We start from the raw sequence: 65144 nt of genomic DNA on the forward strand, positions 1-65144 counted from the left end.
GAGCTGTGAATGGAATTCCAAGAATCTAGCAGTTGCTCAATCCTACAAGTAAAGCAGGCAAAGAATAGTGAGACTTCCTTCTTCCAATGTCCTTACATAGGTTTCCAGCAGAAGTTGTGTCCCAGATAAAGGTATATATCAACATGTCTGGATCTTGGACTTCACTTAGTTTCTGAGGATTAAAGGCATGTATTACTTTGTTTAGGCCTAAGCTTTTCATAGCCACTATGCTTCAAGGTCAGAATCCAATTTTGGATTATAGTTCATTCCAGATATAGTAAAGTTGACAACCAAGAATAGCCACCACAAATGGACAAAGAACCAATTGTTATTTGGGCCCATAAAACATTTTCAGGCTAATGCTGCTGTCATTATTTTTCAATTTCTGGCATACTACAATGTTTATTATTTTGTATCTTAGTAAAACTTCTCTATTTGTCTAACATTGTTCTTATGTTGTTCCTTGATCATTAGACACCACAAGGGTCCTTTGCATGCTAACTTCTCCAAGAAAGAGAAGTCCTGATAGCTTGGTGGTTTTGTTTATTTTTTATCATTCTTCCTGACCATTCTTTTTTCCATCAGTATAGGCCCTGTGTATAGGAGTATAATACCAACAATTTTAACTTTGTTGCTGCATTTCTTGCTTTAGAGATATACCACAGGTGACACCCCAACATCATAGGCCATGTAATTGTCTTTAGGACATTGTAAGAAGAAGCTTGTTGTTTGATCTTGTTTCACCATCTCTAGCCCTATCAATCTTGCTGAGTTCTTCAACATTTACTTTCTTCTAATTATTTCTTCTTTGGAAGTCCAAAAGCAGACCTTCCAAGTATATCTTGAAATCATTTTATCATAGGGAGATATACGACCTATTTATGTGTGTCACAACTTCTACACAGCAAGAGAAACTTCCTAAAATAAGAATAGGTAGTATACTTTCAAAATTCATGGGGAAGCTTAGGAAGGTAAACATGGAAGGTTTCATAAATGATTCTTAAGAAATTTCCGATCAATCTAATATCCCCAAGTTTTACAAACAATAAACACCTCCCTCAAGCCTGCAACTTGAGGAGATCAAGAACAAAATTGAAACACAGTGATCATGATTGTAACATGGAGGTCTGCTATACTGGACTTTTGTCAAACAGCTGAACTGGGTTTTTGACTTTAGGGTTCCCATTAGATATGGGTGTGACAATGTTTATTTTAGTAATATGGGAAGTTTTTGTTTCCCTCCAAGACTCATGGTATTTCTGCTACTGGGAATACTTAAATAGATTTCCAATGAAAACATGGTTTAATTCTAGTTGATCTGGTAATCAGCCAAATAGTAAAGTTACCAAGAAAATCTTGAAATGGTATAGCCGAGCATATAGTGTTAAAAGCAGAGATAGACCACGACTAATAGAAAAGTCATATGCTATTGTTCTAACAATTTTATACTTGTTTTCTCTCATATAACTATAGGATAGAAAGATTATTTTAAGTCTAAAGTCTATTATTTTTATAAAATAATAAGGAATCATAGAGAAATTGGTAGTAATAGAATAGAATGCTGTAAGTGATTTTTGATTTTGATTATTTTATCCCAATTTACAAAAAATTAGGGGAGAGAAAATTAAATGAATAGAAATCAAATGAACAACTTATATTAAAGAATATTAGAAAAATTCAACATGAACAAGATGTGACTCCAGCAAGGTAAGTTCTCTGATGAGTTGATGCACCAGAAATGTAAAAACTATATAAAATATATGCAAATGTCTAGATTCAAATGAATGTGAGTCTTATCAGCTACCTTTCACACAGCTGGACATGTCTCAAATTTTGTCAAACTATGAATATGGGATTTAGGTGGATTTTTATGGTTAACACTTTGGTAACACTTTGGGTAATAAAATACATTTCTAAGTGAAGCTTTGTACTAAGTTAATATATAAAACATAACACCACCAACTAGAATGCTATTACATTATGAAAGATTACATTTAAATTTTACCAGCTGTTGCTTTTCAATATGAACACATAATTCATAAAGGCCATTATAAATTAAATGAATGCTATGAGAGCTTTACATATATCATGTTGTTCGTTTTGAAATATGGTATCTTGAAAATTGGTTATATAATAAACTTACATGCTACTTATATGGCAATTAAGTTTTTAGCAAGACTAATTAATAGACAATAAGAAATTATATTCTAATGAATTTTCAAACTAAATGTTTTGTTATTTCAGGCAGAAGGAAGAATGCTCATGAAGTTCAATAAACTTAAAACAGTAAATGAAAAGGAAGAGTTTATGTTAAGAAAGGAAACCAATATTTGACATGATCCAGGAATGGAGCCAACAAGCCTTAAACTCAGAAAAGTTGAATCACCAGGGCAAATGTGGTTTTCAAACAGGGGAAATAAATGATATTCATACTGTAACACTGTAATATAGTTGAGTAAAGGAATAAAACCTGATAAAATTGCATTAATACTATAACTGTATAACATATTTTAGAATGATATATGAATGATCATTTTATGAAGTTGTTAACATAAAAGCTGAATTTATTTTTCAACTATATTTTAGGAGAATTCTTCTTTCTAGAATATGTTTTTTTCCTGATATGATTAAATGCATTCTTCTCTGGTCTCAACAATATAATGTAACACTTTGGACCAAATATGAAGGCTAGGAGTGCTGTGCTGGAAGCCAAGATAGAAAACACTTCCATAGCCACCATGACCTTCCCTTTAGTGCTGTGGTAGACAGGAAGAAAGGTGACCCAGACACAGAAGAACACCAGCATACTGAATGAGAGAAATTTGGATTCGTTGAATGTATCAGGCAAATTTCTAGACAAGAAGGCCATGGTATAACTCCCAAGGGCCAAGAAACAGAGGTATCCCAGGACAGAGTGGAAGGCAACAGTTGAGCCCTTGTTGCATGAAATGATGATGTGTCCATGTTCAGTATGAGCATCTTGGTCAATGAATGGTGGAGAAGTTGCCATCCATAGTCCACACAGAAGAAGTTGAATCAGAGTGCAGATAGGAATGATGTAGTATGGTCCCCTTGATATCATTAGCCATTTTATTATTCTCCCTGGAAATCTGACCTTAAAGGCAAGGACCACAGTAATAGCTTTGGCCAACACAGTGGCAAGAGCCATAGTAAAAGCAACTGCAAAGGTGGTCTGCTGAAGGATGCAGGCAGCTGTGTTGGGCTGACCAATGAAGTTCAAAGAACATAGAAAACAAAATGTGAGCATGATGAGCAAAATGTAACTCAGAGACTGATTATTGGCCTTGACAATAGGAGTGTCTCTGTGTTTTACAAAGATTCCTATAACAAAGGCAGTGAGTGCAGATAAGCACAAAGCTATGCTGGCTAAAGACATCCCCAAGGGATCTTCATAGGACAGAAAGCTCACAAATTTTTTGTAGCAAATGTTCTTTTCTCTATTTGCATAATGACTCTCTGGACACTTCACACACTGGTCTACATCTAGTCAGAAATATAGGTTATCATGAGATCAGGAGTCCAGCCTATGGTGATTTCTTTTATTCTGAGACATTTCTTACTACAGGGGCTGTCAAAGAAGTCATCATACTTTTTTTTTTTTTTCCTTTAGGGACAAAGCAATTAGTATACCGGTATGCATAATTCTAGATTTATAAACTGCACCTTGTTGCTTACATATTTCTTTCCATATTTATGTCCATCTATAATAGGATTTGATCCAATCTCTAACTAGTACCATCACACACCTTCCATTTTCTAAGTTTTTACTCACAATTTCTCATGCTCTTTATCTCTACCATTTACATTTTTGTAGCCAGAGAGTCCATTTAGTACTGCCAGTGTATGTACTACTGGGAATGGCTTCAGTGGGAAGAAATGTGTAGAGTTCCAAGCCTTAACTTTTTAAAGTATAGTACTGTATTTTTCAGGTATCTATCATCTTCCAGTAAATTCCTTAACAACCTTCATGATTGTCATTCAAATTGTAATACTTATACGTCTTTGTACGCTTTTCTTAACAATATTTCTCTGTCTTTACTCACAATACTGTACCTCTTTTGAAAGTAACTAGAATACTAAGTAACAAAACAAAAACCTATTCTGGCCCTGATAATACTCGTAATTCACACATCCTTTATAACTTAAACATGGGAAATCTAGATTAGAGGAAGTATTTTTTTTTTGCAAATTTTTTGACACAATGCTTTCTTATATGTCAATCTTAAATTTAATTATCTTCCCAAAATCCTTGCATTTTTAAATGTCTTCCTCTCTGCTGGAGTTTATGAGATGCACTACTACATTATATAGTGCTCAGAAACCACCCAATAATATGTTTTCATGACATTTGAAGCAAGAATTAATTTTGACTTAGATTGAATATCCTTAGAAATTGTGAGAGACTTTTGAAAAGAAATTATAATACTCTGATCTGGAATTTTTTTGAAATTTTGTAAATTTTATGAATAGCATAAAATTGATTCTTCAAGATTTATAAATAACATTATGGTGGCATGGTAGTTTGAATATGATTGGCAGAGAGAGTGGCACAATTTTTAAGTGTGGCCTTGTTGAGAAAAGAATATCACTGTGGGAGTGGGCTTTAAGACCCTTTTCGTAGATACCCGGAAGTCTGTCTTTTTTTAGAATATTTCACCTGAAAATGTAAAACTCCCAGCTCCTCCTGTGCCATGCCTACTGGGATGCTGTCATTCTCATTCCTTCAGGATAATTTACTGAAACTCTGAATCTGTAAGCCAGCCCAATAAAATGTTGTCCTTATAAAAGCTGACTTTGTGAAAGTGATTTTTAACAGCAGTAAAACCCTAAATAAAGCATAAGTTAGTACATCGAGTGGGATATTTATAAGATAGGGCTGACTACATTTTTAGTTGAAAGGAGGTGGATTTTGAGATTTTTCACTTGGAAAGAAGTTGAATGTTTAAGTGGGGCTTAATGGACTATCCTTGTCTTAACATTGAAAACTTTGTGGCTTAGGGTAATTTGAAATATGAAAGTCTGGTTCTAAAAGTTTCTGAGGAGACGAATTTCTATATGGGACTGCTCTTGAGATATTTTGGTGAAGTATGTGGCTGCATTTTGCTCTTGTCTAAAGAGCCTAACTGAGGATAATATAAGGAGATTTATATTAACTGAATTGAAAAAGGAAGTCCTCAAAAAACTAAACAGAGAATTAGATTTCTGGCTAAGACTCATACAGAGCATTTTCATACAAGTATTGAAAAGTTAGAAGGGAAAAATAGAAAACATATGGTTCAAATAAAAATAAAGTGGTACCAGAAAATGAAATGAAGCTGAAGCCTAGTTTCAAGGAGAGAGATAACAGAGTACTGATCTTTGTACAGGATCTCACCCAACCAAAGTATTTTTTGTATTTGCAGTTAAACAGCGAATGCATTGGAGTTTTAATCTGGAATGAACTAAAATTCAGAAATAGAGTTCGAACTTGTGATATAGATTCTGAGACTAGAAGGCACAGGCTTTTGACCCATACCATGGGGAACAGTGGCCATGAAAAGCTTAGGACTAGGCATGGTGGTATATTCCTTTAATCCCAGGAGACAAAGAGAAATAGATCTGTGAATTAAAGGCCAGCCTGTGCCAGTGCAAGCTCGAAGTAAAAGAAAGTTTAAATCCAGGTGTGATAATACATGCATCACATCTCATCATTCTGGAGACAGAGACATGCAGATCTTTGAGTTCAAGGTCAATCTACAGAGCAGGTCCCAGGAAAACCAACATTATGCAGTTAGAGTGTTGTAAAACAAAAGCTCATTATAGAGTAAGGGAGAGCCATAAAAAGAGAAAGAAAGAGAAAAAAAAAGAGACTAGATGTCACATGGACTTATACAACCTAAAGCCAGTCCCTAGCCACACACCACTCCCTAAAATACCATAGACATTAATCTATCCTAATGGGTCCAGTAACAAAATAATATGTTCTGTAAAACTCTAATTCAGGAGAAGCCAGAAAGTTAATAAGACCTTCACTGTATACAAGAATACAAAATAACACTGTTTTCCAAACACAGAGAAATAGTTCTCACAAATTCATAACACATAAGAAAATGTGTTAGATGCATGCCTTCTTAACTCAGACCAAATTTAAGCATAGATAATGGAGGTAGCCATGAAGATACCTCCTTTCCCAGGAAAAGAGGTATTAGAAATTGATAGCTAGTGGGATGATATTCAGTTTTCTTTTTCAGCGTGCAACACCTGCTTAGTTAACCACCATTAAGTTACATGCACACACATAAGTATAGATGAGTATCATGAACTGTGTTAGATAATTTAATTACAAATTTTTGGATAAAGGGTAGGGGTATATAACCTGTGAGGAGTGTGAGTAGAGCATGTAAAGAAAACAAATTGTGTAAAATTTTCAAACAACTAAAAATGAGAAATGAGCTGTTAATAATCACTATGAAGGTACAACAGATCTGAACCTTATATGGTTCTTAAAAATCATTGAAAAACATTTTGAAAAACTATCATTGATACTTTAATTATACATGTAAAATGGCACTGTGAAATAAAAAATCTTTGAGAAGTAGAGGAAAATATTGTATCTTCCAATAAGAATATTGGCAATGGATTAAAGATATGAATCAAGAATGATTTGTAATGGCTGTGTTGAACTATTTCAAGGGGATGGTGATGAATTATGATATTTAAATTCCTTTAAAAAAGAAATAAAAAGATTTATATCTGACTTCTACTCAGATCTTTTTCATTTGCTAGCATACTGTGGAATCCAGTAGAGAAATAGGAAATTTTCAATAAAATTCGCATTTACCTGTCTCATTAGAAATTTCATTGTCAGCACAAGGAGTGCACTTGTAGCAGCAGATGGCCTTGCCTTCAAGGGTTACTTTCCTCAGTCCAGGCCTGCAGCTCTCACTACAGACAGACAAAGGGATCTGAGGAAAAATAAGAGAATGTTATCTAATGCTTAGGGTTTTATGAAAAGTCATATAAACAGAGTTTGCAAGGTTATACACTGAACGGTAAAGTACTCTTATTAACACCTAGAGATATTTAAAAGATTATTTGTAATAATAGGAGATGGGAAACTGACAGAAGCCACCAGAAAGTCCCAGATGCCATGAAAGCAAGAGATTTCCAAGATCCAACACTGATGATATTAGCAGAAATACCCCATAAAGGGGAGAGAAAACCTGTAAAGATCATAACTATAGGTTAGGCAAGGCCCCTGGTTGCAGGATGTGGCCACTCACCAATTTCAAAAAAATTAACCCAGAATTGGTCTTATCTCAATAAAATACAGGGACAAAGAGTGGATCAGTGTGTGATGGAAAGGTCTATCAGGGACTTCCCCACCTGGAGATCCATCCTGTATACAGCCACCAAACAAGACATTATTGCTGATGCCAACAAGTGCTTGCTGACAGGAGCATGATATAGCGGTCTCTTGAGAGGCTCTGCGAGAGCCTTACCAATACAGATGCAGATGCTTGCAGCCCACCATCTGACTGAGGAAAGGGACCCCAAACGAGGAGTTAGAAGAAATACTTAAGGAGCTGAAGTGGTTTGTAACCACATAGGAAGAACCACATTATCAACCAACAAGACCCACCTGAGTGCTCAGGGACTAAACTATCAACCAAAAATAAACATCGTGCAATCAATAGCTCCAGATGCATATGTATCAGAGGATGGCCTTATCTGGCATCAATGAGAGGGGAGGCCCTTAGTGCTCTGAAAGATTGATGCCAAGGATTGGGGATTTCTTGCTAGGGCCATGAGGCAAAAGTAGAAGTGTGTTGGGGAAGGACCCTCATAGAAGCCTGGGGTGAGGGCATGGGATAGGGAGTTTTCGGACTGGAAACTAGGAAGGGGGATAACATTTGAAATTTCTTTAAATTTTTATTGGATATTTTTTCTATTTATAATACAGATGTCATCCCCTTTCCTCATTTCACCTTCCTAGAACCCCATATCCCGTCCCCCCTCCATGTATATGCTTTTATACCATTTTAATTACATGCATGTATTAAAGTCAGTTCTAGGTTGAGGGTATAGCAATACAAAAGATGCAAATAGTCAAAGAACAAGCAAGACAATAAGCACAAATAGTCAAAGAACAAGCAAGGCATTAAACCCAATTATGTGAACACTCCCGAGGTAACTGTTTCTAAGGGCTTATCAGGATGACCTAAGTATCTGAGGCTACTTCCTTTTCGTAGCACAAGGTCATCTTTATGTCTGAAGTCTACTTCCTTGTTCTAGCCTAAAATTAGAATACTGTCTGAAATTACTTCTTTGTTTTAGCCTAATATTTAGATTCCTGCCTGAAATTACTTCTTTGTTTTACCCTAATATTTAGATTCCTGCTTGCAATTATTGCTTTGTTCTAGCCTAATGTCTGATTCCTGCCTGAAGCCTGCCTCCTTGTTTTTGGCCAATGTCATATTCCTTCCAAGTAGCCCATTTCCTTGTCCTTGGCCCATGTCAGATTCTTGTCAAGCAGCCCCCAAAGACTCTCTGCCTATCTCCCTTTTTTGTTTCACTAACAAGACTGAGGCTGTTTTAGATCATTCTGACAAGAATGCCTTCTTTACTCATTGTGGAATATGCATTATCAAAAGCAATGCATTTCTGTCTTAGGTTGGTAAAGGTCTGTGCAGAATCTTACCCATCCTTGGCTTGCCAGTCTCTTAATTTAATAACTCTGGGGTTCCATTTTCAGGTTCAAGCCATGTACTTTGGCTGCCAACATGTTGATGTTGTTAATGAAAAGCTTTAACATGGTGGGCAGGAATAAAAGTGTTCTCAGGACAAAAGTGGCTAGCTTGATCAGGCTATATATGCCATTTTTGAAGCTTGACCAAAAGAAAAATATTGACATCAGGCCATGGATAATTTTGTATGCAGTATTTACCACATCCATGCTCAGCAGAAAAGCATTCTTTAAATTTATGAGCTCATTATGTATTGTTAAAACTTCCAGAGAAGTGTTAGAATTATGATAAATACATTGCAAATATTATTAAACTTCTTACTAATTATGATGACTACTCCTGCAAATTTTAGAACTAACATGAATGCAATGGTATTTGGCATGAGACTAAAGATGGCTCCTTACCCTTAAATTCTGAACCTCCTTCCAATAATTTGAATAGGATAAAGTGTATCAATTCATTCTTCCAAATGACTATCTATATTCTCTTGTATATTCAACACATTAGTAATAATTTTTACTAAATGATCAACAAAAGTAGCTGTCTTAACTTCTGTCACAGAAATTGCAGAACCAGTGGTGCTATCAATTAATGTAATTAAATCCATTATATCAGCAATAATCGAGATCAGTACCCACTTGGTTCAGCTTAAATCCTGACTCATTCTTCCAGTACTTGCAAGCTATTTTTAGAATATCAAGGTTCTGTTATACTCAGGGCACTAAATCAAAGGCTAGTTGATAGACCTTCATCACTGACAAGCTGGATATCAAAACACAAATACAATTAGAATATGTAAAAGCAACACATCACATTAATTGCTAACATTTGAAATTAAAAAAATAAAACGACTAATAAAAAGTTAAAAAAAATGTAAAAAAAAGAAGATATAAAAGATTATGTCCTTGAGAAAGCAAATGTGTTTAAATTTTGGTCTGAGAATTATCATAGTGTTAAATAACTTTTAGCCTTAATGAGTTTAGGACAAGTTTGAGAAGCATTAGTGATTAGGGTCATGATATAGAAGGGCACGGGGTCCATCTAGTCTAACCCAATCTTTGTACTTTCTGTCACCTGTGTTGAGTATCTTAACTTCTGCTATTATTGTGATTCTTGATTATCAATTTGAAAGGATTTATCATTATCATGGTTGGAAATAAATATTTATTTGTAGGAAGAAATATATAAATAAATTTAGCTGAGGTAAAAAGTGTCAGTTAAAGTTTAAATGTCACTATTTATTGTACAAATGTAACAATTGTAAAAAAGACAGAGGATTGTTCTAGTATTTATTGCTTCCTACATTCACATAATATTATATCATCAGCACCCTCTTACATTTTAAAATAATTAGTTTTAAAATATAACGACCTGCACCTTCAAGTTGTTCTGTAATTTATTTCAATATATTAGTAACCATTGGATGAGATAGGAAATATTGAGAATCAAAGAACAATTAAAAGATGTTAATGGAGTCATTAAATGGCATTTTAAAAGAAAAATAGTCCATATTGGCCAAAGCATTTGATTGTCTATTTCCTTTTGGTGACATTATATGGGAAGATATTGAAAAATTAGTGAATTCAGACTTCCTGATAAAATTATGGCACAGTGGTTAGATACTGAAAAATTTAAAATATTTCCTGAATTCCATGTTTATAATTTTGTTTGTTGTTGATATGTGTGAATAAAAACATTTTCTTTCAGTTTCCTATGCCTGTCTATAGTATGACCACTTGTCATGCTTCTATCCTTGGTAAACTCTGATGCTTGTAGAACCATAAAACAAAATATTCTTCATAGACGATCCCTCTTACCTCCTACTCTGCCAGTTGTGTTTTTCTTTACCCCCCCATCTCTTAAAAAAGAAACAAGGAACAAAAAAAGCAATAACCCCTCTGACCCCTAAATCCAAAAAAAGGCAGGCAAAAGTTAATAAGACAAAAAAGTCATAAAGAAAACAAAATTTTTAAAGTCAATAAAATTAGAATTGAGTTTGAAATTATATATATATATATTTCTTATAAAAGACATGTTTGTCTTATTTTTTTACCATACAATAAAATAACTATTTGATATTGTTTCATGATTTTAATCCCAAATGAGATTTTTTTTCTGATTAAAACATGAGTTGTTTGGAGCTAAATATTTCATATCACCAGATGTCCCATACCTAATTTGTGACAAATGGAGGAAACCTAATCGTCATATGAGTTAACAATGAGAGACTTATTCAACACTTTATACTTCCATTGATCTGAATCAAGAAAAAAGAAAATCCAGTATACTAGTATTACTTTCTGGTATTTTATACTGATATTTGAAGTGTAATGGAACTTGGGTCAAGCATTATTATATCAGAAAACATAATTGTGTTAGTAATATAACCACAATGCATTTAGGCAATAATAACCCACCTCTGAATAAATTTCTGGCCATTGAATCATCTGTTCAGATAAAGACAACTGTTGACCCTGGGGAGCATTTGCAGTAAAGGATCCTATTTTCACTTTTAATCCAAGACCCTTTGGTAAATTCCAAAGGTTAAGAATGTCATATTCTCCATCTATTGTCTGTCTCCAATCTAAATTCCCTTTGTCTCTCACTTCAATGCCCTTCAGAAAAGTGTTAAGCTGAAAGAGAAACATAATATTATATTACATTATGCCTAAGGGATAGAGTAAAAAGTGAATCTTGGAATGTGTCTTATTGCTCATATTTTCCTCTGTGAACATCAGCATTAATGAAGATCCTATTAATGATGACTAAGAGAAAACCTGAGTGTGCAGATTGCCATTTTGCTTCTGAATTACTATTGATCTTCATGTGAAAATTGTGAACGAAGATAAAGCAAGGAATCAATGACTATTGACCTATGAAAAGTTTGTTTTATTGAAATTCAGAAAGACCCATTTGAATTTTTAATACATTAAGAGATCAGAGTCTAACATGAGGGGGCTGATGTCTAGAAATTAATTAAAAGACATCATTGCAATATAAACAAATCATCATTGTTTCACTTAAATGTCCCTGTTTTAATTTCTCTTGTAACAAATATATATAGCAATGAGATTTTAAATTGCAACTATTATTGTGAGAAGATTGTAGAGATAGATATTTATGACATGAACTAGAATTTGACTAAGCATATTTGCTCCTTGTATCTTGTACACCATCTAACAACATCATACACTTCAAACTACCTTGACATCTAGGTAAGTTTAGAAACACAAAAGGATTCTGTGATTGGGGGGAAGATGTACTAAATTGTATAATACCTAGGAGACTGTGGTTGCAAAGCTCATATGTCAGAATGTAGACAATAAAATACAGTAGAAATGTTATTACCTGCCATGAAAAGAACTCCATCCCTTCTCTGTTTTCAAATGGTTGCATTTGAAGTTGCTGAAGTCTCATCTCATGGAGGCTGTGAGCCACAGCATACACACCATTGTAAATACTAATGCTCTCTTCACTCATGGCCACATCAAATACATGATTAGGTAATACATCCAAAGAAGCATTGATTTGACAGTTGTCCATAATGTGACAATTAATATCAGAAAATGAGCACTTGAAGAACAAATACCACAACTTAGGAAGATAAATGTCTTCTGGGTATTTATTAGGATTAACTGTTTGAATAAATTTGGTAAACTCAAAATTCTCTCTATAATGGTGCTTAAAAATTAGGCTTCCATGGAATGTGTCTAACATGAAATAATCAGCATTGTCAAGAACATGATGTTCAATGTTCATGACCCAGACATTCCATGTCAATAGCCTTTGTGCAATATTTCTCATTACAACTTCTAGAGAATCAATGTCCCCATAAATAATTATTACATTTGTCTCATCCATATTTTCCCAGAATTTGGCAAAATATGAAGTCCATGTGGCTGGGATCATTTTTACAAAAGCTATGCAGATTTTTTTTCTCTCCATCTCCTCTCTAAAATCTGAAAGAATTTTATTTCCTTTTTGGTCATCAGGGAGAATGAGACCAACCCAAGTCCACCTAAAATGAGCCACCAAAGTAACAATGGCAAGTGAAAGAGATGTGTCCTTTGGGGTCATCTGGTAGAGAGAAGAATACTGACCATGGTCACTCAAGACAGGATCATAAGGTCCAAAAGTAATCTGAGGCAAATTGGAAAGAAGAGGAAGAATATCAACATCAAACAAGATTTCACTCCTGAAGCCATAGATGATAACAGAACATTTTTAAAAAAAACATTCCAGTTACTAAATTTTATGGAAATGTCTGTTAAACCTGTAAGTTTCAAGCACTTACCTGGTTCTATTTACTACACAAACCTTTCTTTTCCAAGCAAGAGACATTTGTATTGAACTTCATGTTTCTGAGTATCACCTTAATGTTTGGATAATTGTTCAATCACTCTTTCAGTTTAAAGACACTTATAATATGAACAAAGAGTACTGACTCTCAGTTCCCACAATTCAAATTCTCTTACCTGTGGAAATTTATAGAGGTGAAGCAATGTCCCAATTTGGGAAGATGTTATCCATGATGCTCCTGTGAGTGCAGCTGAGAATTTTTTCTTTTTACAATTGTAATTAGGGAAAACTTTTCTCTGCACATGAGCTGTGAGCCAAATAAATGTATTAATAAGTGTTTCCTTCTCAATGAATCTTACATTGTAGAAATCAAATCCAAGGGATATGTTGGGTAAAAGATTGGGGTTTCCATTTATCTCTTCAATGGCAAATAGCAGAGCCAAAATGTACTGGTAGTTCTTAAAGTTATACCTGTGTAAGTGGCATAGAAACACATATGAAGATGATCATATATATCACACACATCTAGATATTTAGTACAGTTACTTTTATAGTTCCACTTTGATTCTCTAAGGCATGTAATTTAATTTATTCACTATGAATAGATGAATGGGTACGGTAACTATATTAGATTTAGATAAGACCTTTTACCATTACTACTCATAATTTATAGAACCTCAAATCATATATCATTTATATTTCATAGATTGATTCTTTATACATCCTGTTTACAAAGCATGAATCATTTACCTACAAAGAGCACATGTTTTGGTTTTGAGATCTTTGGCTTTCTGGGGTCTTCACATAAGAAAATCCAATACTTCATTATCAACACAACCACTTTTTAAAAACAGTATCTTTTTCAAGTCATATTCCGAAGGTAATTTCATTATGTATGGCCTGTGTAGCTATTTCTCTGATATATGTTTTTGAGTGTGGCAGCATAGAGTTCCCAGTGTCAGAGAAAAAAGCATAGAAGAGTCTGCTTCTCTGTCTGAATTAATGAAATTAAACAAATGCAGCACCATGCCCTTTATATTTCTATCATTATGTTTATTTATGGTGTTTTCATGTGTGATTGTGTGAATGCCTGTCTCTTAGTATGTACAGTTGTTTGAAATTCAGAAAGTGTGAATTCAAGTCAAGACAACCCCAGGTTGATTCCTAGCTATTTGCCTCATTTATAGAATATTTTATTTATTTCTTATGTATTTATTTAGTTATGCATTTTATTCACTTAGTTCTCTGTTCCATGTTTGGTTTATTAATAACAATAAGTCTATGTCTTAACTGTAAGTTGTTGTTGATATCAGGCTTGTCTTGAATTCACAAATACCCACCTGTCTTTTTTCTTAGACTTCATGAAATAGAGTCATGCACCAGCATATGTGCCTCCTGTATTTCCTTATTTTCTTATTACATATGCTAATATTTCTACATAGAAATCTTGTAGAAATTCTTTTGTTTCTCTCTCCTACCCACCATATGATCATTGGATTACAGGCATGTACTCATATTCTTTTGGGAGTTATGAACTCAGTTCCTCACACTTGGAGTGTTCTACTCTCTGAGACATCTCTTCATCCATTTAATAATTGAAGTGGTATAAAATCAAAAAAGAGGAGAGGGATAGAATAACAGGTTTCTAGGGAAGAGAAATGGGGAAATAGGATGACATCTGAAATGTAAATAAATAAAATATCCAATAAAAAAGAGTAACTGTTTTGGAAAAGTATATATTTAAATCTGAAAGGCCCCAAATCCACACCACCAACAATTATCACTTAATTCTTCTGTCAAAGTGAGTTGATCACAGAAAAAGAACTTCACTAAGGTTTCATTGTATATATTTTTCTTCTCTGCCAATGCTTAAAAATTTAGCTCATGAGCAGTAGAAAGAAACTGACAACCTGAGATTGGCAATATCCTCAGGGAAACAATAAATTCTCAAGACAAGAAGGAAGTTATATTTATAATCTCACATTAAATAAAATAACATGCAATGAACTGTGAATGTTCAAGTGAATCAAAATACCAACAAGAAAAATGGAGAGCATCACTAAGTCCATCACCTATATCAGAGGGAATACTTCTTAGAGTTTTATTGCTGGAAGGAGACACAATGATCATGGCTACTCTCATAAAGGAAACTTTTTAACTGGGGCTAGTTTACAGATTCAAAATTTTAGTTAATTATCATCATGATGGGAACCATGACAGTATACAGGCCGAAATGATCTTCAAAATTTACTTGAGTGTTTTCCTCCTTAATCATCTGGCATCAAATGTAGAAAGTGGGAAACTCTGGCTACACTTGTTCTTCTTAAACGTGTAACCCAACCACCATAGTGACACACTTCCTCTAACAAGCTCATGCCTGCTACAAGTCCACACATTCTAATAGTGCCACTCAATATGGAGAAAACAACTAAACAGAATAGTCTAGGAAGCCATTCCTGTACAAACCACAACATTCCATTCCTTGACCCTGATAGGATTGTAGCCATAAAATAGTGCAAAATAATTTTCCATACTCTAAGATAGCCTCAAGTTTGTTTGAAGTCCAAAGCTCAAAGTCTCTTGTGAAGTTCATGCAACCATACAATGTAATCCCCTGTAAAATAAAAATAAAAAAGTAGATCACATACTTTCAACATGTAATGGCACAGAATTTACAATACAATTTTAATTTTGAAAAAAAAAAAGAACATACTCAGAAAATGCTGGACCAAAGCAAGATTAAAAACAAGCTAAGTAAACTCCAAACTCTACAATTCCATGTCTGACATCCAAATGTTCTTCCCATCTCTAATTCCTTTCATCTCTGTTTACATCAAAACACTTCTTTCTCATGGACTTCTTCCATTTCCTATAAGCAGTGCTCCTGGGAATTTATACCACAGATCTGGCATCTTCAATATCATGAGGCAATTCACGATTCTCCTTTGGAGTTTGACATAAAGGCTCTTCTAAGTCCCCTTGCACAGACATCCCTGATATAATCCTGGCCTTAACAGATGTCCTTAGTCACAGAGAAAAAAAGCCATAACCCCTTTCTTTAATCCTTGACTGTTAATTCCGGAACCACATGGCTGAACCTGCCATGTTATTGTTGCATGCTAGGGCTGGAAAATGACTCCCTCATAAAATTAAATTTTCAGCAGTTTTCAGTTCTTGTTGCTTTCATTTATTTTCTAAATTTGAGTATCTTGAAACTCAAACTGTAGACAAGGCTTGTGGCCTTAAACCTCTTTTCACAAATTAGAAACATTGCTGGGTGGAATTGTGCCCAAAGACTTTCACTCCCTTTATTCCATTTAGCAGCAGGCTTTTCTTAATATTAATACTTTCCTTAATATCAATCTGTATGTGTTTGAACACGCAAATTATGTTAGTGGCAGGTTTTAGTACTGTTTTGTCCTCTTTCTCTCCATTGTGTTTTTTTTGTTTCTCAGCTTTGACTTTTCTTTAAGTGTCTTCATGTGCTTAAATAATAATAATCACATGCAAGTGTCAATAAGCAGTTGTATTGACATTTGCTTTGACAATAGAATAAATCTATAAATCTACACTTTAGCTTTGGGGTAACCTTTGAACTCTAGCACAATACTGTACCATTCATTTCCAAGACATTTTAACAGCAATCTCTGGGAAACACTAATATTCATCTCTTCTATGTCCATTTGAGCTAGGATTGCAGAGGTCAAATTACACTAAGCAACACTTTTTTCCACATTCTTCCTTGGTTGGCCCTTTAAGTAGCACTTAAAATATTTCACTCCTTCCCCCCCTAAAAAAATCTCAAAGTCAATATTGATTCAAACACAAAAACATTGCCTTTTTAAGCAATAACTCTTTCTCTGGTATCAAGTTCTGTCTTCCTTGTGTTTAGTGAATAGGAAGACACACAATGACCATAACAAGTCTTATGAAGGGAAATTTACAATTTAAGAAATCTTCTCCATTTCATTATGGTGGGAAGCATTGCAAAGTTAAGGAAGAAATGGTCTTAGATAAGGATCTGAGAGTTTTACATTTTTATTGACAAGCAGCAGAAGCATAGAACCTGGGCAAAATTGAGCTTCCTATAGTTGTAAACTACCCTTGCATAGGGACAAACTACCTCTAGGAAGCCCACAAGGTCCTTTTCATGTCTGAAACCTACTTCCTTGTTCTAGCCTAACTAAATTCCAGCCTGATATTACTTTTTTGTTCTAGCCTAATGTCAGATTCCTGCCTGAAGCCAACTTGCTTGTCCTTGGCCAATATCATACTCCTGCCAAGCAGCTCATTTCCAAGTCTTTGGCCCATGTCAGATTCTTTCCAAGCAGCCCCAAAGGCTCTCTGCATATCCACTTTTTTTGTTGTTGTTGTTTGTTTGTTACATTAACAAGATTGAGCCTGTCTTAGGTTGTTCTGACAAGAATGCATTTTTTACCCATCATGGGATATGCATTATCAAATGCAATGTACTTCTTTCTTAGGCTGGTAAGGCTCTGTGCACAATCTTACCCTTCCTTGGCTTGCTAGTTTGTTAATTAAATAACTCTGGGACTTCATTTTCAAGTTCAAGCCATGTACTTTGTCTGTGAACATGTTGATATTGTTAAAGAAAAGCTTTAACATGATGGTCAGGAATAAAAGATTCCCAGGAAAAAAGGGCTGATAAAGCTATACATGCCATTTTTGAAGCTTGACCAAAGGAGAAATACTGACCTCAGGCCATGAGTAATTTTGTATGCAGTGCTCAGCAGAGAAGCATTCTTGAAATTCATAAGCTTCCTATGTATTGTTAAAACTTCCAGAGAGGTGTTATAATTATGCCAAATACAGTGCAAGTGTCATTAAACTTTTTCCTAGTTATAATGACTACCACTGTAAATTTTAGAACTAACATGAATCCAATGGTATTTGGCATGACACTCAAGATGGCTCCTAACCCTTAAATTCAGAACTTCTTCCAGTAATTTGAATAGGAAAAGAGCATCAATAAGTTCTTCTAAATGCTTACCTAAATCCTCTTGTATATTCAACACATAAGTAGCAATTTTTACTAAATGATCAACAAAAGTAGCTGTCTTAACTTCTTGTGTCAAAGCAATTACAGAAACGGTGGTGCTAGTAGTAAATGTAATTAAAGTCTTTATACCAGTAATAATCAAGCCCACTATCCTCTTGTTCTGCTTAAATCCTCACTCACTTCTAGAACTTGCAAGCTATTTTTAGAATGCCAGGGTTCTGTGATACTCAGGGCAATAAAACAAGAGTTGGTTGATGGACATCCATAACTGACATGCCAGATTTCAAAACACAAGCACAATTAGAAGCTCCTGATCTAAGGTCGATGCTAAGAGCTCCCAACAGAACTACTTGGAGAACTCTCTGGTGACAGCTGGAAATTAAAGCCAGAACTGGTGGCTCTTGGCCTACCCTGGGCACTGATGGTACTCAACCAACCCAACCAGGTGCTGATGGCACCTACTATCTGTCTCTGTTGATAGCAGCAGGCAATTTCAAGCCAGAGCTGATGTCTCCTAGTGTAACCCAGGTGCTGATGGTACCCAATATCAGCCTCTGCTAATGGCATTTGGGAATATCAACTCCTCTTTCTCACCCTAAATAACTACACACTTCCTTGGTAAGGGGTTTGCAAGGTCCAGTTGAGAGTCCTATCTGTGTGAGCTTTCCTACTTCAAAGTTCCTGTTCCAAGGTTCCAATCTAGGCTTGCAGCCTCCCTTGGCTCTAGTGGTAGCTTTAAATTCTGAGGGCCTCCAGACATTCTAGCTTTTCAACCATACTGATGATAACTTCTAAAAAATCCTAAATAATTTCCTGCTCTTTCTGAGGGTAAAAGTTGCTGGTTTGGGAGACTGACATCTGTTTCCTGGCAACTAAGGATGAAGTAATGTGGAATTTGTTCTATATCGGCTGGAACTGTGCAGCTCTAACTTTCAGTCTGCTAGTTGGATATCTCAGCAATAAAAAGGGATACTTTGAAAAGTGATCACAGAGTTCTTTCCAAGTTGTAGAAGTTTTCTATGAAAGCTATCTAAGAAAATCGGGAATAGCAGAAACATCCTAACCAGGACAAAAGGAAAAAAAATTCTTTCTTCTCCTCCTCTTTGTCTAAGAAGTATTCTGTCCAAAAAATATTCTCCTCAGCTCTGTTCCTCAGAAACTTCTCTGTGTTCTCAGCACTTATACATGACAAGTTCACACATAAAATCAAATCATAAATTGAAATACAAGTTTACAACAGAGTATGTTTGCATGCATATCCATTACGAGTAATTTTGTGCCTAAACATTCATCACCTTTCACAACTCCACTGATTCATTGAAAGGTCAAAACCATAATTAAGTTATTAATAAAGATTTACATAGATAAACTCAGTCAATATTTTATCTTGTGTCCAAATATCTATAATAAATTCTAGGTACTTTTCTTGTGGCCTTTGCTTAACTGTTTTACCACCTCTTGGAATGTGCTCTGAGTATTAGAAAGTCTGGTTCCTATCTAGAAACAATTAACTGGTGACACATGTTAGAAGGAGAGTTCCCATTGCACTTTTGACTATCAGAAAAGGACCTAATAGGAGTCCCACTATAAAAAATATCTTAATAAATACCAATACAAATTTTGGAAGTCTTATAAGACCATCATTAAGAATTAAGAGATCATCTATTTGTCTGTATTGCATCACTACTAGACAATACATCTTCCTGGATCTGTAGAGATCTGCTCAAAGGAGTGGACAAATAGCTAGGGATTATTATATATGTTTAATAATAACAGGAAAAGCATATTTACAGCAGAATCTTTCCTAAAATGTTTTATTCCTAGGCCTTGCTTATTGGAACTTTAATATATATATATATACACATATATATTTCTAAAGTGAAGTTATTTCAGGAAGATAGCCTCCTATTTACTAGCTTGTCCTAGGATGGCTCCTGACAAATCTTAACATTGAGGATGAGTGATATGGGCTAAGAGTATGTGTACTGGATTAGGTGGGGACTATGGAGAATATGACCAATGCACTGAATTGCTTATAAGTATAAATATATTATCATTACTGATATTTTCTAGGAAAATTTTTGTGATGGGGAGGAGGACTTGCTCAGCAATTAAGGGTGTCATTTTTTCCAGGGAAACCAAGATTGATTCCCAGAAACAATATTAGGGAGCTCACAAACATCCAAATCTTGAGGATCTAATACAAGAGCTGGACTCAGTGGGTACAAACATGAAAGATTCATATGTTCACACATAATCACAGACACAAACACACATACAAAAAGAAAGAGAAAATATAGTCATAATAATATCAATATGATGGCAAGCAATAGAGGTGTTGAAACATGAAAAGAAAGATCAACAACCTGGCAGCCTGAGTATAGGAAAATTGTTTATTGTACCTACATGAGCATATCTATGAAATTAATTATAATGATATTTTATGAGTGCATGTATGTGTTTTGAAATTAACTTTATTTTTACTTGAATGATTTATAAAGTTCTTTGATATCACAAACAGAAATGACAAAAGTTAGCAAATATTACTTTTACAGGATAACAGATAAAAATATAAATGAAGTAAAGAATTGATATATAGGATGTCTAACTTGAGAAATAAAATCAATGACATTTTCTCATGTATAGATGTTATATAGTCAAGTAAACATAAAAATTTAAAGATGCATATGATTTTTGAGAATTTTATACATGTGAAAAATTAAATAATAATCACTACAAATAGAGCAGAGGAACTTAAAATCTATAGTCACAGAACAATGATCAGAGACAACTTCAATAAAACAGATCTGATCACTCTCTTTTACACATCTAATTATTACAGCACATGCCTTATAATAAGTATATTTTGAAAGTTAAAATTATTTTTATCATTTTTATCTTGAGGTTATAAAATGATTGTATCATTTACTGCTTCCATTCTCTCAGAATGCAAATTATTATGCAGTTTCTTTCTAATTTTAATTTCATGGACTCAACATTTATTAATTGCCCAGGAAGACTTAAAATTACACAACACACACATACACACACAACTGCAGGTAACTAAGAAGTTCTATGAAATAATTTACCTGAGGTGTAATATTCTTCCATAGGAAAGATTATAATTTGTCCCAGGAAAGATTTTACATAAACCAGTCTACATTTGTCTTATTAGTTATGGAATATGAATGTTTAGTTGGATGCACACTTTCCCTACTATAAGATGAATGATAAAATAAAGTCATCCGTACAGTGCTGAAAAAAGGAGTTATAAGTCCTTACCACAATGAATACTTGCCAAAAAGCCCTTATGCAACAAAGCCTGCAATATATGCTATGAGCTGTTTTTGTTTATGTTTTTAAATTTGATTGAATATACCTCTGCAGATTATGCCTTCCTTAGAATATACACAGAGAAAAAGAGAGGTCAAAAAAAAAGAAAAAGAAAAAAAAGAGGCATTACTGCCAATGAAAGCTGCAAATGGGATGAATGAAATCAAGTGGTTACAACAGAGTAAACACCAAGGAAGAACTTCTGTAGTTAATTAAAATAAAAATAAGGCCATGAAGATATTGTGTTTGCATTCAAGGTCCAGTTAATGATTTTGTACTAAAAAATTGTATTGCTGAAATTCAAAGAAAGAGTGAGATCAATTGGAAGCCAATTCAGAATCACAATACAGTTAGGAATGGAGCCATATACACTGCTAATGTACATGGAGGAATGAATACATGTTAGAAAGAATACAGAATGATATTATCTATGTGAGAAATATTCTGGCAAATTGATTTGTCTTTTAATATGTAAAATTGCTCAAATGATGCATAACTTCAATAAAATAATAGAGACTCCTAAAAACAAAATTGCTTAGAATTGAATTCTTGTGATACATAGATTTTATCAGACTATGAAGAGTAAAAATGAATATATATTTTATTAAATTAATTTTGATATTTATGTTCAGACCCAAATTTTATTTGATGTGAAGGAACATAATTCACTTTCATAAACCCTGGAAAAAATTCTCAGTTTGACATGGAAAGATTCAATATAAGTCAACCAAAGTATTAAATATATTGGCCAATAATATGACTTATGCATTGCAGAATCCTAGTGCTGGACCTGGAGACCTGATCTTGATCTTAGCACACACATTGTAGGATGAAAACATTTGTTCTACCAGTTTTATCTTCACCTACAAGTGTGGGCTACATCAAAAGTATGTGTACACTTGCAAATAATGAATGTGATAATAAGCCTTAAATACTGTAACATGAATATGACTAAAAACAAGCCAGTTTTCTCTTAAAATTATTCCATACTCATAAGTAACACTATATACAATACATACTCTTAATACTTAATAATAAAAAGTTACTGAATTTTGTCATTAATTTAGCTTATGTTTTTATGATTTTATGCAAGTTCTGTTTTTTTTACAGGAATCAATCCTCTTTTTTTGTAACAACTAATCCAGACATTAATTGCTCATATATCTGAAAGTACAGCAAGATGAATCTCTCATAGTTCCATATGTGTCTTGTTAGACACATATATAAAAATATGAATAAATACTGCAAACCAATGGAGTAAACAGGTAAACACAGGAAAGTTGTCTGAGAATAAAAATTAAATTATCAAAGAAATATTTTTAATAAAACATGAGATAGATGAAATATCTAAGAAGCACAGAATTATTCACAAATTCTAATTGTGACATTGTTAACTGTGGAATCAGCTGCATATCATACTCATGGCCTTTTCACTCAAGCATCACAACAAATACTCAGAACTTACCACACTTGGTGACATCATCTAATATCACAGAAGCAATCAGGACTTCCAAAACTCAAGGTCAGGCTTAGAATAAATCATGCTTCCTTGAAATCATAACACTGAAATCTATTCAGACATTGTGGCATAACAAGAATGGAAAATTAAAGGTTATCATTAACAATCAAATGAAAAAAAACTAAAGTGAATACAGTCAAAGTTTCCATTTCCTTTCCCCATAAGTGAAGAAATTATTCTCAAAGAAAACTAAAAGTGATGAAAATATTTTAGAAACTCTGAGAGTGAATTTATCACAATAAAAAATAAACAGTAAATAAATTTTAATGACTATATCCTCTAAATCATAAGAAGTCTGAACTTGCAAAATAAATAATTACTTACTGTATGTAATTGTCCAAATATTGATATGGTAGAGTTGAATGTGGCTTTTCCTTCATTGTGTAGAAAGTATGAAGAGGGAAAAATGCTCCAATCATTACCTCTCCTTCATGGTGAAAATGTTCAGTAATTCGGTAGTAACATTTACTGATGTTAACTGTGTCAGTGGCAGAGAAAACTTTGGGAATCTGCAAGAGCCATGGGATAAAAATCCAGGAGAACATCCTATTAATACATATGTCAACTTGATTTCGATAAAAATGTCCAGTACATATATGCTCGGTTCATGTTTTGTGACCATATATATGTTTTGAATTTGTTTATGACTCAGTCTGTCACACTAATAATTCCAAGGGATTGAGACCACTATTGGGAATTTTGAAACCATCCTATCCCTTGGAATTTGTTGCTGAGGCCCTCTATTCAAGTGAAAAACAAGTTTGCAAATATGTTTGTTCATATTCTTCACTAGCCAAAGGCACTATGACTTCAGCAAAGACTACAAATAGCAAGTGCTCATGGTTTATCTTCTCTTGGGATGAATTGGCTAACCATATGAAGCAAGACACTTTTATTATGAAAAACAATTAAGGCTGATACCCTCAGGTTACATAAGAGGAGACCAACTAAATGTAAAAGGAAAAGGCTAAAAAGAAAGAATTGGAAGTATAACGATTCAAAATTAATATACTGCAGAACTTTAGGTGGCAACTAAACAAGTGTGAAATATGGGGAACAACTTCCAAGCCAGTTTGTACAATATGCATTGCTGTAGCTTATCCCATCATTTCCTGCTTTTTGTCTAAGAAAGGGACTTTATCTCTAATATCTGTAAACTTTATACAATAAGAAAACTTATGAGAAATGTCAGGATCAGATGTACTATTACAATGCCCAGTTCACTTGTATTTAACAACTTTCAACAAATTACTTTTATTTTATTTAGTCCAAATTTCTGTAAATGTTTAATGTCAAATGAGCACAATGAAAAGTGCATTTAAAGTTTATACTTAGAAGACAACCTAAGGAAATTTTAGTTTTTGGTTTGTGACTATGATAATATTATCAGAACTTTGCTGATTAATGTTAATCTCTGGAATTAGCAATGCATATTATTAATCTACTGTTCAAACCCATCAAATACCTGGAAGGGAAAATTTTCACCTGAGTAAGCAAGATGTACAGACAAAGAAGCTTCTGTTTTAAATAAAAAGGCAGAAACTTACTGGCTCCTTGGAGAGTAACCCAAAGTGTATCTGTATCAGTGAAGACATCCTTTTTGGCCGCCGTGCCCAGAAGTTCTGAGAGATCTGACTGTGAAACAGAAATTTGGGGGAATCTCCTACTTTGTCTAGAAAATGTGGGGTAATTGCCTATGCAGTATCTTGTGTGCCAACAGTTTGGGCTGTATTCTGCCATCAGTCAAGGTAAAGGATACTTTATAGCCTAGTAGTCAGTTTTCACACATTTATCACAAACTCAATGTAAAGATTGATTTTTGCCCATCATCTTTGGAGGAAATTCAGAGTGTTGCCTTACTGGATGTGTCTCTATCACAAAAAGCATCTTTCTTATAAAAATATCTTAAATGCTACATTCTCAAGGTCTCTGAAGTATGTGAGAACTACCCGTCTATCTTAAGACTATCTAAATAAAACATATTTCTTGTTTCATGTTAGTCATCCTAAGCTTAAGCTGCAAAACATGTACAGCAGACAATGTTAGGCTTATTTGCGTAATTAAGTGCATCAATTTTGAGCATAGCTACAATGATAGTTTTGAATGCACTAAAGGATTTGATCATTTATAATGTGACTGACATCTAACATGAATTTCTTATTTATTACTAACAATTTATAAAAGTAGCTTTTATAAGTGTAGAAATTTAAAATAAGGATTGTAAATTCAAGCTCTTTATTATCAAACTAAACATCTAATCATGGACACAGTCCATAAGGAGATAGGCCATTTAACTGAACATGAAAATAGGCACAATAAAGAAACTAAAACAGTCACTCCATGAGTTAAAGGGAAAGAGGTAATTCTAATTTGCCAAAACTGTCTTCCAAGAAATCATAGAGAAGACCTAGTAGCCAGCATTGACATTGATATGGCAACAGGTACCAGTCCTATATTAAGGGAAGGAACACTAGTTCCAATTCCCAGAGGTAAGGAGAATTACACTCATTTTAGCAAGCAGCCACTTTCTTCAATCTTCTGAAGGATTGAGTCTTTTGTCTAAATCACTGGTGTTGGGACAGGATTTTCTTTGGCGACCAACAAACATATGTTGCTACTTATCTAAATCATTTAATAACTTGGTGATGAGCAATTAGCAAAGACATAAGTATTAGGCATACATCTTAAATTGATTATTAATAATCTAATTAGATCATTATAACATTAAACTTTCAATCTTCCAAAAATCCTTACCAACCTTATATATTCCAGACTTTTGTCATTTTTGTGTTCTAAAAGGAGATACAATATTCCACCCTTCTTTTCCTTTTTACCACACACAAAATTTGCCCTAATTTCACACCCTATCACTAAACAGAAGAGAAAGGAAAGAGGAGAGAGAGAGAGACAGAGAGAGAGAGAGAGAGAGAGAGAGAGAGAGAGAGAGAGAGGGAGGGAGGGAGGGAGGGAGGGAGGGAGGGAGGGAGGGGGAGAGGGAGAGAGAGAGAGAGAGAGAGAGAGAGAGAGAGAGAGAGAGAGAGAGATCCCTGAATATTTTTCTTTCATCCTTGACCATCAACAAATTGCTACCAACCTCCCTATATGACTACAAACTGGCAACAGCAACCATCTACTCCACCTCTCACAGGAATGAAAGAATTGTTCTCTATAGAAGGCTTCTTATTGTGTTGCAGCAACAACATGTTTGGAGACTCAAGAAAAATAGAGATATTAGCCTAGTCTTGGGAGAGCTGGCATTTTTATTCACTGTTCAGGACTTGTGGAATCATCTGTGACTAGGAAACCACAGGCCTACCTGATGCAGTCTGTGACGCTGAAACACCTATGGCTAGCATCTTTGAAGCTATCATGGATGCTGATTTAGAGGAAACATCTGTACCAGGCAGGACTCTGGAGAGACGTTGATCTTACCATCTTTGAGGTGAATCTTGTAAGGATGATAATAACCTTATTGGTGTCTTGTGCTTTTCTTCTGAAAATCCACAAACTTTTAAAAGTAACATCGTAGGGACATTTTTATATTGATGTATGTATGAAAGGTGTGGTATGCACAAAGCAACTAATGTTGGCTCTGCTCTATGCAGGAGCATGTGTGTAGCATCCGTCAATCTCTGTAAGGCATTTTGGACTGCATAAAAAACTGCAATAGTGGGTCATATCCCCAATTACGCCATGTGAATGGATGACATGTAACAATAAATCAAGAAAACCAGGTTGCCAATAAAATTCATTAGCTACTCTAGAGATATTTATGTCTCCACCATTTATCTCACTTATAGTTGCGAGTATTTTGGAAAAAACATTTGAGCATTGTGACCTGTATTGTTATCAAAAAATACTGTAACCAGTAACAGGTTTTAAGTAACAGGTTCAAAGGGTTTTTTCCACTCTTTTGAGCTTTTCCCATGAAAGGAGTTCAAATTTTAAATCTTCATCTGCTTTGCTGTCTTTTTGGTCTCCTCCTTTGTATTTTCCATGCTAGAAGTCAAAAGTTTTAAGACTGTCTCACTCACATTCAAACGTTTTAAGTTTATAAATCATTATGAAATCCATATCTAATAGATTTCACATCTCTCTTTACCTTTACGATTATCTCATTTAATATTCAGTTAGATTTTTAACAATTGTTTGATGTGTAGGATTATACAGAATATCCATAATATGTTTTAAGTTATAATATGTAAAAACTGTTTCATTAGACTTTATACATAAACCAGAGAATCATCAGTTTTAATGTGTGTAGGTATTCTCATGATAGCCAACACTAACACTTGAGGATTTAATTCAATGGTCAGCCAAAGCCAATTACTATCTCCCAGTAATTTTTTAAAAATAAATAACAGTTTGTAGTTGATCTTGTCTAATCAGTTCTTTATGTTACTGAATTTTCTGAAGACATATCCTATATCCTAAATATTTCATAGGATCTTTGTATTTTTCCAGAGACAATTTGCAATCACCAGCATGGCAACATTGTTTTACTTCAACTAGTAATTTTTTAAGATATCAGTATTGCAATTAGTCAACAGTATGTCATTTGTTTCATTATAAGATATAGATTGGGGAAACTGTTTATTATTCTTTCTAATATCTGTTTTTAAAATTATTGAAAAAAGAAATGGCTGCTTCAAAGTCCTTATGCCAAAATTTTTCCTCGATATCTTTTTGTGGGTACAGTGAAGAATATTTTTTGTCTTTTTCTTTTAAGGGTATTGTTTAAAAAAAAGAGGAATCTTTTAACTTAATCACTAAAATAGACCATGACTTAGACACCTAAAATGTTAAGGATAAATCATGTTACAGAGAAAAACTTGGATGAATTTATGTATAGCCTCTAAGTCAATTAACATTCATTATTTTATGAATTTTTAATGATAAATACAGGAGACTTCTACACACAGAAGGACTCTTCATATGTCCAGTCTCCTGCAATTCTCAGCCCAGTTCTACTAAGGTCTGTAACTTTTTCTTAGTTAAGGGCTTTTGTTCTACATGACCATGTCTGTAAGTTAACAATTCTAATGGCATTAGGCAGTGACACACTTCATATATGTGGAGACTCAAAACATCCCATATCCTGCTGATGGGCATAGTTTAATTGTTTTTTATAACATTTTTCAATCTCTAACAGGAACATGCCCTACATTTTGGCTTCCTCATGAAGCTGAATAAACATTAGTCTGTTTTTCCCACTTTTGTAATAAATTCCTTCCACATAATTCCAAGGCTATATCTGCTACATATAGCTTTCTTCTTAGTATATGACCTCTGGTCCAATGCATAGAATGTATTTTAGTCTCTGTTTTATCTGAGACAATGTCCTAATCCCCAGCAGAAGTATAGATACTTTTTGAGGCAGCCAAGTTGAATTCCAAGAGTCATGTGAAATTATTATATCTGTCCTTATATTTACTAGGCCATCAATCCAAATTCTAACAAACTGTAATTTTAACTTTAGTTGCAGATTCTTTACTGCATCAATAACATTTATAGTTTCCCAAAATAAGTTTTTCCAGATACCTTCAAAATCTTTCTTTTTTACTTGCTAAAATTACTCTGCCCCTGTTAAATGAGTAACATGTAGTTAAGTTTACAGTACTTTACTTTAGTTTAGTTAAGTTTAGAGTAAAATCAGGCATTAATTTTTCAAGTTGCTCCCTAGAATAGTCTCCCCATGACTGACAGACTTTTGTGGGGTCCAGAGAAATAGGGCCTCAGGCTATTTTGTAAGAGCAAGGAATTTCCTCATATTTCTCTGATGAATTACACTCAGAAGATCTGTGTGTCTTTTTCATGTTTATTACATATTCCAGGAAACCTTCTCTTTGAATTATCATTAGAGTGAATATTATCCTTAAGTGTTATGGAAAAATGAAACATAGAGACATCTATACAAAAATATTGTCAGACAGGAAATTAAAAGCTGTTTTCTAACTACTACAATGTAGATACCTTAGGGTTTTACTGCTACAAACAGACACCATAATAAAAAAAAAACTCTAATGAGAACATTAAATTTTGGAAGGTATACTGTTCATAAGTTCAGTTCATTATCATCAAGGTGGGAATGTGGCAGTGTCCAGGCATGCATGGTGCAGAAAGATTTGAGAGTTCTACCACTTCATATGAAGGCTGTGAGGGAAAGACTCATTTAAAGGCCACTAAGATGAGAGTCTTAAAGTCCACACCCACAGTGACATACTTAATTCAATAAGGCCATACTTATTCCAACAAGGTAACACCTCCTAATAGTGTCACCCCTTGGGGCAAAGATAGTCAAACCACAAAAGAAGATAATATTATTCACATGAAACTGCATGTTATATATTCTGTGTCTGACATGGTTCTACTAAACAATAATATTATTTTAGATAGTCACTTCTCTATGGGGCAACTGAAGGTGGTTTAATTCTTTACTTACCTCCAGACCTCGGAGTCTCAGCAAGACACATCTCTGTTTTACTGGTGACAATCACTAACAGTTGTGAAGATACATTTTGAAGTAGCCAGGCTAGATTCTAATAACCCTGGGAAATTATTGTTACATTTACCCTGGTACTAACTAAGCCTTCAATGTCTTAAGCCTAATTTTACTTTCAACATAGGTCCCCAGTCATTTATAGCAGTTAAACAAAATACTTGTTTCCTGGTACATTTAAAAATCTCCTTTTAGTCACTTCTCTTTGGGGAAACTAGAGGTGGTTTATCTATAAATATCTCAAGTCCTGAGTTTCTCAGCAAGATACATCTTTGTTTTACCTGTGAAAGTCACTAACACTTGTAAAGATATATTTCTAAGTAGCCAAGTTGTATTTTAGTAACCCTGTAAAATTATTGAAACATTTACCCTTATATTCACTAAGCCTTCAATGTTTTAGAATGAATTTGACTTTCAACGTAGGTCCCTGATCACTTATAGTAGTTTGCCAAAATACTTGTTTCCTGGTACATTTACAAATCTCCTTTTAGTCACTTCTCTTTGGGGAAACTAGAGGTGGTTTATCTATAAATATCTCAAGTCCTGAGTTTCTCAGCAAGATACATCTTTGTTTTACCTGTTAAAGTCACTAACACTTGTAAAGATATATTTCTAAGTAGCCAAGTTGTATTTTAGTAACCCTGTAAAATTATTGAAACATTTGCCCTTATATTCACTAAGCCTTCAATGTTTTAAAATGAATTTGACTTTCAACGTAGGTCCCTGATCACTTATAGTAGTTTGCAAAAATACTTGCTTCCTGGTACCTTTAAAATCTCCTTTTGCATCCACTGTAGTTGGATACACATATATTACAAATATCTATGACAGCACAATAACATAAATATTGTGTGTCTCAAGATTGCACACACAGGCATACAAGGAAGATGACAAATTAGTCTTTAGCTTCATTATTTCATTCTATGACATTTACCCTATACATGCTTTCTTATGGAAATTCATGGTTGGCTATAGATACAGTGGTAGCTGTGCTGATAAAATAGAACTGTCTGAGCCAAGACGTATCATTACAGAACATCTGGATGGAGGAGAAGAAGACAGAGTATTATACACTAACCAAAGTCAATTGTTTTGGCTACAGGGTCATTGGTTACAAACTGGGGTAGGTCTATGGGTGACAAGTAACAGAGGAAGGAAGATAGTTTACACTAGAAACTCTGTTTAAGGCAAAAGGGAAAAACACTGTGGTAGGACAATGATCTCTCTGTGCTCTTGACTGTTGACATGTTTTGGGCCTTGCTTCCTTAACCTGTTTGTCATAATGTACTATAACCTGATAATTCTAAACCAAATAAGCGTTTTTTCTTATAATCTTTGTTTAGAATGTATTTTAATGACAATGAAAACTGAGACACCACCCTATCAAGCTAATCTGACATAAGGGTTTAAAGGTCTGACACTCTTTTGCTCCCTTTCCCTCCCAAAAAAATCAAAGATTACACATCATCCATCATCACTCATTTATTCTTTACCTACAACAATAGACAAGTAAACAGGCATATTATGAATTCCCATAAAAGAAAGAAAGAGAAAGACTAGTCTTAAAGAAATGACAACAGTTGTTAGTGGGAGTTTACGATTGAGTGTTAAGAGGGCCAATGAATTTATCTAAGAAATTTTCTTAAATTTACAAACATTTTTAAAAGTTATGGCACAATATAAAACATGCAGCTTGCTCAGTTTACTTTCTTAAGAAACAGAAACCAAGGTTACTTGACATCATCAGAACCCAGCTCTCTGAGAACAGTAAATCCTGCATACTCCAATACACCAGAAAAGCAAGAATCTGATTTAAAATCAAATCTCATGATAATGATAGAGAACTCTTAGAAGGACATAAATAACTTTCTTAAAGATATACAGAAGAACACAGGGAAACAGGTAGAAGCCCTTAAAGAGGAAACACAAAAATCTATTAAAGAATTACAGGAAAACACAAGCAAACAGGTGAAGCAATTGAACCAAACCATCCAGAGTCTAAAAATGGAAATAGAAGCAATAAAGAAATCACAAAGAGAGACAACCCTGAGGATAGAAAACCTTGGAAAGAGATCAGGAGTCATAGACATAAGCATCACCAACAGAATACAACATATAGAAGAGAGAAACTCAGGTGAAGAAAATACCATAGAAAACATTGACACAAAAGTCAAAGAAAATGCAAAATGCAAAAATCTCCTAATCCAAAACATCCAGGAAATCCAGGACACAGTGAGTAGACAAAACCAAAGGATAATAGTTATAGAAGAGAGTGAAGATTCCCAACTTAAAGGGCCAGTAAATATCTTCAACAACACTTTAGAAGAAAACTTCCATAATCTAGGAAAGCGATACCCATAAACATACACGAAGCCTACAGAATTCCACATAAGTTGGACCAGAAAAGAAACTTCTGGCACATTATAACCAAAACACCAAATGCACAAAACAAAGAAAGATAATTAAAAGAAATAAGAAAAAATGGTCAAGTAACATATAAAGGAAGACCTATCAGAATTACACCAGATATCTCACTAGAGACTATGAAAACTAGAAGTTACTGGGCAGATGTTAGAGAGAACCAAAGGGAACACAAATGCCAGGCCAGTCTACTATACCCAGTAAAACTCTCAATTACCATAGATGGAGAAACCAAGTTATTCCATAACAAAACCAAATTTACAAAATATATTTCCACAAATCAAACCATACAAAGGATAATAGATGGAAAACGCCAACACAAGGAAGGAAGCTACATCAGAGAAAAAGCAAGAAAGTAATCCTCTTTGAAGAAACCCAAAAGAAGATAGCCACACAAACATAAAAATCACATAAAAAAATAACAGGAAGTAGCAATCACTTTTCCGTAAAATCTGTTAACATCAATGTACTCAATTTGCCAATAAAAGTCATAGACTACATTCTCTTCTCTAGAAAACCCCTATCCCATCATCCCTATCCTATCCCCTCTCCTCATTTTTGCTTTTATACCATTTCAATTCCATGCAAGTATTAAGGTCAGTTCAAGGTTGAGGAACTAACAATATAGTAGATGCAAATAGTCAAGAAACAAGCAAGACAATAAATGCAAATAGTCAAAGAACAAGCAAGGCAATAAACAAAATTCTGGGAACACTCCCATGATCACTGCTTCTAAGGGATTATCAGGATGACCTAAGTATCTGAGCCAACTTCCCTTTCCTAGCCCAAAGTCATTTTCATGTCTGAAGCGTACTTTCTTGTTCTAGCCCAAAATTTAGATTCCTATCTGAAATTACTTCTTTGTTCTAGCCTAATGTCAGCTTTCTGCCTGAAGCCCACCTCCTTGTCCTTGGCCAATGTCAGTTACTTGCCAAGCAGCACATTTCCTTGTCCTTGGCCCATGCCAGCTTCTTGCCAAGGTCTCTCCCCATTTTTTATTTCATTAAAAAGACTGAGTCTGTCTTAGGTCATTCAGCTAAGAATGCCTTCCTTATTCATCATGGAATATGAATTATCAAAAGCAATGCACATCTGTCTTAGGTTAGTAAATCTCTGTGCACAATCTTACTCGTCCTTGACTTGCCAGCCTGTTATTATAACAACTCTGTCTTGGGGTCCATTTTCAGGTTCTAGCTATGTTCTTTGGCTCCCAACATGTTGATGTTGTTAAAGAAAAGCTTTAACATGATTGCCAGGATAAAATTAATCCCAAGACTAAAAGGGCTAGCATGATCAAATTATATATACCATTCTTGAAGCTTGACCAAAATAGAAATACTGACTTTAGGCTATGGGTAATTTTATCAGCAGTAACTTCCATGTCAACACTCAGCATTTGTTAAATTCATAAGGTCACTATGTGAAGTTAAAACATCCAGAGAGGTGTTAGAATTATGCCAAATACACTGCAAGTGTCTATAAACTTTTTCCTAATTATAATGTCTACCACTGCAAATTTTAGAACTAACATGACTCCAATGGTATTTGGGATGACACTTGAGATGGCTCCTTACTTTTAAACTTTGAATTTTCTTCCAATAATTTGAATAGGATAAAGAATATTAGTCCAGTCTTCCAAATGCCTATCTATATCCTCTCGTATATTCAACACATTAGTAAGATTTTTTGCTAAATGATTAACAGAAGTAGCTTAACTTTTTGTGTCAAAACAACTGCAGAAGCAGTGGTGTTAGCAATTAATGTAACTAAAGCTGTTATACCAGCAGTAATCATGTCCATGGCCCACTTGCTTCTGCTTAAAGCCTGACTCACCTCTTCCATTACTTGCTAGTTTTTTTTTCAGAAGAGCAAGGTTCTGTCATACTCAGGACAATAAAACAAAAGCTGGTTGATAGATTTCTATACCTGACATGCTGGATTTCAACACACTAACAAAATTAGAAATTGTACAATTAATGCAACATACATTAAATACTATATATGGAACAAATGTACTTTCATATCTAATACATAATTGCATACATGTACACATAAAAAATACAAATTTTTGTGAATCCACATGATGTTAGGGATCCACATACAAGAATTGAAGTGCAATATGTTGTCAGAGATAGGTAGTCAGTCAGCACAGGAACCACAACTGGGGGAGTGAGGATGGTTATAGGAAAGGAAGAAAGAAGATCGAAGACACAGATATGAGAGGACTGTTTGTCGATAACATGCCAGCAGCAAATGTTTTTCTCAGAGTCTCTTAAAGCAAGCAACACAAAGCATGACCAATTCCAGGAAGTTAAACAATGACCATAAATGCCTACACGGCAAGTTTATGGTACACAGTATCTATGTTTGACTAAGGACATTTTCTTCAGGATTGAACAGTCTCTCCAGGACATGTTTAAATGGAAGATCTTGGAAGGATATAGCATACATCTTAATTAAAAAACAAAGATAGATGTTGGCAGAATCATTCATGATTAATCTAATTAAGAAGTCAGCCAATGTTAACTGGGGATGTGTTCCCTACAGCATTACATAATCTTCCCCATGTCTTGCAATTCCCTGGACCCTTCTATGTTTTTGGATCAATTTTGAGATTTTAAATGTACTTTCATGTCTCTTACACAACTGCACAAATGTACATACAAAAAATAACAATTTGTTCTGAATCCCTATCAAATCTAAGGATTACAAATAAATAACATGTAATGTGTTTCCTTCTGATTATGGTTTTATTCAAACTATGTTTATGAATAATTTATCCCATTTTCTAGCAATTATATAACATTTTTCTTCTTTATGACATAACTCTTTGTTGACTGAAGCCTTGGTATCAAGTGGCTCGATTTGTTTTAATCCTCAAACTCTCTTTGTAACTGGCTTTGATATGTTCTTCCTTTATATGTATCACAACTGCTAGGATTGCAATCATGCACTACATTGCCACCAAATATTTATTTAATGAAATATTATTTTAAGATTAATATATACTGTATTGTATGATTCTTTCAACTACACCTATGTTTTGTCCCTTGTACTGTTTTGCTACATTAGTCTTGTCCAGGCAGGCTACAGGCTAAGTCGAAAAATTTTCAAAAGATATATTATATTAATTTTACCTTTTATTTTTTCTTCCAAATCAGAAATCATAGAAGAACTTCTTATAGATTAATACTCAGAAATTTCATGCAAGATAGGATAAGACAGAAAGTAAGACTAGGGTGGCAAAAAAAAATCCTGTGGCCTTACTCCATTTTCTATAGCTCAGAGTCTACAGTGAATGAAAACATGTTGCTGTCTATGTCATTGCTCAGTACTGAACTTTCTTCCCCTAGACACTAGTCTTGCCTCAGGGCTCTTTCCAGACTAGCAGACAGAGAGTGGATTAGTCTGTCTCTGGATTCCTGACCCAGGAATACATAAGAGTATTGGATTGAGGCAGCTGTTCAAGGAGGCCAAGATGTTTGCTGAGTTAACCAACATATAAGTAATACTAAGTGTCTCATTGTTCAAGAAGTTGCCTAAAAGCATACTCAAATGAAAAGGGAGCCAACAGATAAAAAAGGACGATGCTATAGCAGTGAGGACACATAAAGGACAGCTGGACTTCAAACTGCCTCTTCTGCAGATCTTGGCAGACATGAGTCCATAGCAGATAGCAATGAAAGACATGAACATGCTGAATCCAATAAAGAAATTGATGATTCCTGTAGCTGTGGTAACAATAACAGACACCTTTAACTGCTTCTCAGGGGTTGCAACCCAGGATTCAAATTTAGATATACAGTGCACTTCCCCTCTTGCATCTTTCACTGTAGTTAAAAAGAAAAAATGTGGCAAGGTAAGCAGCAGAGCAAATATCCAAGCTCCAACAACCACTTTTCTGGCTAGACTCACAGTTTGGTGATTCTGAGACCATAGTTGGTGGTGGACACAAGTACAGCAATCCATGGCAATGAGAGTGATTAGGAAAACAATTACAAAAAGGTTAATGTTTGGAATAATGTGAACCAATTTGCAAAGAAACCAACCAAAAAGCCATTTTCCTCTCATGACCATTGAGATGATCTGAAGTGGTAGAGTATCCATGAGAGAAATCACTCAGATCCAAGTTCAGATAACATACAGTGGTCACAGTGTGTCATCTGGAACCCAGTCACCCAAATCACAAGCCCATTACCTAGAACACTGAGAACAAAGTTTATAGAGACAATCACTAATGAGAAGATCCATAGAACTCTGGAGGCAGTAGGATCATAAAATACAACTTCTGATCTATTCAGAGACATGGAGATGTTGGCTTCCATCTTGTCAGCACCTGAAAATTTTCAACAATGACTGTTTTTCAGGTGTGACTCCATTTTGTATCACCTTTACTGAGATCCCACATCACCTTCTGTAACAGAGTACCTATTCTAAGGGTACTAGAGTAAATATGGTTTTCTGTTAAATATAGGGAAATCTTAGTTATATACATTAATAAAAAGAATTACTTCTAAGACTGATTAAGAAGGGAACATAAGCAGCAATATCCTTATTCTGATATTGACCTGAGGGTGTAATGGATGTAGAATGTGTGGAGGCATCAGTTTACCATGAGGAGGAGAAAACTGGGCCAATAATATTGTCCATTTTTCATGGATTTTCTTTACTTCTTTGTTCTCAAAGTAAAGAATTCAGTAGATGTTGCAGATAATTTAAGTTGAGATTTATTCGAGTAGGTAGGAGAAATATTGGACTATGTTTACAAAAGATTGTAGATGATACCTTTTTCTATTATAGCTTTAACATTGCTACCAGTATTGTGGCATTCTCCTTTGTTTGTTGGTTCCATTTCCTGTTAATCATTCTTCTAAGTATATGCTGTCACAAGAAGACACTGCTCATTGAAGACCATAAAATCTTTGCTATTTTGATCGATGAAATGATTCTGTTACTTTGCAAATTGTGATATTCAATGACTTTTTATTAAGATTATGTGGTGCATAAAACATTACAATGGTTGTGGTTCTGGGGGGTGGGTGTTTGCTTCTTCCCTTGTTGTGTTCTGGCACTGCTTCAGATCATTGGGGAATGATGGAGTTGAACCAAGTTCCACAGTCTGCATGTCCCCTTAGTGTGTCTAGACCCTGATGCAACCTCAGAAGAAAAATGATATAGTGTAGTCTGGAATGGGTGGGATCAAAAGTATCCCAGTTCTACAGTGAATACCAGGAGGACAATGTCTCCTTGGAAGATTTCAGTATTGCAGCTCTTTTCAAAACAGATCTTTTAGAGTATAATCGATGAAATATCTTGTATACTGTATTCTTGCCAAATAAGAACAATATAAACATTGGATAGTTTGAAGAGATTTGTCTTATGTGAAGTTTCATTGGCTGAGGTTTAAAGTTCTTGGACTACCTCATTTTCATGAAGAGGCATTCCAGGAAGTTGAACCTGTAATTTCATCAAGGATGAGGGGCTGCTCATCAGAAAAGATTATGGGGTTGGATCTCCCAGATAAGTTAGAAAAGAAAGGATAAGGAACAAGAGTCCTCTAGTTTGCAACAAGATTAGAGGAGCTACCTGGAAATAGTATACTTTTACCTTAAGAAGATTTTGTCATTAAATGGTAAGATTCATATCATTGCACAAATCATAATAGAGCATGCTTCCTTTCTTTATGATTAAGGGTGTGCCTATGTCTCAGTATTTGTATAAATCATATCATATTGTGCACAATTGAGTATGATCAGAACTGGCATTCTTCGGGTGTCAAACACTTTAAATTTTAGGAAAAATTTAACTCACAAGCTTGAACTTACAGGAGAAGCTAGATGACCAGAAAATACATGACAAGAATCCCTCTATCACTGCCTCCACAATAAGATGGCTACATAACATCACTATTTCTCAGTTCTTCATTTTCGCAGTTTTGGACCTATGTCAAGAGCCATAGATCTCCTTTGTTGGGTATATATTCCCATGATCTTCCTGGGAGTTTCACAGGGCAGTAGTAAAAGTGGCATTATAGTGAATTTATGACTCAGACAGTTTGTATGTGTGTGTGTGTGTGTGTGTGTGTGTGTGCTTGTGTGTAAAAAGAAATATTCTTACCATTTTACAAATTGAGATGCCATAACGAAAATGTGGCTTCATGAAAGCTTAAGGACAAAGGGACATTCAAGTGACAAACAACAAGACAATGTGGCAAATAATCACATACCTAAGGTCTTGTCAAGCTCATATCAGTTTTAAATATTAAATCTAATTCTGCCTATTGTACAATACAAAAATACCTACCAAGATAATCACCTTCCCTTGGCAGTAAGATCACATATAGTCTCTTTGCCTGTTTTCTTTTTCTTTTCCTTTTTTTGGTATTTGTTTCTGTTACTCTGAGACATTGTCGTGAATCTAGAATTGATGGAGATAAAGTGTGGGAAAGAAACTGATGTAAGGGCCATCTGGAAACTGTTCCACTTGAGTATCCATCCCATGTGCAGTCACCAAATGTTGACTCTGATGTGGATGTCAGGAAGTGGATGCTGACAGTACCTGATATAGTTGTCTCCATAGAGGTCTGCTATAGCCTGACATATACAGAGGTGGAAGCTCCCAGCTAACCATTAAACTGATCATTGGGGTTCTCAATGGAGTAGTTAGTGTAGTAGTGATAAAAACAGCATGGTATTGTTACAAAGATAGGCAAGAAGATCAATGGAATAGAATTGAATACCCAGAAATGAACCCACATATCTATAGTCAAATGATCTTTGACAAAGGATCGAAAACCTTCCAGTGGAAATAGGCCAACATTGTCAACAAATGGTGCTGATTCAACTGGAGGTCAGCATGTAGAAGAATGCAAATTGATTCACTCTTATCTCCTTGTACAAAACTCAAGTCCAAGTGAATAAAGAACCTTCACATAAAATCAGATATACTAAAACTAATGGAATAAAATGTCGGGAAGACCCTCAAATACATGGGCACAGAGGTAAAGTTCTTGAACATAATACCAATGGCTTATGGTCTAAGATCAAGAATTGACCAATGGGACCTCATAAGATAGCAAAGCTTCTGTAAGGCAAAGGACACTGTCAATAGGACAAAATGGCAACAAACAGATTGGGAAAAGATCTTTACCAATCCCACATCCGATAGAGGGTAGCATCCAATATATACAAAGAACTCAAGAAATTAGACTCCAGACAATCAAATAACCCTATTAAAAATGGGGTACAGAGTTGAACAAAGAATTCTCAACTGAGGAAACTCAAACAGCCGATAAACACAAAAAGAAATGTTCAGCATCCTTAGTCATCAGGGAAATGCAATTCAAAACAACACTGAGATTCCACCTCACATGAGTCAGTATGGCTAAGATCAAAAACTGAGGTGATAGTAGATGCTGGCATGGATGTGAAGAAAGAGGAACACTCCTGCATTGTTGGTGGGATTGTAGGCTAGCACAACCACTGTGGAAAGCAGTCTAGCAGGTTCTCAGAAAATTGGACACAACATTACTTGACAACTCAGCTCTACCACTCCTGGGCATATACCCAGAAGATTCTCCAACATATGACAAGGACAAGTGCTCCACTATGAGCATAGCAGCCTTATTTATAATAGCCAGAAGCTAGAAAGAACCAAAATGTCCTTCAACAGAGAAATGGATACAGAAAATGTGGTACATTTACACAATGGAATATTACTCAACTATTAAAAACAATGAATTTGAGAAATTCTTAAGCAAATGGATGGAATTAGAAGATATCATTCTCAGTGAGGTAACCCAATCACAAAAGAACACACATGATAAGCACTCAATGATAATTGGATATTAGCCCAAAAGCTCACAATATTCTTTTTTTTTTTTTTGTCAAATTGCTGCTTTATTTTTGGGGGGGCCTTTATGATCACATGTAACTTGACCAGAAGAGTCAATCTTTGGTGTGAAGGAAGGAGGAACTGTTGTTACCAGTTAGGAGGTGTTTGAATGAAAACATCATTTATGAAATGATACAAACACAAGGAGCTGAAAGCAAAAAGACTGTTAGAAAGTCATGTGAAGGAGAACTGCAGAACACAGGAGATCAGCAGTTGGACTTGATCCGGAGCTGGTTAGGAAAGGTGCCAAGTAGGTCACCAATGCCACAAGAAGTAACTAAGGTGAACTTCAAGGTTCCAGGATGAGCCTGTGCAGTACAGAGCAGTGAACTTTCAGTTCCTGGGGATTTAAGGAGAAGAAACATGTTGTAAGACGCTTTTAGATGTGGTAGGAACTAAAACATTTGTATTTTCTTTTGCACCATGTCATTTTCCTGGCTAATTGTCTGGACCTCTTTTCGATGGAATTGATCACTTGATTCTGGAATCTTTCCTTTCTGTCCCCGACAGGGGGCAGCACTTGAGAATTGCCTGTGAGTTGGGGTGATGAAAGGTACAGATCTGGGCAGGACAATTTGGCAAGAGTGTGAAGCCTGAAGAGAAAAGAAGGAGAGGACTGGAGGAGGCATCTTGTGGGGTTTTGTGGGGAAGAAGCCACCGAGGAGGAGCTATACAGAATAAAAGAATAACAGAAGGGAATGCTGTATTGGAAGACAGGGACAGGGGTTTGTTAAAGGCTAGCATGTTAAATGACAGAACAAAATTATAGGTAAAGTGAAGTGGAAAACAGCCATTGCATCAGGTGTTTAGGAAACTTATCAGACCATTAAGGTCTCAGGAAATCGGAAGACTTGACATTTCGTTGGGTTAAATGAGAAGAGCTATGACAATTTTGAGTGAAAGAAACAGATCTTCTCAATAAATTATACTGTGTCAGTTGTATATTCATGTAAAATTAATTTTGGATTCACCATGTGCCAATTTCAGGTATCCGTCACAGATAATTCAGAAGTTTAAAAAATAAGCTTTTGGGGAATTACAGAGGACATTATCTCCACAATCTTGATACAGGAAGATATTTCTTTTTTTTTTTTTTTTTAAATTTTTTTTTTAACTTTTTTTTTCTTTTTCTTTTTAAATTCCTTTTTTTTTTTGAACATGAAATGCTTTTTTATAGCGTGTTTTACAAGGGGAGGGGGTAAGAGGGTCCAGGTGGTGGAAAAGTACAAAATCTTGGCCTGTGCCTTGAAACATGTCATGGTCTATATGGTACACTGCCTTGAATTATGATCTACCTGCAGTTCTTCAGAAGATATGGTACACTGCTTGAGTTATGGTCTCCCTGCTATTCTTAAGAAGACATGGTACTCTGCTTTGAGTCTATCTGCAGTTGCTAAGCAGGATCTTGCAGCTGCCAAGCTTCAGAGGACATTGTGCAGGTGGGGAAAGGTAGGGGGTAAGGGTAAGGGCGAGGGTCCTGGCTTCTGGCATCTCCCCCTTCTCTGTTTAGTTAGAGAAGGCTTCTTATGTTCAATCCCAACTATGTGAGTTTTGAATTTGGATGTCTAATTATGGGGGGTCTTAGACAAGTTCACAACCCCAAAACACTGATGTGAGACAAGTCACATTGATGGTCGAAGGCTTTAGGCTGTCGACGATGGGCAACGTCAAGGGACTCTGATGTGGGTGAAAGGAGGGTGAGAGCCCTGTCTTAGGCCATGTAGGCTGCACCCACTCCCAGCACCACGCACTCCTTTTCGGCTGCATTGGGTGGGCCCCTGGGAAGTGGACCTACAATAATCCCGTCATTGGGCTAACTCACAGCCATCCTAGTCTCTTGTAAATGTTCAAGTTACCAACCATTTGTCAGTTTGGGGTGTAATATTGTCATAAAGGAAGGCTCCCCAATGTTAGCGGCCATATCAAGGGTGGCCTTGGTTTAGGAAAAAGCCAATTTTTGTTGTGGTGATCAAGAGGCCAAGCTCTCTAGCGAGAGAAATGAGGGCAAAGCCAGGCATACCAGGAACCCTTCTGGAGGGCGTGGAAGTCTAGGGGTCGACAGTAGGGGGAGGCAGGGGAGCTGACAGCTGTGTCAGTCTCCTGCGGAGTCACTTCTGGATCCTCTGCAATTTTCAGCTGATGGTAATGAACTTCAACTGCCTTCTTGATGGCAGCATCAACCTGGTTCCGTGGACGACAGGTCACGGGCGATACAATTTGCAATCTTCTACATGCTGATCTCAAGTTGACCAAGCACCATTTGTTGAAAATGTCTTTTTTCCACTGGATGGTTTTTACCTTCTTTGTCAAAGTTCAAGTGACCATAGGCATTGGGGTTCATTTATGGGTCTTCTATTCTATTCCATTTGTCTTTCTGCCTGTCTTTCTACCAATATCAAACAGTTTTTTATCACTACTCCTCTGTGGTAGAGCTTGAGGTCAGTGATAGTAATACCCACAGAAGTTCTTTTATTGTTGAGAGTAATTCTAGCTATCCTGTTTTTTTTTTGTTATTCCAAATGAATTTGAGAATTGATCTTTCAATCTCTGTGAAGAATTGACTGGGAATTTTCATGGGGATTGCATTAAATCAGTAGATTGCTCTCGGCAAGATAGTCATTTTTGCTATATTAATCCTTCTAATCCATGAGCATTGAAGATCTCTCCATCTTCTGAGATCTGCTTTGATTTATTTCTTCAGGGGCTTGAAGTTCTTGTAATACTTGAATACTTGAAGATCTTTTACTTGCTTGGTTAGATTCACACCAAGGTATTTTATATTGTTTGTGACTAATGTGAAGGCTTTCATTTCTCTAATTTCTTTCTCTCCATGTTTATCTTTTGAGTAGAGGAAGGCTACTGAATTGTTTGAGCTAATTTTATATCCAGCCACTTTGCTGAAGTTGTTTATCAGGTTTAGGAGTTCTCTGGTGGAAGTTTTGGGCTTACTGAAGTATACTATCATACCATCTGCAAATAGTCAAATTTTGACTTCTTCCTTTCCAATTTATATCCCTTTGACATCCTTTTGTTTGCCTAATTGCTCAGGCAAGAGTTTCCAGTACTATATTGAATAGGTAGGGAGAGAGTGAGCAGCCTTGTCTAGTCTCTGATTTTAGTGCGGTTGCTTCACATTTCTCTCCATTTAGTTTGATGTTGGCAACTTGTTTTCTGTATATTGAATTCTCAACTGAGGAAACTCAAATGGCTAAGAAGCACCTAAAGAAGTGTTCAGCATCCTTAGTCATCAGTGGAATGCAAATCAAAACAACCCTGAGATTCCATCTCACATCAGTCAGAATGTTTAAGTTCAAAAACTCAGGTGACAGCAGATGCTGGCAAGGTTGTGGAGAAAGAGGAACACTCCCCCACTGTTGGTGAGGACCTTGCTATACCACTCCTGGGCATATCCCAAAAGATCCCCCCAAATACAACAGGGACACATGCTCCACTATCTTCATAGCAGCCTTATTTATAATAACCAAAAGCTAGAAAGAACCCAGATGTCCTTCAACAGAGGAAAGGATACAGAAAATGTCGTACATTTACACAATGGAGTACTATTCAGCTATTAAAAACAATGAATTCATGAAACTCTTAGGCAAATGGATGGAACTAGAAGATATCGTCCTGAGTGAGGTAACCCAATCAAAAAAGAGCACACATGATTAGCACTCACTGATAAGTCAATATAATCCCAAAAGCTCACAATACTTAAGATCCAATGCACAGAACACATGGAGCTCAAGAAGAAGAAGGAAAATCAAACTGCTTTTGTCCTTCTTAGAAGGAGTAACACAATACTCAACCAGAGCTCCCAGCATCTAAACCTCCAGCCTAGGAACACAAAAGGAGGTACTCAGGGCTCCACCTCTGTAGGTAGTTAAGGATGGCCTTGTAATGCATCAGTGTAGATTAGGTCCTAGGGTTCCTGAAAGTTTGGATGTCCTAGAGTCTGGGTATTTGAGAGCAGGGAGGTGGGAATATGTGAATGGGTAGTGACACACCCTCATAGAAGTATGAGGAGGCCAGATGGGTTAAGAGGTTTTGGGAGAGAATGGGAGAGAGGAAAACATTTGAAAGGTAAATAGAATATTCAATTTTAAAAACAGATAATGGATCTACCATTTGTAGTCGACAGTTCAGATTTTTTGTCAGCAGTTTACTATGGGGATTCCTTATAATCCTCAAGACAGGGTATTGTGGAACTTTAAAACAATATCTTCATAATATAAAAAAGGGGGAGGTATATACATGAACATCACAAATTTATTTAAATCATACTCTTTTTATTTTAAATTTAAAAATAATTGGATGCCAGTAAACTTTCTGCTGAGTGTCTATGGAACCTTTCTTATGCTTAGGTGAAAAGGAAGGATCCACTTACAGGCATATGGCATGATCCTGACCAGGTATCTAATATGGAGAAGAAGGTATGTTTGTGTTTTATCTGCAGGCTGCTATAGGAACATGGTTGCTGCCAGAATGATTAGTGAGACATTCTGTTGCTGAGACAAAGAATGATAATGATCTGTGAGCTTCCTGAGTGCCCTGACAAGGGTGACTGGGAAGCTGTGTTGGATGTATGTTCCTGATCCATTTTGCCTGCCTATATCCCAGATGGGACAAGCTGCATTCCCTCAAGTTTTTAGATCTCATGGCACAAAGAATTAGAAAGAGAAATTATAAGGTCTCTTGTATTTTTCTTAAAGGGGAGCAGCTATTAGGAGTTGATCATGTATTGGTCTAGAAATCAATTGAATATTGGAAATAACAGTCTACATTTGGAAGGCTGGATCTGGACATTTTCAGAGACATTTGGAAGGTAGCTGAAGTTCCCTATGATGTTGATAGCGAGAAATAAAGTTGGGACAGAATCTGGATTTCAAACAAGGGTTAGTGCATGTTTTAAGGCTCTTTTAATTGTCAAGCTAAAATTGGTTTTGTCTCTTCTACATTATTTATCTTAAGTTGCATTCACAGTATAATTAATTTTTTTAATTTTTATTATTGGATATTTTATTTACATTTCAGATGTAACCCCCTTTCCCCTACACCCAACCAGGAACCCTCTATCCCATCCCCCTTCCTGCTTCTATGAGGATATGCCCCCACCCCCACCCCCACTCTCATCTTCCCACCCATGATTTCCCCCACACTGGGACATCCAGCCTTCACTGGATCAAGGACTTCCTCACTCAGCTGTACTTGACAATATCATCCTCCCCTACATCTGCAGCTGGAGCCATGGAACCCTCCCTATGTGCTCCCGGGCTGGTGGTGTAGGCCCTGGGAACTCTGGTTGGTTGGTATTGTTGCTCTTCTCATGGGGCTTCAAACCTTTTTAGCTCCTTCAGTCCTCTCTCTCCCTTCTCCATTGAGAACCCCATGATCAGCTCAATGGTTAGCTATGAGCTTCTGCCTCTGGATATTTCAGACTCTGGCAGACCTCTAAGGAGACAGCTATATCAGGCTACTGTCAGCATGCACTTCCTGGCATCTACATCAGTGTCTACCTTTGGCAAATGCACAAGGGATGGATAGCCAGGTGGAGCTGTCTCTGGATGGCCCCTCCTTCAGTTACTGTCCCATGCTTTGTCTCCATATTCATTCCCATGAGCATTTTATTACCCCTTCTAAGAAGGGCCAAAGCACCCACACTTTGGGTCTTCCTTGTTCATGAGCTTCATGTGGTCTGTGAGGTCTATCTTGATATTGTGAGCTTTTGGGCTAATATCCAATTATCAGTGAGTACCATGTGTGTTCTTTCATGACTGAGTTACCTCACTCAGGATGACATTTTCTAGTTCCATCCATTTGCCTAAGAATTTCTCTAATTCATTGTTTTGAATAGTTGAGTAGTATTCCATTGTGTAAATGTACCACATTTTCTGTATCCATTCCTCTGTTGAAGGACAACTGGGTTCTTTCCAGCTTCTGACTATTATAAATCAGGCTGCTATGAACATAGTGGAGCATGTGTCCTTGATATACACTAAAGCATATTTGGGTATATGCCTAGGAATGGTATAGCTGGGTACTCAGGTAATGTTATGTTCAATTTTCTGAGAAACCACCAGCCTGATTTCCAGAGTGGTTGTATCAGCTTGCAATCCCACCACTTGCAGGATTAATATAGTAAAAATGGCCATCTTGTCAAAAGCAATCTAAAGATTCAATGCAATCCCCATCAAAATTCCAAATCAATTCTTCATAGAGATAGAAAGAGCAATTTGAAAATTCATTTGGAATAACAAAAAACCCCAGAATATTGAGAACTATTCTCAACAATAAAAGACCATCTGGGGGAATCACCATCCCTGACCTCAAGCTGTGCTACAGAGAAATAGTGATTTAAAACTGCATGATATTGGTACAGAGACAAGCAGGAAGGTGAGTGGAATAGAATTGTAGACTCAGAAATGAACACACACACCTATGGTCACTTGATCTTTGACAAAGAAGCTAAAACCATCCAGTGGAAAGGGGACAGCATTTTCAATAAATGGTGCTGGTTCAACTGAATGTCAGCATGTAGAAGAATGCAAATTGATCCATTCTTATCTTCTTGTACAAAGCTCAAGTCCAAGTTGATAAAGGACCTTCACAGAAAACAAGATACACAGAAACTAATAGAAGAGAAGGTGGAGAACACTCTCAAATACCTAGGCACAGGGGAAAAGTAGTTCTTGAACAGAACACTAATGGCTTATGCTCTAAGGCTAAGAATTGAAAAATGGGAACTCATAGAATTTTCAAAGCTTCTGTGAGGCAAAGGATACTGTCAATAGGAGAAAATGGCAACCAACAGATTGGGAAAAGATTTTTACCAATCCTACATTCTATAGAGGGCTAATATTCAATATATACAAGGAACTCAAGAAATTAGATTCAAGACAACCAAATAAGCCTATTAAAAATGTGGTACAGAGCTAAACAAAGAATTCTCAACTGAAGTAACTTGAATGGCCGAGAAGCACCTAAAGAAATGTTTACCATCCTTAGTCATCAGGGAAATACAATTAAAAACAACCCTGATATTCCACTTCACACCAGCCAGAATGGCTACAATCAAAAACTGAGGTGATACTAGGTGCTGGCAAGGATGTTGAGAAAGAGAACTGTATGATATCTAATTGTGTTAGTGTGTTGAAACCAGACATGTCTGTTATGGGGGTCTATATACCAGGTTTTGTCTTACTGCCCTGAGTATTAGAAAATATTATTCCTGCCTATCTTGTTAAAGCTTGTTTCTAACTACATCAATAGTCTGGCAACCAAAGTACATGACTTGAACCTAAATATGGACTTCCAGACAGAGTTATTAATTCAACAGGCTGGCAAGCTGAGAACATGTAAGAATCTGCACAGAGGCTTACCAATTGAAGAAAAGAATCTGACATTAGGCTGGAACAAAGAAGTAACTTCAGGCAGAAATTTAAATCCTAAGTTAGAACAAAGAAGTAATTATAGGCAGAAATTTAAATCTTAAGCTAGAACAAAGAAGTAGGCTTCAGGCATGAAAATGACTTTGAGCTAAGACAGAAAAGTAAGCCCAGATATTTTGGTCATCCTGATAAGCCCTTAGAAATAATGATCACAGGAGTGATCATGGGACTCTTTTTATTGTCATGTGTGTTCTTTGACCATCTGGGTTTATTGTCTTGCTTGTTCCTTGACTATTTGCATCAATTGGGTTGCTAATTCTTCAGCCTAGAACTGACCTTAATACTTACATGTAATTTAAACAGTATGAAGGGAAAAATGGAGAAGGAGGATGGGAAGCAGGAACGGGGAAGGGGGATGGAACTGGAAATGTAAATAAATAAAATATCCAATTAAAAAAAAAGAAAAAAAGAATGCTAGAGATAGGAATGAAGAAATAAGTGAGCTAGGATTTGCCTGGTGATCCAAATCAAGTTCTTAGATGTAATGAAATATATGAGTGAGGCGTGATTGAAAACTAAATTATAAAAACATATTAAGCCAAGATAGTCTGACAGGAGACAAGAACTATTTTATTTCTTAGAGAGATAGGTCAGAGGTAAAGCATGTTTATTATTTATTATTACTTTTAAGAGGGCACAGGTTCAAAACTCATCACAAAATCTTGCCTAAATCATCTCTAAATCAAATTACAGAAGATCTGACATCTCCATTTGGCCTCCCTGGGGCCTTGACATGCATAGAGAACAAACAAACACTCATGCGCACAAGATTTATATAAAAATAAATGGAAAATAATCTTTTCTATCTCTAATATATTAGTATTATTTGTTGAACTGAAATCCTTTCTGCAGGTTCTGTACCAGTTTTCCTGTCTCTTATATTCAAACAAACAAAAAATTGTAACAATTTTGACTGTGAAGTCATAATTAGCATAACTGACTGCTATTCCATAATCATTGATCAATGCACATCATTTTACAGAGCCTATGAATTGAGAATTGTTTTTCATATTTTTTTATTGACTATAGCCCCGAAAGCCAAACAAAAGGTGATTTATAGAGGGATGTATAATCCACTTATTATATTCTTAAATGAACATATGTTGGCACTATAACATCTTTTGTTATGTATTGTTGGTGTACATACATTATTAAGCTAAAATGTAAATTTTGCAGCCTGCTGCTGTGAAGTATATCCTACCTCACCTTCACAGAAAATGCTTATTCCCTGTTGAATGACTTGTCCAATTATTCACCTATTGAACAATTTCTATGTCTCTCATTTACAACTCAGCCTTTTATAGTTTCACAAAGATTATACTTCTTTTATAAATTACTGGTATTCTTGACAAAACCATTAGAAACACATCAATTATCCCATTATAATAGGCTTAGCTCTATCCAGGAGAAGGTTCAATGCATTTGGAAAGCATGAATGAGAGACTATTTTCTGGAGGTGGGAAGTCTTAAGCAAGTTTGTATCCACAGATTGTAGATTGTAGAAATTATGAAGTGTGCTTCAGTATGCTGTTAACATAGCTTACAAGGTAGCTACAATAGCTCTGTATAATAAAATCCAGGTGTAGTGACATATACCTATAACTTGAAATTTTTAAAGATGACTGTCTTGCATTTTGAACATTGAAGATCAATAGTACTATTATACACACATGTGGTTTTGATTATCTAGTAAAAGTAGATGATTTAGAGATGATAAGGAAAAAGAGGACTACATTAATAACTGTTGCAAGTGTTCTCCCCTTGCAGAAGTTTAATTTTCTTTTTAATTATAAGTACTCCATAAAATGTCTATGGTGTTATAGGATTGTAATTGCAGAGCTGGGATACTATAGGCAGGATGATAAAAACTTCAGTGGTATCTTTGGCAAGTTTGGGGCCAACCTATTCTACATGAAAACCTATCTTTAACAACATCCAAAATAATACAAACTAAAGTGAATAAACAAAAAGTAGGAAGAAAAGGACATAACGAAGAAGAGAAGGGGAGGAGAAAGGATATCTAGCAAGCTGTTATACACCTGTAATTATAGCACTTGGGTAGTACATGTACAAGATCTGTTATAAGTTTAAGACTAGCATCAACTAGATAGAAATCTGTACACAAGCCATCAGAACATTACATAGTGAGATCCTGTTATAAATTCTGAAATTATTCTAATATCTTATTTTGTTAAATATTTATCTAATTGTATATAGCCAAATTATCAGTTCACCATGTAGTGCATACAGAATAATTAGTGAGATAATTCACAGTATTTTTTCACATTATGACTTTGAAATTTGTTATGTATTTGTACTCTTTCATCTCAGACGATCTCCTGGGTGAGACAGTGGACATGCAGAAATAGAATGACATAGCAGGATAAAAGAGAGAGATTTGTGTGGTATAAAATCAAAAAGGAAGACGGGGGATGGAACGGGGATTTCTAGGAAGGGGAAATGCAGGAAGCAGATGGCATCTGAAATGTAAATAAATAAAATATCAATAAATAAATAAAATAAAAAATAATAAATACAGAAATCATACAGTGGTTGTATATATGATTATATAAGCATAATTTTGAGAAGGATATAGCTTAGAAAGGCATGTCAACTATCTAAGCTGCAGCAGCTCTGCCTAGCTCAGCTGCCATGTTCCTAATATGAGTGCCGCAGCTAGAATTGGCCAGACAGAAACATCAGCCCTGCCACCCAGGAGATACCAGCATGGGAGATGGCTCTGCCATTCTTCCATTCTGTCTCCAAAAGGCTGAGGATTGCCCATACCGTCCCGCTATCCACTCAGGCTTGGTACAAATAAGACTCTAATGCTTAGATTATCTAAAGGCTTTATATATTTGGTAAAGATCAATAACAAGATGCCCATACAATCAGAGTTGTAACCTAATACCCAACCTAGATATACCGACTACCTTTGACTGCTAGAGACAAGCGAACATCCACCTCCATTTTCCTCTCTCTCTCTCTCTCTCTCTCTCTCTCACTCTCTCTCTCTCGTTTCTCATTCGTCTCCTTATTCTTCCTCTTCCTCTCCTTACTCCTCACACCTTAGCTCCTCCTACATTTCTGCATTATGACTTCTAGAATCTACATTGCACATGTACCCAAGTACATAGAAATGCACACATATATTGTACTATATACAAGCTGCCTCTAGTTGTGCAGGCTTATAATCTCAGAACTCTAAAATGTAATCCATTGCTGAGACAGCATTATCATGATATTATGGTAATTTTAAGGTACATATCATGTTACAGGACTACATCATCTATAAAAGAAGACCTCATTCTTAAAGTTGGAAACAAAAAAGTGTTGTAAGGATAGTTCTGTAAGAGAGATCTAGCATTACCGAGGGTTTGGGTTTGAGCCACTGAAGTACATTTTCTCTCTAAAAGATTCACCATGATGAATTACACATGGTTGTTTAGGCCATATAATGTCATGTGATTCATCATCTTAGATAGCTTGGGAAGGATTATTGAGAGTTTGAGAGCAACCTGGGCTGTGTATGCAGATCCTGCTACAGACAAATAGTAATTCATTATTTCTAATATTATTTTGTTCTTAACCTATCATTTTAACTTGTCTAGACTACTTTGAGGAAAAATTATATCTCAAAATAAATAAGTCATGCTAGTAAAGAGCACAATTTTTCTCAGTTTTCACATCAGCCTTCTAAATCAGAGTTAAATCCTTCACAACACTCAGTAAATATCACATAAATAATTTTGGAATTGTTATCCTGGTTACATCCTCCATGTTATAGACATATATACATGCTTGCAGAATTAGGAGAAGATCATGATGAGTTGATCCAGGAAGGATACCTGAACTCTGTATTTCAAATCATTAACACAAAGTTGATACTTGGCAATCTTAGAGCATCAGTACCAAAGGGGTGAGGGTGGGATAACATATTGCCAGACTTGTAATGTCATGATGCATCCAGTAATGTGACTCAAAAATACCATCCCTGTAAATCATAAGAATGAATTTGGTTAAAGAAAACAAAATGAAAATACTTGTTAGAAACATGATAGTCTGAGTGACTTCAGCTGCAGAGACCAGTCTAGGGTAAATACTGAATGTTTGGAAATGCCTCACCCTCTTCTGATGTACAAAGAGAAGAACAACGTAGACACTGGTGCCAGACATGAGACCTATCAATGTAAAATCTGAGTGAGTCATCAGTATTTTTGTTTTGATTTAGGATGTAGTTGACACATGAGAAGAGCAGAGTCTGTAATCCTGTGTGTTGGTAGGACTTTGCATATGCTGAAAGCCTTTAATATGCATAGAAACAAATATGTTTATCAGCAGTCTAGATATCACACAGAAAGCAGAAGACACTGATCTTCAAAGCTTGGCCTTTGAGACCCTTTCACCCGCAAACTCTGGGAATGATGGCCATTACCTACGAATTTTTCAAGAGGCAACTACATAGAATGAGACCCTGACCCCACTCTTTGTATATATGAGGAAACTTGAAACCAATGGCTTACAAGAATGTGTGTTATTTTCCAGATATGCTATGTGTGCTGTGGAGAATCCCCTTGAAAAGAAGAATAAAGAAATTTCCCATAACCAGGTGAGTGAGTATGGGTTGGGATAGATTGATTGTGCTTTTCTAATACAAGATGTGGAGGCATAGACTACAAGAACAAAGGCATTTCCCAACACTCTAGTTCTCATCTGTATAAGGAAAATTAATATAAGAATATAATCATAAAAACCCATTCTTTCAGTATTGAAGAAATATTTGTACAAAACGGCAGGAAAGTCACAGAGTTACTTCTCAGTTTAGATTTTAGAAATATTCTTTTTTATTATAGAAAGTTCAAGTCCTCATGAACTTTCTTTTCTGAAAGCAGTGAATGCATTTAATGTATTTCTACATCAAGGAATTTAAAATCACCATATACACAGACCGAACAAATGTGTTCAGATTCTCCTCATTCGATTAGGCCAGAAGGCTCCAAACTCTGTTTTGTAGGTTCTTCATTCTGTCTGGGTATCATTCACAAATTAAGGCATGGTTTACATTAGTAATATTTTATAAGTGTCACTGTATGACATTACAGGCTGCCACTCCTAAGATTAATGTATCTTGGTCACCTCTTAATGCTTCAAAGCCTTTTATAGGAAACACTAGTACAAACTACAATAACATTAAAATTCCAGATGACTGGGCATGGCAAACAAATGTATGTATCTGATGATTACATACCCACTCCTATACTAGGAAACACTTTCATTTTGATAACACACTGTCTTTATTTTCTCTATCTTCATATCTCAGCTATAGTTCTTTTCTCATGTATGCATGAACCAGTAAGTGTAAACTGGTGCCCTTCAAACTAAGATAATCGTAAACATTGTGAATTTAAAATCACCATTACCAATATACAAGAATGAATTTCAATTATATTTGATAATAATGACTTGAACCACATTGTCAGCAGAAGAGATTCTGATATTGATAGAGAAAGTCCACAGGTTATCTATTCCACTACATACATATAAAGGATAGGTAAATAGATGGTACACCAAATATTATATATATATGTATATATATAATATTTGTATATATATATGTATTTACAAATATATATATGTATTTGTATATATATATATATTTATAGCAAAGTACATAACAATTCACAAATGTATAAAATATTCTGACACAGAGAATGTTTTGCATTCAGAAACCCTATATGCTATCATAATTTGTTATACTTATTTGTAATTATCATCAATAGACATTTAATATTTCTGTGATGGAGGATAAAACACAAATAAAGCTGGAAAGAGAGAATTGCCTCCAAGAAATTGTCCCAAGTCCTCCATCTCTGCATTCTGGTACACATTTTCCCATACCATTTCTGTCACTGTCCTTTTCCCCTCTCTATCTGTCTAACTCCCCTCCCTCACCCATCACCCCCCTCTCTTTCTATGTGTCTCTTTATGGGTCTGTCTCTCTAGCATACACATGAACACACATAAATGCATAAATGATAAATAAATAAATAAATAAATAAATAAATAAATAAATAAAACCAATAAGCAGTAAACACCAAGGTTATGCTTTTCACATTTAGATGTGACTAAGGCACATGGAATAGAGACAAATCTAGTACATAAGAACAGAGTATTCTCACATTGTATGTGGTATTTATATATCACAGACTATGCATTGACTCAGTTTGAAATTCCTTAGCTTAGTAATAGAGTAAGAGATTTAGAAGCAACTGAAATTCTCCCAGGGCTGACAGTTTGTGTCTAAGACAAAAATAGCTTTGACAAACAGGGAGTGGCTTACAATGATGGAGGATCATCTCCTTAGGTCTCTTAAGCATTCTTTTGTCCAGATACACATTGCTTCATGTCATGGCAGAAACTAGAATAAACATCTCTTCAAGGTCCATTTTCAAACATTCATTCTACTCATCCCTCAAAACAGTATTATTGAGTTCCCCAAAATAGAAGTTCCCTCACAAGCAGAAATATTACCTGGCATTGTACCTGTGCTGGGCACAACTCCCAAAGTTGTAAAAACAGGAAAACAAGCACCTCTTAGACAAATGTAATAAAGATTCCAACTTCCATTCTTATGTGATAATTAAGAGCAATGTCACATGGAAGGATAAACTGAGTCCCTCAACGAAATGCAAAAAATGTGGTAATTGACAGTAGCATTTCAAGTCCTATTAGGTCTGTTTTACTTTGTTTGACACTGAAGACAGGCTTCTGCACCCCATTCTGTCAACTAGATTTAATGACCTTCAGTTGGTTTTCCATATTTTCTTAATGGAAAACCAAACAACCTCAATAAAATATATACATGGGTCAAAACAAGTAAGCAGAAAAGTTTGACACCTGTGGATGTAAATAGTGAGTGAAAAAAGTGGGACAGAGAGATCAACTATAACAGGAGGTCGGAAATTAAGATATAATTGCAAAGCTAGTCAAGATATTCTAAATTGAAAGTACACTTTTTATGTCTTGAGATGTGGTTGACATGGTAAACTTATTAGAATTTTTACATAAGATGAGTAAATATCTTGGTTGAATTTCCAGCACTGCCTGAACTTGGTGTGGTGACAAAAATTCTATAACACCAACACTTAGTAGATAGATATGGGATGATCAGAAGTTCAGAGCCGCTCCTCGCTTGATCCCTTTGTCTGGGACAGATACCATATCCTGAGCCATCCTAGAGGAGACACTGCACTCAGAGCATCTGGTAAGAACCGTCTCTCACTACCCTACACCTCAGAGCTACAACTGGGAGCCAGGGCCACTCAGGACCCATCAGCTACCTAAACACCACCCCTCTGGATTATCGCTCCCATCTGCCCCTCACTTGGTACCTTTGGCTGGTGCAGACACCTAGCTGGTCTGCTCATGTGAAGACATCATATCCTGAGCCACTCCAGAGGAGCCACTCCGCTCAAAGCAGCAAAGGACCCACTGCACTCATAGCAGCAGACATCTAGCTGGTCTGCTCAAGTGAAGAGACCATATTCTGAGCCATTCTATAGGAACCACTGCACTTAGAGCAGCTAAGGAACCACTGTACTCAGAGCAGAAGAATTTTGGGATCCCAGAGGCAGCCTGAGTCCCAAGAGTTCTTCCACCCAGGAGCTCAGGACCACAGGATCACAAAGATATCTGGACTCTGGGGAGTTCTGAAACAAGCAGGATGACTGGAAAGACAGGATCCAGTCAGAGACAGTGAGTGCAGGTAGCCTTAGAGTCAACCAGATGGCAAATAGCAAGCAGCAAAAAATAAGCAACAGAAATCAAAGCTACTTGGCATCACCAGAATCCAGTTCTACCACCATGACAAGTTCTGGAAACCCCATGATACTGGAGAAGCAGCATTCAGATTTAAAATCACTTCTCATGAGGATGACAGAGGACATTAAGAAGGACATAAATAACTCCCTTAAAGAAATAGAGAGACCACAGGTAAACAGGTAGAAGCCCTTAAAGAGGAAACACAGATCCCATAAAGAATTGCAAGAAAAAACAACCAAAAAAGGTGAAGGAATTAAACAAAACCATCCAGGATCTAAAAATGGAAGAAGAAACAATTAAGAAATCTTAAAGGAAGACTACTCTGGAGATAGAAAACCTAGGAAAGAGATCAAGAGTCATAGACACAAGCATCACCAACAGAATACAAGAGCTAGAAGAGAGAATCGCATGTGCAGAAGATACCATGAAAACATTGACACAACTGTTACAGAAAAAAAAAGCTCCTAACACAAAACATCCAGGAAATCCAGGACACAATGAGAAGACCAAACCTAAGGAAAACAGGTTTAGATGAGATTGAAGATTCCCAACTTAAAGGGCCAGTAAATGTCTTCAACAAAATTATAGAGAACTTCTCTAAGCTAAAGAAAGAGATGCCTATGAGCATACAAGAAACCTACAGAACTCCAAAGAGACTAAACCCAAAAAGAAATTCCTCCTGTCACATAATAATCAAAACATGAAATGCACAAAACAAAGAAAAAATACTAAGAGAAGTAAGGGGAAAATATCAAGTAGCATATAAAGGCAGACCTATAAGAATTAAACCAGGCTTCTCAACAGAGACTATAAAAGCCAGAAGATCCTAGACTGATATCATACAGACCCTAAGAGAACACAAATGCAAGCTCAGACTACTATACCCAGCTAAACTCTCAATTATTGTAGATCGAGAAACCAAGATGTTCCAATGACAAAACCAAATTTACCCAGTATCTTCCCACATATCCAGCACTTCAAAGGATAATTGATGGAAAACTTCAACACAAGGATGGAAACTACAACCTAGAGAAGGCAAGAAAGAAATCTTCCAACAAACCCAAAAGAAGAGATCTACAAAAACAGAATTCTAAATTTTATAACAAAAATAACAGGAAACAACATTTTCCTTAATATATCTTTTTTGTGTAATATTTTATTAGATATTTTATTTGCATTTCATGTTATCCCCTTACCCCATTCCCTCCCACACCCAAGAACCCCCAATCCCATCACCCCTCCTCCTGCTTCTCTGCAGATATGCCCCTAACTAACCCACCACTCCTAACTCCCCACCCCTGAATTCCCACACACATGATATCCAGCCTTCATGGGATCAAGGATCTCCTCTCTCACCTATGCCCAACATGGTCATCCTCCCTTACATATAAAGCTGGAGCCATGGATCCCTCCCTAAGAGCTCCCAGACTAGTGGTTTAGACACTGGGAGCATTGGTTGGTTTGCATTGTTGCTCTCCTCGTGGGGCTGCAAACACTTTCAGCTCCTTAAGTCTTCACTCTAACTCCTCCATTAGGAATCCCTTGATCAGTTCAATGTTAGCTGTAAGCATCTGCCTCTGAATACTTCAAGCTCTGGCAGACGTCTAAGGACACAGCTATATCAGGCTCCTGACCACATGAACTTCCTGATATCCACATCAGCGCCTACCTTTGGTGTCTACACATGGGATGGATACCCAGGTGGAATGGTCTCCAGACGGCCCCACCTTCAGTTTCTGTCCCACACTTTGTCTCCATATTTGCTCCTTTGAGTATTTTGTTACTCCTAAGAAGGACCGAAGCACCCTCACTTGGTCTTCCTTCTTCATGAGCTTCATGTGGTATGTGAGTTGAATCTTGAGTATTTCAAGCTTCTGGGCTAATATCCAATAATCAGTGAGTGAATACCATGTGCGTTCTATTGTGGTTTGGTTACCTCACACAGGATGACATTTTCTAGTTCCATTGATTTACCTAAGAATTTCTCGAATTCATTATTTTTAATAGCTGAGTAATAGTCCATTGTGTAAATGTACAACATTTTCTGTATCCATTCCTATGTTAAGGACATCTGGGTTCTTTTCTGCTTCTGGCTATTATAAACAAGGCTGCTGTGAACATAGTGGAGCATATGTCCTTGATATATGTTAGAGCATCTTCTGGGTACATGCCCAGAAGTGGTATAACTGGGTCCTCAGGTAATGTTTGTCCAATTTTCTGAGGAACCGCCAGACTGATTTCCAAAGTGGTAGCACCATTTTGCAATCCTGGAAATAGTGGAGGAGTTTTCCTCTTTCTCCACATCCTTACCAGTATCTGGTGACACCTGAGTTATTGATCTTAGCCATTCTGACTGGTGTGAGGTGGAATCTTAGGGTTGTTTTGATTTGCATTTCCTTGATGACTAAAGATGCTGAACATTTCTTTTTGTGCTTCTTGGCCATTTGAGTTTCCTCAGTTGAGAATTCTTTGTTAAGCTCTGTACCCCAGTTTTAAATAGGGTTATTTGTTAGTCTGGAGTCTAATTACTTGAGTTCTTTGTATATATTTTATATTAGCCCTCTATCAGATGTGGGATTGGTAAAGATCTTTTTCCAATCTGTTTGTTGTCATTTTGGCCTATTGACAGTGTCCTTTGCCTTACAGAAACTTTCCAATTTTATGAAGTCCCATTTGTCAATTCTTGATCTTAGAGCTAAGCCATTGATGTTCTGTTCAGAAATGTTTCCCTTGTGGCCAAGTACTCAAGGTTCTTCCTCACCTTCTCTTCTATTAGTTTCAGTGTATCTGGTTTTATGTGGAGGGCTTTATGCACTTAGACTTGAGCTTTGTACAAGGACATAGCAATAGATCAATTTGCATTCTTCTACATGTTGTCCTCCAGGTGAATCACCACCATTTGTTGAAAATGCTGTCCTTTTTCCACTGGACAGTTGTAGCTCCTTTGTCAAAGGTCAAGTAACCATAGGTGTGTAGGTTCATTTCTGGGTCTTCAATTCTATTCCATTGATGTACCTGCCTGTCTCTGTACCAATACCGTGCAGTTTTTATCATGATTGCTCTGTAGTCCAGCTTGAGGTGAGGGATGGTGATTCCTCCAGAAGTTCTTTTATTGTTGAGAATGGCTTTCGCTATCCTGGGTTTTTTGTTATTCCAAATGAATTTGAGAATTTCTCTTTCTGATTCTGTGAAGAATTCGGTTGGATTTTAAATGAGGATTGCATTGAATCTCTAGATTGCTTTTGGCAAAATGGCCATTTTTGTTATATTAATCCTGCCAATCTATGAGCATGGGAGATCTTTAAATCTTCTGAGATCTGCTTCAATTTTTTTCTTCACAGACTTGAAGTTCTTGTCATATAGATCTTTCACTTGCTTGGTTAGATTCACACCAAGGTATTTTATATTATTTGTGAGAATTGTGAAGGCTGTCATTTCCATAATTTCTTCTTTAGCCTGTTTATCTTGCATGTAGAGGAAGGCTACTGATTTGTTTGAGTTGATTTTAAATCTAGCCACTTTGCTGAAGTTGTTCTACTGGTTTAGGATTTCTCTCTGGGAAATTTTGGGGTCACTTAAATATACCATCATTTCATCTTCAAATAATGATATTTTGACTTCTTCCTTTCCTGTTTGTATCCCCTTTACTTCTTTTTGTTGTGTAATAGCTCTGGCTAAGACTTCCAGTACTTTATTGAATAGTTAAGGTGAGAGTGGGCAGCCTTTTCTAGTCCCTGATCTTAGTGGGATTGCTTCAGGTTTCTCTGCATTTAGTTTGATGTTGGCTACCTGTTTGCTATACATTGCTTTTTTCTATGATTAGGTATGGGCCTTTAATTCCTGATCTTTACAAGACTTTTATCATGAAGGGCTGTTGAATTTTTTCAAATGCTGTTTAGCATCTAGTGAGATGATCATGTGGTTTTTTTTCTTTGAGTTTGTTTATATAGTGGATTATATTGATGGATTTTCAAATATTGAACCATCCTTGCATTCCAGGGATAAAGCCTACTTGATCATGACGGAGGCTTGTTTTGATGTATTCTTGGATATAGTTTGCTAGAATTTTATTGAGTATTTTTGCATCAATATTCATAAGGGTCTGAAGTTCTCTTTCTTAGTTGGGTCATTGTGAGGTTTGGATATGAGTGTGATTGTAGCTTCATAGAGCAAATTGGGTAGTGTTCCTTCTGTTTCTATTTTGTGGAATAGTTTGAAAAGAATTGGTATTATGTCTTACTTGCAGGTCTGAAAGAATTCTGCGTTAAAATCATCTGATCCTGGGCTTTTCTTGGTGTAGAGATTTTTAATGACTGCTGCTATTTCCTTAGGGATTATGGAACTGTTTAGATGGTTTATTTTCTCCTGTTTTAACTTTAGTACCTGCTATCTGTCTAGGAAATTGTCCATTTTATCTTGATTTTCCAGTTTTATTGAGTATATGCCTTTGTAATTGGATCTGATGATTCTTTTTACTTTCCTCAGTTTCTGTTGTTATGTCTCCCTTTTCAGTTCTGATTTTATTAATTTGGATACTGTCTCTCTGCCCTCTGGTTAGTCTAATTAAGGGTTTATCTATCTTATTGATTTTTCAAAGAACCAGCCCCTGGTTTTGTTGATATTTTGTGTAATTCTTTCTGGAAGGAAGGATACTACAACCTAGGAAAAGCAAGGATATAATCTTCCAACAACCCCAAAAGATGATAGCTACACAAGCATAATTCCACCTCTAATAACAAAAATAACAGAAAGCTACAATTATTTTTCCTTAATAACTCTTAACATCTATGGACTCAGTTCTCCAATAAAAAGATGTAGATTATTAGACTGGATACACAAATAAAACCCAGAATTTTGCTGCATACAGGAAACAAACTTCAGTGACAAAGAGAGAAACTACCTCAGAGTAAAAGGATGGAAAACAATTTTCCAAGCAAATAGTACCAAGAAACAAGCTGGAGTAGCCATTCTAACATAAAATAAAATCAACTTTCAACCAAAAGTAATGAAAAAAGATAAAGAAGGACACTTCATGCTCATCAAAGGAAAAATCTACCAAGATGAACTCTCAATTCTGAACATCTATGTACCAAATGCAAGGGTACCCACATACATAAAAGATACTTTACTAAAGCTCAAATCACACATTGCACCTCACACAATAATAGTTAGAATGAAATTTCAACACCATGCTCTCATTAATGGACAGACATGGAAACAGAAACTAAACAGAGACACAGTGAAATTAACTGAAGTTAAGAACCAAATGGATTTAAAAGATATCTATAGAACATTTCATCCTAAAACAAAACAATATACCTTTTTCTCAGCACCTCATGGTACCTTCTCCAAAATAGACCATATAATTGGTCACAAAACAGGCTGCTACAGATACAAAGATATTGAAATAATCCCTTGCATCCTATCAGATCACCATGGATTAAGGCTGGTCTTCAATAATAACAAAACAATGGAAATCCCACTTATATGTGGAAACTGAACAATGCTCTACTCAATGATAACTTTATAAAGGAAGAAATAAAGAAAGAAATTAAAGACCTTTTAGAATTTAATGAACATGAGAACATATCATACCAAAACTTGTGAGACTTCATGAAAGCAGTGCTAAAAGGAAAACTCATAGCTCTAAGTGCCTACAAAAGGAAACTGGAGAAAGCATACACTAGCAGTTTGACAACACACCAGATATCTCTAGAAAAATAAGAAGCAACTACTCCCAAGAGGAGTAGACTGCAGGAAAAAAATCAAACCTAGGGCTGAAATCAACCAAGCAGAAGCAAAAAGAATTACACAAATTATCAACAAAACCAGGAGCTGGTTCTTTGAGAAAATCAACAAGATAGATAAACTCTTAGCCAGATTAACCAGAGTGCACAGAGACAGTATCCAAATTAATAAAATCAGAACTGAAAAGGGGGACATAACAACAGAAACTGAGGAAATTAAAAAAAATCATCAGATCACAGATCAAATGTTTTTAGTAAAAAATACTGGAAAATCTGGATGAAGTGAACAGTTTTCTAGACAGATACCAGGTACGAAAGTTAAACCAGGATCAGTTAAACCACCTAAACAGTCCTTTACCCCCTATAGAAATAGCAGCAGTCATGAACAGTTTCCCCACCAAAAATGCCAACGACTAGATGGTTTTAGTGTAGAATTTTATCAGATTTTCCAAGAAGATCTAATACCAATTCTCTTCCAACTATTGCACAAAATAGAAACAGTAAAAGTACTACACAATTCATACTATGAAGCCACAATTATACTCATACCTAAACCACACAATGATACAATAAAGAAAGAAAACTTCAGACCAATAACCCTTATGAATATCGATGCAAAAATACTCAATAAAATTCTTGCAAACCGAATCCAAAAACATATAAAAAAAACCATCTATGAAGATCAAGTAGGCTTTATCCCAGGAATGCAGGGATAGTTTAATATTCAGCAATCCATCAAGGTAATCGACTATGTATGCAAACTCAAAGGAAAAAAGAAAACACATGATCATCTCACTAGATGCTGAGAAACCATTTTACAAAATTCAACATCCCTTCATGATAAAAGTCTTGGAAAGATCAGGAATTCAAGGCCCATACCTAAACATAGTGAAAGCAATATACAGCAAACAGGTAGCCAACATCAAACTAAATGGAGAGAAACTTGAAGCAATCCCACTAAAACCAGGGACTAGACAAGGCTGCCCATTCTCTCCCTACCTATTCATTAAAGTACTGGAAGTCCTAGGAAGAGCTGTTAGACAACAAAAGGAAATCAAAGGGATACAAATAGGGAAGGAAGAAGTCAAAATATCCCTATTTGCAGATGATATGATAGTATACTTAAGTGACCCTAAAACTTCTACCAGAGAACTAAACCTGATAAACAACTTCAGCAAAGTGGCTGGATATAAAATCAACTCAAACAAATCTGTAGCCTTCCTCTATTAGAAGAATTAACAGGCTGAGAAAGATATTAGGGAAATGACAGCCTTCACATTAGTCACAAATAATATAAATTACCTTGGTGTGAATCTAACCAAGCAAATGCAAGATCTGTATAATTAGATCTTCAAGTCTCTGAAGAAAGTAAGCGAAGCAGATCTCAGAAGATTGAAAGATCTCCCATGCTCATGGATTGGCAGGTTTAATATAGTAATAGTTGCCAACTTGCTAAATGTAATCTGCCTATTCAATGACACCCCCATCAAAATTTGAAATCAATTTCTCATAGAGATAGAAAGAGCAATTTGCAAATTATTTGGAAAAAATAGAAAACATAGGATAGTTAGAACTATTCTCAACAATAAAAGAACTTCTGGGGGAATCACCATCCCAGACCTCAAGCTGTACTACAGAGTGATAGTGTCAATAGTGTCAAAAACTGCATGGTATTGGTAAAATGACAGGCAGGAAGGTCAATGAATAGAATTGAATACCCAGAAATGAACCTACACACCTATGGTCACTTGATCTTTGACAAAGGAGGTAAAACCATTCAGTGGAAAGAGCCAGCATTTTCAACAAATGTTGCTGGTTCAACTGGAGGTCAGCATACATGCAAATCAATCCATTCTTATCTCCTTGTACAAAGCTCAAGTCCAAGTGCATAAAGGGGCTTGATATAAAACCAGAAACACTGAAACCAATAGAAGAGAAGGTGGGGAAGACCCTCAGATACCTGGGAACAGGGCAAAATTTCCTGAACAGAACACCAATGGCTTATGCTCTAAGATCAAGAATTGACAAATGGGACCTCATAAAATTGCAAAGTTTCTGTAAGGCAAAGGACACTGTCAAATGAACAAAATGGCAACCAACAGATTAGGACAAGATCTTTAACAATCCTACATTCTTTAGAGGGCTAATATCCAAAAAATAAAAAAAATTCAAGAAATTAGACTGCAGATAGACAAATAATCCTATTTAAAAATGGGGTACAAAGCTAAACAAATAATTCTCATCCGAAAAAATCTAGATAAATATTTGATATCCTTAGTCATCAGGAAAATGCAAATCAAAACAACCCTGAGATTCTACCTCACACCAGTCAGAATGGCTAAGATAAAAAACTCAGGTGACAGCAGATATTGGTGTGGATGTAGAGAATGAGGAACACTCCTCCACTGTTGGTGGGATTGCAAGCTGGTACAACCACTTTGGAAATCAGGCTGGTGGTTCCTCAGAAAATTGGACATAGCATTACCTATGGACCCAGCTATACTATTCCTGAGTATATACCCAGAAGACGCTCCAACATATAACAAGTATATGCTCCACTATGTTCATAGCAGCCTTATTTATAATAGCCAGAAACTGGAAAGAACCCAGATGTTGTTCAACAGAGGAATCAATACAGAAAATGTGGTACATTTACACAATGGCATATTACTCAGTTATTAAAAACAATGAATTCAAGAAATTCTTGGGCAAATGGATGGAGCTAGAAAATGTTGTCTTGAGTGAGGTAAACCAACCACAAAAGAACACACATGGTATCCACTCACTGATAATTGTATATTAGTCCAAAAGCTCTCAATATCCAGGATGCCACTCATAGATCACATGAAGCTCATGAACAAGGAAGAACAAAGTGTGAGTGCCTTGGCTCTTCTTAGAAGGGGTAACAAAATACTCATGGGAGCAAAGATGGAGACAAAGCATGGGACAGAAACTAAAGGAGGGGTCATCTCTATACTGTTCCCCCTGGGTATTTGACCCATGTGCAGTCACCAAAGGTAGACACTGATGTACATTTCTGGAAGTGCATGCTGACAGGAGCGTGATAAACCTGTCTCCTGAGAGGCACTGCCAGAGCATGACATATACAGAGGTGGATGATCACAGCTAACTGTCAAACAGATCATAAGGTCTCCAGTGAATAAGTTAGAGAGAAGATTTTAGGAGTTCAAGGGGCTTGTGTCCCCATGAGGAGAGCAACAATACCATCCAACCAGAGCTTCCAGGGTCAAAACCACCAGCCTGGGAGAACATAAGGAGGCACCCATGGCTCCAGCAGTATATGTAGGGGAGGATGGCCTTATTGGGCATAGGTGGGAGAGGAGGTCCTTGGTTCAGCAAAGGCTGGATGCCCCAGTGTGGGGAAATTCGTGGGTGGAGAGTTGGGAGTGGGCAGGTGAGTGGGGGCACATCCTCATAGATGCAGGAGGAGGGGAAATGAAATAGAGGGTTCATGGGATTGGGGGATATGGGAAAGGGGATCATATTTGAAATTTAAATAAAATATCCAATAAAAACAAAGAGAAGAAAAAAAATTCAGGGCCTTCTTAGGTTATATAATAAAACTTAAATCACTCCAGGCTATTACATATCAGCTTAAAAATATTAAAAACAAAACAAAACAAACAAACAAACAAACAAAGAAAAAATCTCACCTTTAAAACTATTGCTTTTAAATGACCTATTTTATTTCTGACCTATTTTTCCCTATAAACTGGCTTAGAGTAATTTCTATGAAACAGAAATTGTTGAAAAGTTTTACTTTGCATGTGGTCCTGAATCTTATTTGAGTACTCTTGTGCTGATTGACACTTAATGTCCAGGTCAAATAGTAGACATCATAGTTTCAATTTTTGTATTTATTCTGATTGTCTATCAGTGTGTCTTTGTGTGTGTGTGTGTGTGTGTGTGTGTGTATGTGTGTGTGTTAGTGTAGAAAGGAGTAGCAGATTTTCTAACTTTGCAGTTTCTGAGAGTTGTGAACAGCCACGTGTAGTTCATGTGAACACAACTTGGATCATCTGCAAGATCATGAAGAACTCAACAGCTGATCCTTCACTTCACACCCTCTTACACTATTTTTTCCAGATCAAAAGCAAGGCACATTTTTGGAAAAACAGGCTCAATGTTTAGGAGTACTACTCTTTCAGAGGACCTGAGTTTGATCTTTAGCTCTAACATCAAGCAGATTACAATCACCTATGTCAGACCCAGGATGTAAAACACCTGTCAGACCCAGGATGTAAAACACCTTTATCTGCTTCAGGGAAGTAGTGGCAGACACACACACATACACACATGCAAACACTCAAGTATTTGTGTATGTGATATATATATATGTGATATATATATATATATATATATATATATATATATAT

General features: G+C 35.9%; 1 protein-coding gene and 1 pseudogene across 1 annotated transcript; both read right to left on the minus strand.

Annotated features, from left to right (window-relative positions):
- Positions 1–2575: 2575 nt before the first annotated feature.
- On the minus strand, positions 2576–23463 carry LOC114620343 (vomeronasal type-2 receptor 116-like). The gene is made up of 6 exons (XM_028766438.1): positions 23243–23463; positions 13223–13517; positions 12096–12887; positions 11165–11380; positions 6842–6965; positions 2576–3504 (listed from the first exon to the last, which is right to left on the minus strand). The coding sequence occupies exons 1-6, from the start codon at positions 23461–23463 to the stop codon at positions 2576–2578; spliced, it is 2577 nt and encodes an 858-aa protein (XP_028622271.1).
- Positions 23464–35194: 11731 nt separating this feature from the next.
- Positions 35195–36163, minus strand: LOC114620407 (annotated as a pseudogene).
- Positions 36164–65144: the final 28981 nt, after the last annotated feature.

This window comes from Grammomys surdaster, unplaced genomic scaffold (assembly GCF_004785775.1).
Source record: "Grammomys surdaster isolate TR1022 unplaced genomic scaffold, NIH_TR_1.0 168, whole genome shotgun sequence".
Lineage (NCBI taxonomy): Eukaryota > Metazoa > Chordata > Mammalia > Rodentia > Muridae > Grammomys > Grammomys surdaster.

What these genes read in the sequence shown, in the direction of transcription:
- LOC114620343 (XM_028766438.1), bottom strand. Translation starts at nt 23,463, where the DNA reads ATGTTCTCCTGGATTTTTATCCCATGGCTCTTGCAGATTCCCAAAGTT. An exon ending in ACCTCTATAAATTTCCACAG is followed by an intron (nt 12,888 to 13,222) that starts GTAAGAGAATTT and finishes AATTTGCCTCAG; the next exon opens with ATTACTTTTGGACCTTATGA. An exon ending in TGAAATTTCTAATGAGACAG is followed by an intron (nt 3,505 to 6,841) that starts GTAAATGCGAAT and finishes ATTTCTGACTAG; the next exon opens with ATGTAGACCAGTGTGTGAAG.